Source organism: Arvicola amphibius, chromosome 3 (assembly GCF_903992535.2).
Source record: "Arvicola amphibius chromosome 3, mArvAmp1.2, whole genome shotgun sequence".
NCBI lineage: Eukaryota > Metazoa > Chordata > Mammalia > Rodentia > Cricetidae > Arvicola > Arvicola amphibius.
Genome location: NC_052049.1, coordinates 7051676 through 7112623, shown reverse-complemented (window position 1 = coordinate 7112623; position 60948 = coordinate 7051676). Strand labels below are relative to the sequence as shown.

Here is a 60948-nt window from a genome sequence, read left to right as displayed (position 1 = left end):
TTTTTTTTTTTATCATGCCCAGGGACTTGACTTTCCCTCCCCTCCCCTCCTACTACCTCTCTTCTCCTTCCCTCCCATCTCCTCTCATTCCCTCCCTTGTCTAACTTCTCTTTCCTATAGAACCCTACCATTTCAGCCACATTCTCTCTCTTAATTCTGTTGGTTCTTTCCTTTCTTGACCCCTCTCTCTTTTCTCCATTCTTACGTCACCCCCCCCCCTCCTCTCATGGACCCGGTCCATTCTGCTCACTGTATTCAATCTGGACTTTTCCAAGAGCCTCTGATGTTCTCTCCCTCGTATCTGCAATAAGAACCTTCTTAACCATACCATGGAGTGGTCATGTCCTTATTTCATTCAACATGCAGGCAAAACACACACACACACACACACACACACACACACACATTTTAAAAAAGAGAGAAGGGAGGAAAAGTCATATAGTTTGTGTTGTGACACATACCGCGGCCCAGCACTTGGGAGGCAGGAATATCAGGAGTTCAAGGCCAGACAAGACTATAGGGCAAGCCAGGCGGTGGTGGCACAGGCCTTTAATCCCAGCACTTGGGAGGCAGAGGCAGGCGGATCTCTGTGAGTTCGAGGCCAGCCTGGTCTACAAGAGCTAGTTCCAGGACAGGCCCTAAAGCTACAGAGGGCAAATTCAAGGCCAACCTGGCCTTCACACAGGGAGACTCAGTCTCAGAAACAAACAAACAAACAGAGGCTGGAAAGACGGCTCAGCAGTCAAGAGCCCTTGCGGCCTTGCGGTTCTTCCAGAGAACACAGGCTTGGTTCTGAGCACTCACACAGGGGCTCACAACTGTCTATTACTCCAGTCCCAGGGGGTTCACTGCTCTCTTCTGGCCTCTAGGGGCACCAGGCACGCAGACACACCTGCAGGCAAAATACCCATACACAAAGTTAAAAAATGAAAATAAAACAAACAAACCCAAATAAATCTCCCTCTCTCTCACACACACACTTTCTGAGGAGAAAAAAAATTGATTTAGTGGAAAACTGATGAAGGGCACCCTCCCCTCCATTGTGCTGGCTTTTGACAGTTCATAACAGAGGAACAATCCTGTCCCACCTGAGGTGTTGAACGGAGCTCAGGGATCTCTGCTGTGAGTCACCTCTCTTAGCAAAGACATGCCTGCTCTCGGGGCTCTTTTTGTTTGTACCGTCTAGCTTGTCTTGAAGACGGGGCTGCCCAGAGCAAGGTCACAAGCCTGCACGCCCATCTTCGCGACTGCACAGAAAAATTAACACAGTTTCCTTGCCTTTGTTTGGGGATGTTGGGGGAAGGTTGGGGCAACAGGAAGCTGCTACCCACTCCATCTTCTTTTCTCGGGGTTTTCTTTCACTACTTTCCTTCCTCCTTAGTGACCCAAGTCACATGAAGAGAACATGGACATGGGAGTTAAGTACACAAATATAGTAGCTTATTCCTTGACATAGCCTGATTGTGATTGACAGCCGAGAAGCACAGGTCCCAGCAGACAGGCACCGGGCAGCATCCCAGGCTCCCCTCCCTGTCTCCTCAGGCCCTTGCTTTTCTCCTATCACCTCTCTTCCCACCCCGCCCTCTCTTGCCGCCATCCCAGAGCAAGCCCCTTCGCGGTCACTGCAGACCCCGATTTCAGGTCTCCTCCTTTTCTTCCTCCTCCCCTGCTCCCTTGGCTTGGACTTTCCCCCGGAATACAGGTCACCGGGCCGCCCGTCACCGCGTCCACTTCCCGTGCTGGACGAGGCTCCTCCCTCCCTCTGCACGTCCCTCCCCTCGCAATTAGCTCCAGAGTGTCTGTCTCCCGCTGCCTGCCTCTTTCTTCACCACCAGACAAGGTAGGTGCAGGTCGCTGGGGACCAACAAGCCTGCTGGACCTTGTGTGTGGGTTTGCATTGAAGCAAAGGGTTTTTGCTGGTGTAGAGGTGAGACACTTTCCAAGTCCGTTTTCCAAATGAACTTTCATGACTGTATATTTGTCCTTGCAAAAAGACAAGGACCACACCCTGATCCAGACCTAGGCAGCCACCCTTTACTTATGAGTATACTTTCATGTAGGTGTTCAGATGTCAGCTTTTAAAACAGCTGAGAGCCTGTAGACCAACTTGTGTTCCCAAGGAAACTTTCTCCCTCCCCTTAAATACTATTTTTAGGCCGGGTCTTTTGATTGTATGGTTTTTGTGAATATGGAACCGTGAACAAACAGCACCTTTGCATCAAAATCAGTACCCACGTCTGGAAGATCTGTGCTGCGAAGAGGTGCTGTCATATGAGAATCCGACATCCTAGATGGCGGGTCAGTCTTGCCAAGACAGACAGTGCGGTTTTACACTGCATGGCCACTGGGTCTGACCCAGGCTGAAGAGACTGGCTGATGCAGTTTATATCCACTTGCTGACAGAAAAGGCCACCTGTTGTTTTCAGAGCCCATTTAAAACAGGAGAGTCAGAAAGGAGCCCTGTGCACGCACACACGCAGGACAGCCTGCTGGGCCTGCAGCAGAGAACAGGCCAAAGGCAGGGCTGTGATTGGCATGTTTAAAGAGGTTGCTACGTGCCTCTTACCTTAGCTTTCTATCTACTGCCATCCAAACAATAGACCTCTTGCAAACTGCTGGCACAGTCAGGAAAGCTAAGTACTTGGAAGAGGGACAGCAGAATCACCTAAGGTTAAGAGTTGGCTCTGCCTTCCCCCGGGCAGGACTCAAAATCAAGAGCAGTGGAGTTTCTGCAACATTTGACCTGGCAAACTGCCAAGGCCTCCCTGTTAAACACCAGTTTTCTACAAAATCAAATGCATCCTGAGCCCTGTCTTATGATTCTTATTTGTAAACATTGCTTTTGCAATCCTGTTTGTGCCTTCAGCTTGGTGAACTTTTTTTCCCCCCATTTCTTTTGGTCAACTTCATTGTGTGATCTGACTTCTGAGCTACACACATCCTTAAATATTACGAAGTCAGGAAGCTCACATTCCGACATGGTTTACTGACCGGTCTGACTCCAGGGGGGACGTGATACTGAGTTCTGCTGCTAAAAGACTGTTTCCCACAAAAGGTTTCTCCAGGCAGGTGTAAAAATAAACATGTTTTGTGTTTGTCATGACAGAGGAGACAGATGTCCTAGCTGGCTCAACAAAGTCAGAAAGTGCAGACTTATATCTAGTAAAGGAAGACCCCAGAGAGGTGCCTGTGAGAAATGAGGCATGGGAAGCCCTTGGAGGAGATATGGGAGTCGTTAGAGGGACTGATGGAGCCCTTGGAGGGGCTTATGGAGCCCTTGGAGGGATGAGGGAGCCCTTGTAGGGATGAGGGATGTAGGGATGAGCTCTTGGGTGGGCTGAAGAAGCCCTTGAAATTTGCATATCACACCTACAACAGGAATCCTCTTTGAGTCCTCCCCCTCATTTTTCAAGACAGAGTTTCTCTGTATAGCCCTGGCTGTCCTGTACCTCACTCTGTAGAGTAGGCTGGCCTCAGACTCACAGAGATCTGCCTGCCCCTGCCTCCAGAATGCTGGGATTAAAGGTGTGTGCCACAACTGCCCAGCTAAACGAGTAGCCCAGGCTGGCCTCAAACTTCTGTCTTTGCCTTCTTCAGCAAATCCTACTGGCATTCGAAACCACAAGTGACTTGTTTTTATTTTTAAAGACAGGGTCACTAACTAGCCTAGGCTGGCCTCAAGTTCCCTGTGTAGCAAAGGACAACCCCAACCTTGCTCTCCATCCCCGCAGTGCTCAGATTACAGGTCTGTGCCACCATGCTGTATTTTGGGAGATCTGGGGATTGGAGCCCCAGCACCCCACCAGCTGAGTGATACACCCAGCCCACCTTGTCTTTTGGCTGGTAATTTACAGAGGAATTTGCCTGTGGGAGGCAGGCTTGTAGGGGCAACGTATGTCCTGCTGCAAGAGATTTATACATTTGCAGTGCCTTCCGTGAATGTTTATGGGGAAGCCAGAACTTTGTGCTGCTAGCCACTGTAGCTCTGGCCAGAGGCGTAATCATCAGAATGTCCTCCATAGGGAATGTCCTTATATTTCCTGGTGCCACCAAGAGCTCCCTGAGTTCTGGAGGCTCTGCCAGTGGCAACTATGGGCCTGATCTAAGGGTGTGTCCTCAAACACACAGTTAATGAGCCTATCCCTATATGGGAGGTACAGGAACCCTCCCGCTCCCGTGCAGAAGAGGCCTTGCTTCAGTGCAAAGTGTCCTTCCTCTTTGGCTCACTCTCTGGTTCTTTGGAGTCCAGCCCTATTCTGTGTATCCGAGTCATTTTGCAATTCTAGGTCATGGGTAACTGGTAGACTGATAAATTTCTAAATTACATCCTGCTTGTTACACAATTAATCTCCTTCCTCCCTTCCTTGGAAAGAAAACTTGTATCCATGTGAACTTCATCCCACCTTCATGGGGGGGCATGCACTCCAGCCAGTTAGAGCATCTCCCCCTTTCTCTCCCGTCACCCCAGGTGCGAACTTATAGTGAGCTATGGATGGGGCAGAGTGCAGAATGTTCTTCACACAAGGTGGCCTTCAGGAAAAAATTGCATAAACGATCATAAGTGAATGTAGCCAAAAGCAAGGACATGAAGGAATGCCCTGGTATGTCCACAGTATCTTTGTGGTAAAGGCAAAGGCCTGGGGAGAATATTCCTGGCTCTTTTCACCACAGGACCAAAGATGATAAGGTATAGCACCAGGTGCATTACCTTGCTTAAGCTGATTGTAAAGGTCATCTTGCGTTTTTCTTGCTTTAGTAATAAAACTGAGAAGTACTTTGTGCTGCCCTTGAGCTCAGAAGCCTAGAGTCCCATGGTTTGTCCCCACTCAGATCCTTTGATTCTTGAAACTAGCTAGTCTCACTGTCCCTGAGTGAGTCTAGTTTTTATGTCTGTATGGGAGTGAGGCCTTTACTTTATCCTGAACTCTGTCTTATAGAAAATGTGTTATGGGACAAAGCAAAAATCCTGCAGATAGACCCAGAAAACATGGGCTGCCAAGGGTCAAACGCACCTTCCCGATTCTTAACCTGGACCCCAACAGGCCAGACCGTGGGTAGAAGCTGCCTGCTCTGTCCAGAATACATTTGGCTCCTGCTTCACAGGCTGGGCTCGGGAGCTGAGACCATGTGAAAGAGCCGGGCAGGACTCCAGCCTTCCACACATGGCATTCTTGGGCCTATGTTGGCTTTATCCCATTCTGTGGGAGAAAAACCTTGGCACTCCTGGATGTAAAAATTCCTTTTGTAATTGGAGCTCAAGTCAAAAGAGCCCGTTACCAGTTGCCTTGGAGAGGCTAGACTCTCCTGGGTCCTCACAGGCGAGCACAGGTAAGAAAGCAGCTCCTGGGACCAGTTCCTTCCTTCTTTCTCTTCTTTTGTTTTGAGATAGGGTCTCTCACCCAGGCTGGCTTCCATGCCAGCTTGTAATCCTCCTGCGATCAAACACCATGACCAAAAGATAGCTGGACAGCAAAGGGTTTATTTGGCCTTCACATCACCATTCAACGCTGAGGGAAGTCGAGGCAGGAACTCAGTGCAGGAGCCTTGATGCAGGAACTGAAGCAGGGGCATGGAGGAATGCTGTCTACCAGCTTGCTCCCCTTGCCTTTCTCAGCCTTCTTGCTTGCTTCCTTCTGTCTTGTTTGGAAGATTTCCCCTCTGCCCAGAGCAGTGTATAGGGTGCTCTTTTCCTGACTTGTTAGGATGATTGAGAACCACAGATATAGGCCAGTATCACCTTCCCGCAACCCTATTATGCGTCTGTGTTTTTTGAGACGGGGTCTCATTATGTAGCTCTGTTTGTCCTATAACTCAGCATGTAGACCAGGTTGGCCTCGAACTCACTGAGATCTGCCTTGTGAGTTCAAGGCCAGCCTAGTCCACAAAGCAAGTTCCCAGGACAGCCAGAGCTTTTACACAGAGAAACCCTGTCTTAAAAATCAACAACAATGAAAAGAATGTTGTTTCTTCACTAATGTGTGGTAGTGTGTGCACATCTCCCTGTGACTTTCTCTAGGACACAGGACACACATCTAGTCTATGTTGTTTCTTCTCCTTGTATGAAATATCTGACTTTTTATGGAGTCTTTTAATAGTTTTTTGTTGTTTTCGAGGCAGGGTTTCTTTGTGTAACAGCTCCAGCTGTCCCGGAACTAGTAACTAGTTCTTGTAGACCAGGCTAGCCTTGAACTCACAGAGATCCACCTGCCTCTACCTCCCGAGTATTGGGATTAAAGGTGTGCACCGCCACTGCTCAGCACCTTTTAATATGTGTGTGTGTGTGTGTGTGTGTGTGTGTGTGTGTGTGTGTGTGCCAGTCTGGCCTCATGCTCAAGAGCACTGATCATTTGTATCTCCTGATTAAAGGTATGTATCACCACACCCTTTGCCTTTTAATCTTGTCATTCATCCTAATTATTTCTTAGTAACTTTATTGTTTTCTCTATAGTGAACATTTGGAAACTTGTACTATCTAAGTAGAGAGACTAGGGCAACCTTGAACTCACAACCCACTGAAGACTGATGAAACAGAGGCTATCTCCCCTCCTCACCCACCACATAGGGAAACAAGTCCCAGATATCCTCATCTGTCTCTGAAAGATAGGATCCTGCCCTGCTGCCACGGTACCCTCCCTCACCCAGCATAGCCGCAGTCCTTCACATCTTCATATCTACTTAATGTTCAGTTTTCTGTAGTTTTATTTATTTTTTTGTTTTTGTTTTGTTGTTTTGTTTTTGAGACATTTCTCTGTATGTAGCCCCAACTGGGAACTCGCTCTATAGACCAGGTTGGCCTCAGATTAATGGAGATCTGTCTGCCTCTGCCTTCCGAGTGCTGGGGTAAAGTGTACTCGGCTTGGTTTTATTCCTTAAAAAATGATTCACTATCTCTCTGTGTGTGTGTGCCTGCGTAAGTTTATGTGCACTGTGTGCATATTGTGTCCCAAGGGTCAGAGGGCCTCAGATCTCCTGGAACTGGAGTTCCAGGTCACCTAACCTGAATCCTAGGAACTGAACTCAGGTCCTCTGCAAGAACAGTCAGTGCTTTTAGGCACTGAATCATCTGTATAGTCTGTTGACCAAGGTTTCTGTCCCATAAGACCGCATAGCCATTTAGTCCCAAAATCAACACACGGAGGTCTACATTAATTATAAACTGATTGGCCCAGTAGCTCAGGCTTCTTATTAACTCTTATAACTTATATTAGCCCATAATACTTGTCTATGTTAGCCATGTGGCTTGGCACTTTTTTGATGAGGCAGTCACATCTTGCTTGCTCTGTGTCTGGCTTCCTCTGTGTCTGGGTGACGACTGCAGACTGAAACTTCCCTCTTTCAGAATTCTCATTGCCCCGCCTCTACTTCCTGACTGGTTGGCCTGCCTTTACTTCCTGCCTGGCTACTGGCCAATCAGTGTTTTTTTTTAAACACAAGAGACAGGGTACAGACCATTGTCCCACAGCACCAGTCCCACTTTTTTTTTTTTAAATTCCTGAGCAGTTAGTTAAAGTAAACTGAAATTTGATAATCTTTTTCCTTGATGATAGTATGAGTTTGAGGTCTCATTTAAGAAATCAGGCCTTAGTCCAATGTTAGGAAAGATGTCCCCTGCATGTGCATGGAACAGGCTAATTCTGCATCCTCTGCTGGATTCCGAGTCTTGGAGTGTGATCTGTGCTGTGCAGTGAGGGGTCCCTGTGACTTGTTTTCTCAGCTGGGCCACTCCATGTGACTGTTATTCCTTCCCTGGCCAGTCTGTCCTTCCCATGTGGATCGACTGTGTCTTGCTGGCCTCTGGGTTGACTCTACAGAACCCCACTGTGCCTTTCTGTGCACCTGACACCTTAGTGGACAAACAAGGCTTAGGGTGTCTAGAACAGTGTCCTGTTGTCCTCTCCACCCCGTTCCCACCTCTCTGTAGTTCTGTGAGCAAATGAAGCAGCTCTGCTCTTCCACAGTCCCCCTCCTTGGCTCCCTGGACTTTTACCACTAATTCCAGATGGCTTATGTTTTATTTCTTTGTGCATGTGTCTGTGTGTTCACATGTACAGGTGTATATGAGAGCCCCAAGACAACCTTGGGGAACATTCTTCAGGTGTGAACACCTTTTACATTTTATTTTATTTTTTTATTTTTTATTTTTTATTTTTTGGTTTTTCGAGACAGGGTTTCTCTGTAGCTTTGGAGCCTGTCCTGGAACTAGCTCTTGCAGACCAGGCTGGTCTCGAACTCACAGAGATCCGCCTGCCTCTGCCTCCCGAGTGCTGGGATTAAAGGCGTGTGCCACCGCCGCCCGGCTACATTTTATTTTTTTAAATTTGTTTTTTACTTCCTTTCCACTGCTCCTCTGAGCACGACCCACGCTTCCTTCTGTGTTATTCCTCTCTCTCCTTCTTCCCCCTTCTCTCTCTCTTCCTCTCCCTCTCTCTCTTTTTCTCTCACTCACATCTTGGCTGTGTATGAGCCTGGTTTAGAACTCTTCAAAGATTCAGGATTTAATGTTCTCAGTTTCTTCTGTTGTTTATCTCTTTGAAGGATTTGTTAGATCTGAATGTACGTGTGCTTTCAAAGTAATCACACAGAAATGTTATCCTGAAGGCGACTTTAGCAGGAGGTGGCGCCTGTGGGAGAGGAAAGGTCACAAGGGCCCAGCTCCTCTTAGGATTTTATGAGCACTCTCGTAAGAGACTCCAGAGGACTGTCTGTCCGCTCCTCCCATGTGAGGACACAGGAGGGAGGTGGTGTCAGAAAGAGTGCCTGCCACAGACAACAGAGTGACTGCCACTTTGACCACGGCTCCTCGGTCCCTCAGTCTTCAGGACCATGGGCTCCTCGCTCCCTCAGTCAGCAGGACCATGGGCTCCTCAGTCCCTCAGTCTGCAGGACCACGGGCTCCTCGGTCCCTCAGTCTGCAGGGCCATGGGCTCCTCGTCCCTCAGTCTGCAGGACCATGGGCTCCTCGGTCCCTCAGTCTGCAGGACCATGGGCTCCTCGCTCCCTCAGTCAGCAGGACTATGGGCTCCTCAGTCCCTCAGTCTGCAGGATCATGGGCTCCTCGATCCCTCATTCTGCAGGACCACGCCATTGCTTTTAATCTGCTGTATTTTGTGACAGCCTAGGGGGCCTCATTTCATGTGTCTCATTGGGGCGGAACTCATTTTCACTCTGTCTTCCTGAATACTTGCAGTGTGGACTGGACAGTTCTCTGCAGTGCAATGTACTGACTTACTGACCTAAGTATGTACGGCTTCCATTGTAGCTGATTTCTAAACCCTTTGAGTTCTTATTATGTTCTTGTTATATTTAGCGAATTAGTTTTGAGACATGGTCTCTCCCATGGTCTGCCATGTAGCTGAGGATAACCTTAAACTTCTCATCCTTCTGCCACTACCTCCTAAATGCTGGTCCAGTTACCAGTCAGGGTAACTGCTCAGGGTCTGGACCAGGCATGTTCAGGCTATCTGTCTCTTATTCAAGGACTTGAAATAAAGGTTTGCATGAATCCGTAAACACTAGGCAATGTTATTTAAAACAAAACAACAGAACAGGTCGGCTCCACCATCAAGAGTGGCAGTAGAGCACAGGGTTGAGAAAGCACCTGACAACTCTGATCATGGCGTGGGCCTTCTTTTTGTAGAGTTTGAGAGGAGGGAGTGTTTAGTCAAGGGGGATGATTTGGGTGGTCTTATATTTTGTGTTTGTTTTAAGACAGGGTCTTACTATGTTACTCTGGCTGTCATGGAACTATGTAGATCAGGCTGGCCTTGAACTGGAAGAGATCCTCCCTCATCTAACTCCCAAGTGCTGGGATTAAAGGCATGTACCGCTATGCCTGGACCTTCCTTTTTCTTTCTTTTTCTGTGTGATTCTCTACTTCAGTTTTTAAGCTCTGTAGTCTTTTCTTTATTGTGCACATCTCTTCCCACAATGTACCCGATTTTAATCATATGTATGCTCAGTAGTGATTAGGCACAAGACGGCAAACCAAGGAATCTTCCTAAAAGTTCTGTTAGAAGATAGAGCTTTACTGCAAATGCTGCCCCCCACCAAACCAGTTGAAACCAGACCAGCCTCTCCTACTGTAACATAACTGGAGCATGACTGAATAGAATCTAAGTATGAAGACTGTAAGGAGAGGAGAAACTTATTCCATTGTTCCGAGGGGCTATGCACACAGCTTGATGCCAGGGGGAGTCTTGGTTGCTGTGTGCCTTGTTCAGAGTGGGTATGTGTGCACATATGTACAGGGAAGGTTTCCAGGCTGTTAGGTGTGCTATCAGAAGGGAGGTGTATGCCTATCTCAACCTGAGTGGAGTCTTAAGTTGTTATTCCCCGTGCTTGCCTGACTTGGCTGGTTTCCGGGTGCACACCACACCTGGCTTATGACAGGGATCTAACGTTGGGTTCCATGCACTCTAGCCGGTGCTGTAGGAAATCCTATAGCCAGTAGCCTTTAAGTTACCCGCCCACTTGGGCGTGGCCTCTAATGCTATTTATGCCAATGTAAAGCTCATCTGGACTTTTTTTCCCCCGGCTGTGGGATTCGGTTGCTGTTTTCCGTTCCAGCAGAGGATTCTGATTTGTGAGTCTACCCCTAAATAAATAACCCTCTATTATTATCAGTTCTGAGTTAGTGTGGGATTTCTTCTAAGCATCCTTCTTCAGCTGAGTGCTTTAGTAAGTGAGTTATGTTTCCAGTTTGGTCTTTCATCAAACTTGTAACATTTACATAACATATTTGTAGAGATTTATACCAAAGTTACTATAGGGAAAGTTTGTTCATATCCGTTTGAAAAGACTGTCCTGGCCAATGCTTCATGAGGGCATCACCTGTGTATGTCCTGATACAAAACCATCAAGGGACCAATCTGTTAAACAGTCCTAATACTATGAATTAATTGTCTCTGGAGATGGCAGGCTCACTAAACCCCTAGGTGTCTCTTAATCCAGTCAAATTCACAGTCAACATCAGCGGACACACCACCAAGTTATTTCAGAATAAATGTCACACAGGAGTTAGATGTTTTTCTATAAATTTTGATGATAATTTATCTAGTATAGATTATCTTTAGATCTGTACCAGTCAGCATGTAATGCATATTTTATTTCCTCTGTAGCCTGACATCAAGACCCCAATGGCTAATGAAGCTAACCCCTGTCCGTGTGACATTGGTCACAAGCTAGAGTATGGTGGCATGGGCCAGGAAGTTCAGGTCGAGCACATCAGGGCATATATCACCAAATCCCCCGTGGATGCAGGCAAAGCTGTGATTGTCGTCCAGGATATATATGGCTGGCAGCTGCCCAACACCCGGTATGTGGCCGACATGATTGCTGGAAACGGATACACGTACGTATGAAGTTCTCTTCTTTGCTTCAATTCATGTGAATCTCTGTGGCCTGCTTTGTTCCCTTCAGAAAGACAAACCCAAAAGCCTAACGCAGCCTGAGCTGTATTCTCGTTTACGTGATCTGTTTCCTTATCTCAGTCATGGGAACTGGGAGCTATCCTTTGAAATTTAACACTGACCTGATGGAGCCAAGTCTTCCCAACAGGATCCCTGGGCATCAGGTCCCCAGTGGTATCTGACCCTACAGACGTGTTGGACAGAGGGTCCCCACAAAGGGTTCCACCCAGGCACAGGCCAACACACCTGTGCACACTCAAGCACCCCAGCCTAAGGGTGGGTTTCACAGGTCTCAGTGGAAGGTGACTCAGAACAAAAGAAAGTCACAGGTCAAGGCACTTTTAAAAAAGTACGTGGGTGGAACTATCAGGTAGGTGAGTTCTAGCAAAGCCTGCTGCTGTGGTGTCACTTGATAGCGCTTAGAGATTGTGTCAGTGGATGCTACTGCCCTGTGACTGCATTCCAAGGTGATTTAGCTGACAGTCACAGGGTGTTGGGTCTGACAAAGACGGTGCTGAGTAGATGAGGAGGCTGAAGACACCCAGGGGACCTGGGCTCTGGACCTGCAGCACCCCGAATTCTCCACAGTGGTGAAGCTCCAATCAGTTTACTAGTCTAGCGCCCCATTTTGCATAGGTGAGGTGGCTTCTTTTCTGGGAACTTGAGTTCATAGTCCCCAGAAAGTTGGAAGTCCAGGGTGAGCCTGTCTTCTTCCCCCACTGAGCTTTGATACAAACCAACCTAGGGATGAAGAGACGACCTTGAGGAGAGTGGGCCAGTTTCCAGGGGGAAGTCTCTAAATAAACCTCTAAAGCCCACGTGCAGAGGGACCCTAACCCTTGCAGCCGTCCTGGGTGGAAGGGATAGCACCTTCCCCATTTTACAGATTGGGAAGTCCAGGCACAAAGACAGAGGCTCTTAGTTGCTCTGGGTGAACTGTAAGCAGCTGATTGAACAGGATTAGGGTTTACAAGGCCCTGACCTTAATTACTCACCGTCAAGCAATCTGGGGCTGGGCAGTGCTCATTTCTGTCTGTTTGATCAAGAATGCGAGGCTAGGGACTGGAGAGATGGATCAGTGGTTAAAAGTACTTGATGACTTGATAGAAAACTCAGGTTTGGTTCTGAGGACACACATGGCAGCTCACAAGTGTCCCTAACTGTTACAGGGGATGTGACACCTTCTTCTGGCCTCTGCAGGCAACAGGCATGTACATAATACATGCAAACAAGCATTCATGCACGTACAGATAAATCATAAAGAACGCGAGGGCTGACAGTGGTCAGTGATTTGCCAGGGTCTCACTACAGGACAGGGGTTACTGAGATGTGAACCTGACCTTTCTGGCCCAGGCCCTGGTGCTCTGCCCAGCTGTGCAGCGGAGGAGGGGCTGGTCCCTTGAATCACAGCCACAGCCAACTCTTTACTTTGGGAGGCTGTGGCCCCGGCTCCATCCCTCCTGAGTTGACTTCTAGGAGAATGGTAGGGACTCCAATGTGCAATCCCGTCTCTTCTCTTCGTAATATCCATGCTTTCCAAACTGTGCCAGTTACCCATGCCGGGTCCTCAGTCATTTGATCCTCTCTATGATCTGTGCATGATGAATATATGTGTATACGAGTGAGTGTTCGTGCTTACCACAGCGTGTAAATAGAGGGCAGAGGACAACCTCTGTTAGTCTTCCCTTTGCTTGTTTACTTTTTCTCTGGCCTGTTCTAGAACCTGCTGTGGACCTTATTCTTGGGGCAGGAAACTGTTTGGTAGCCTGTGCAGAGGCAGGGGTGGGGGTGGGGCACATTACTTGATCACGGTGACTAGTCATATTTCTCAGGGATGACCTTTGGTCCAAGCTAGTGTTCAAGGCCAGGACAGTCCGGAGCTGGCTGAGAACAGCTAACTTCATGGAGGAAGGAAGGGTATCTGAGGGTACATACCCTTGCCCACCAGTCCAGGCCTCCTTCTGTACCCGAATAGCTCTTGAGAAGTGTCCCCGCTGGTGGCTGGCTCACTTGCTAACGCAGTATCTCACCCAAGCTGCTGGAAGCCTGTGTACCTGCGGTTGTGGAGTCTGAGGCAATCTGGCCTGGCTCCAGATGACCTTTATGTACTTAAGGGTGGCTTCATGGCCCAGGTCCTTTCTTCCCTCTGCCTGGGATTGGCAGCCTACCAGGGCACTAATTAAGGCAACCTTCATAAGCCTGGACAAACATTGAGTTGGCGTGATCAAAGGCTTATTCATGTTCGTATTTTACAGAACCATTGTTCCAGACTTCTTTGTGGGGCGAGAACCATGGGACCCAGCTGCTGACTGGTCCACCTTCCCTGAGTGGATAAAATCAAGAAATGCCAGAGAAGTCAATCGGTACGTAACACGGCCCAAGGAGGAGGTGGGCTTCACCAGACTCCCCCCGCCCCCTGCCGTGGGGTAGGTGTCCTTTGGCCCTTGACAAGTCCTTCCAACAGTACAACAAAAGAGCTGGGCTCTGGCAGGCACACAATGAGCTGTGAATGGAGGCTGATAAGCACTCCTGGCCCCACTGCCCCAGCAAGCATAGCTGCTCACCAGCCTTACAAGGGATGAGTTCAAAGTCGGGTGTCCACATGGGTGCTTGTTTGCAGGCATTAGGACACTTATCCCAAGTGGATCAGCAGTTCAAAGAAAGATTGTTTATAGAACCAAGGAAATCAGCTGGGGGCTCAAGTAGCAATTGGCCCATAGCGTAAAGGTATCCCCAATTCTCATTCTTCCCTGGCTGCTCAGCCTCACTCCCTGTGTGCTGGCTTCACCCTCAGGTTCTCACCTCAGAGGCAGCCCAGTCTTCCATAGCCTCTTTCCCAGCAACCCGGAGAGCACCATGTTCTGTCCCTCCCCCTCCCCATCCCCCAGGTTATGACTGGTTCTGCATCCTGCAAACCCATCATTCAGGCCAGGAGACTGCTCTTCTCTGGTTGGTCAGGTATAAGCCACAGACTACTTGCAACCAGAGATTTGGTTTACCCCAGTTTCCACATTCTACTATGGAAGCAGCTTCCCGAAGGTTTTATAGTAACAGAACCAAGATAAGTTCTAAACGAAGACAGTTTCCAAATACATTGGTGGAAACAGTAATTAGGTGGCTGCAGCAGAATAAAGAAATCTCGGCTGTAGGGCCCAGATGCTATCTTAACAGTATTCTTAGCTCTCTGATTGGTGGAGAACAGGGTTTTATTGAGTTGATACATTCCAAAGGTTTTTTTTTTATCTGTTTATCAGTATGCTAGGCTCAGCTTTATCTGCTAATTACAGGCCTGAGGGCCAGCAGAGGTGGGCAAGAAATCAGGATAGGTTGTAATTAGGCTCTAGGCCGTGGCCTTCCACTCCCCACAGGGCTCCCGCTCTTATTTTAAGCAGGCTGTCAGCCTTGCAGCTACAGCTTCTTTCTGGAATTCTTATTCTCACCACTAAACAAGAAAAAACAACAACAAAAACAAACAAACAAACAAACAAACAAACAAAAACCCAGGGTAATCCGGCCACCAAAACCCTGAAGGTTCCTGAATCAGCCCTCTCTTTCCAACGCCCTTTCTTTCTGTTCTAGAGAGGTCGAGGCTGTCCTGAGGTATCTGAAACAAAAGTGTCATGCCCAGAAGATTGGCATTGTAGGCTTCTGCTGGGGGGGTACCGTTGTGCACCACGTGATGCTGAGATACCCGGAAGTCAGGGCGGGGGTGTCTGTTTATGGTAAGTGCCCAGTGCATTTTACTCAGTGAAAGGAGGGTGGCTGCAGTACAAAACACAGTGGTGTGAGGTAAGCCAGCTTGGCGTGGCTTTCTGGATCTGAAAACAGAATCAGGTAGGTGGCTCAGTTTGTATAGTTCTTGTCCTGCAATAGAGTTCCTGAATTTGGTCCCCAGAACCTATGTTAAGGAGGCAGAGACAGGTGATATTTTTGCTTACTGGGCACTTTGTCTAGCCTACTTGGTCCTAGATCCCGTCTCGAAAATCTAGGTGGGAAGGCTTCCCAGGAACACATCCAGGGTTCCTGACTCCCACAGACACGTGCACCTATGCACCAGCAACAGTAAATGCAAGTGCATGCAAGTGTGTGTATGCGTGTACACACCCACAAAAAAAAAGCAAAGTCCACTTTAAAGTGCAAACTGCAACTTTCACCCCCTTCTTTTTTTCTTTTGGTTTTCTGAGACAGGGTTTCTCTGTAGCTTTGGAGCCTGTCCTGGAACTAGCTCTTTAGACCAAGCTGCCGTCATACTCACAGAGATCGGCCTGCCTCTGCTGGGATTAAAGGTGTGTGCCACCACCGCCCGGCTTCACTTTTTTTAAAATTAGCAAATTTAAAAATTTTGTATGGGCATGTTACGTACATGTCTGTGCACCATGTTTGTGCCTGGTACCCATGGAGGCCAGAAGGTTGTCAGTCACCATGGGGTGCTAGGAATTGAATCTGGGGTCCTCTGGAGGAGCAGCTGGTAACTGCTGAGCCATTTCTCCCACTCCAGCTTTTACAGGTTAGCCAGAAGAAGACAAGTTATTCTAGCCATGATATAAAACTCTGTATCTGTTGGCAGAAGCAGCAGTAAGCGCACAATTTAAAAGCATCCAGACTAAAATATGTCAAAATGGAAGATGACTGCTATTTTGAAGTTGTAGTATAGCAAATGGGCTCCTTGAGTTGGCACTACTCACACCAAAAACCACACACACTTGTAATCCAGTATTTGGGAGACTGAAGCAGGATTGGAAATTTCTGCCCAGTATGAGCTATATAGTGAGAGCCATTCTCAACCAACAAAACAAATTCAATAAATCACCAGTTGGCCTCATACACCAGGCCAAGAGTGTGTATGGGTGAATCGGAAGGTTGCTTCTGGGTGCACGTCTCTCTGGCGCCACCTGCTGATTGCTGTTGTGTGAGTGGAAGGTTATGGCAGGAATTGGGCACGAGACATCCACCAATGTCCAGACCCATGATGTGGCTTTGCCAGAGTTGGGCAGGGAGTTTGGCCATCCTCCTGTGGCTTGCTGCCTTCTGGAGAGGAGTAATGGGGAAGAGACGCTGTGTGCTGTCACCCTGGCAGGAAGCAAGAAGTTGTTTTTCTCACACCTTTTAAAATCATGATCGTGTTTGTGCGCAGTGTGTTGGGGTCTGCATGCAACGCCTGTGTGAAAGCCAGACAACTTTATGCGGGTTCTGGGATCAAACTCAGGCCTTAGGCTGTGTGGCAAGCGAGTCCTCTGACTAGCCATTTCCTGCCCAGTCTTCCAGCTGGCCATGGACGGGCTTTTACCCCCATGCAAACACCTGGGGGTTGCCCGGGCCTGGCAGTCAATACTTTGTACTTGGATGGACACTGAATGTCATACAATGACCTGAGGAGCATCGGGGTCTTTTTGGATTAATATCCTGCTCCAAGGCTGCTGTTCTCATGAATAAAACTGTCTAGTTCATTGAAACCAGAATAAGTGGGGCCTATATAGAAATTTCTAGGGCAATGGTTTGAAAATTATGACCTGACCGACTTAACAGCCACCTCGAGAGGGAGCACCTCTCAGATTGCTGTCCTCAGATACTAAGCAGCCCACAGCAGTTTGGTTCCTGATGAACAAGGCACAGAGTACGAACAGTACAAAGGTTTGGCTAGTCAGCTGCACTTTCCCAGTTCATAGGTCAGGCTCCTGTGGAAATAAACCAAGGGCTAGGAAGATGGTTAATGCCGGGAGTACTGATTGCATATCCATAAAAACCCGAGTCCAGATCCCTGGCAGCTGCATAAAAATCTGCTGGGGGACAGTCCCTCACCCCCACACAGACAGGTTCCTCAAGACCACTGGTCAGTCTAGAAACCTCTGAGCTCTAGGTCAATGAGACCCTGTAGCAAAAAGCAGGATGGAGAGCAACACTGCATACACACGTGCACAGACCAGACCCCACGTGGACGTGCACAGAAACACACGCACGTCCACCTCCCCCACCACACGGAAATTTTTCTTTTCTTTTAAAGACAAGGTTTCTTTGTGTAGCTTTGGAGCCTGTTCTGGCACTTGGCTCTGTAGACCAGGCGACCTTGAACTCAGAGATCTGCCTACCTCTGCTGGGATTAAAGGCTTGCGCCACCACCGCCCGGCTGGAAATCTCTTAATACATGCTTTTCTTTGTTAAAAACCACACCAAATCGAGGCAGCTTTCTGTGGCAGTCAATCTCCCTCAACTCTTCCCAGGCATCATCAAAGACAGTGAAGATGTTTATAATTTGAAGAACCCGACGTTGTTCATTTTTGCGGAAAATGATGCCGTGATCCCACTTGAGCAGGTGAGTGGGCAGCCTTCATAGCGTATCCTGACACTTAAAAGTTCCAAAGAACGCATTCATCATTGTAACTGTTTCCAATGATGAAAACTTACTAAAGACTGGAACTTGAGCCCAGATTGGGTCTGTTCAGAGTGAGAGCTGAAGGAAATGTTCCTGACACCACCTATTCACTGAGAAGGAAAGGTCCCTACAGTAGGCCACTGGTACCATATAATGACATATATGACAAGATAAAGCCCAGGAAGTTGATAAGGAAAGTCTAAGTTAAAGCAGTCATTTGTAAACCATTCTCAACAGTCCTCAGCTTCAGATCAGTTGCTTTAATTTTACTCTAGTGTGAAAGTAACATATAGAAGGCCAAACTTCAGCTCTTTTCCTGGCAGAGGCTACTCCTGTATAAGGTCTCATGATGTTGATAGCTGGGATAAAGAACATCTTACCAACAGCCCCATGGTCACTAAGGAAACCAGCAAGTCTCATTGTGCTTTGCTATGCTAGACTGTCAGTAGGGCAGTTGTGTTGAATGCCTGCCCTGCCTGATGCTGTAGGAGACTGCACCCAGCAGGCTTCATACATGCATCCATCCTTTTTAGACTAAGGTCTCATGACAGAGACCTGGCTGGCCTCAGGCAGAGATCTGCCTGCCTCTGCTTCTCCGCTGGGGATAAGAATGTCCACCACCAAGCCCAGTGAACTTTTGATTTGTTGGGTCTCAGCCCCAGGCATAATGTAGGAGCTTCTGTTAACTGGTGTGCCACCAACCTTACCCTGCTCTGCAATTCCTCTGACAGAGGCTAGGAACCGTGAGTCAGTTCAGCAGCTGTGGACCCTGTTTACTGTGCAGTGTGTCAGCTCAGGGTTAATGTCACACCATCTCACCTTTTTTTTTTTTTTTTGGTGCACTAGGTCTCCGTGCTGACTCAGAAACTGAAAAAACACTGCATAGTTAATTACCAAGTTAAAACATTTTCTGGGCAAACTCATGGCTTTGTGCATCGGAAGAGAGAAGACTGCTCCCCTGCTGACAAGCCCTACATTGAGGAGGCGAGGAGGAATCTCATTGAGTGGCTGAACAAGTACATGTAACAGTACTCAAGCACAGGGCAGCTGTCATTCAGATTTTCTTGGGAATAATTAGCCATCTGATTTCTTACTTTACATAAAATATAGGGATCTTAAAATTCTTCTGAAACACAAATACAAAAGAAACTAAACTAAAAGATACTTAACACGCAATAGAAAAATTTTTCTTTTGGTTTTTCAAGACAGGGTTTCTCTGTGTAGCTTTGGAACCTTTCCTGGTCTTGTAGACCAGGCTGGCCTCGAACTCATGGAGGTCCGCCTGCCTCTGCTTCCCGATTGCTCGGACTAAAGGTGTGCACCACCACTGCCCGGCACAATAGAAATTTTTTTTTTTTTTTTGGTTTTTCGAGACAGAGTTTCTCTGTGGCTTTGGAGCCTATCCTGGAACTAGCTCTTGTAGACCAGGCTGGCCTCGAACTCACAGACACAATAGAAATTTTTAATAAATGTTCGGTACCCGAAGAACTCAAATGATGGTTTAACTGTAATTATTAGGGGGAATCTGGGTCCATTCAGGGAGCAGCTACGTTTTCAGACATGGCCTTACATTGTTAGTTGAACTCTGTTAAAACAATTCATGTGCAAAGCCAGAAAGATCACGAGTCACCAACTAGGTGGGTTAACCCTCCCTGATGCTGTGGGCTTTGGGGAAAGCTCAATGCCTCCCATATGCACTTCAGTGTGAGTGGTGTGGATTGCTTTCCCACAGGCCCAATTATTCAACCTAATAAACTGATGTTTTTAAACTTTATGAATTTTTAGCTTCACTTTTAAACAAACACTTGTGTATATGCGCCACTATGTGTAGAGGTTAAAGGATAATGCATGGCAGTCTTCCCACCACATGGCACATGCAAGGCAGCAACTTTTAGCCTGAACCATCTTGCAGGCCTTCTTTGACAAAAAATGGCAAGCTAGCTAGCATCCTGCTGTGTCATACACTTCCCTCAAGCACTGGTATTTTTTGTCCAAGACCGGGCTAAAAGTGTCCATTAAACAGGTGGCGGTAGAGGGCAGAGTTCATAGTCTAAGTCTGCAAGGAACAAGGCTCCAGATGTCAACAGTGTTCTGTTTTTCATGGGATCCATTGAAACAGTGAATGCCAGGTTACCGGGTCTGGCTTAAGCATTATGCCACACCAGCCACAAAAAGTACCCGTGTTTCAGCTGCCCTCAAAGCATATACCAGAGGGACAGCACTGCCCATGCCAGTTCTGACTGGCACCTGAGCTAACTGTGGCCACTGTTCAGCATACTAGGGGCCATGTGAGAGTCTCCAGCACTGGTTTCATCAATCCTACAGTGCTTGTGCAACCCAAATACTCATGCCAGGACTACCCCCCTGCTTCCTGATGGGTAGCTTATCTCATCAACTGTGAAGCAAAACCCATGGTTAACTCTGCGGATGAAGGATGCTTTAAGACACCTGATCAACACGGAAGCTGTGAGGTTGTACCCTGCACTGAGCTCTGAACAAGGGAACAGGTACCAAACAGCAGCTTTTTATTCAGCATCTACAGGCTGTGAGAGGACCAGTGGTAACTGCGGACACAGCACAACACCCCTTCTTTAGTCACAGTGGTGGATGGGATGATTTATTCTTCAGATTCTCCAGGCTTACGAATGTCATCAATCTTCAGAATCATTCTAACCATCTGTGTGGCAAGAGAGATCTGCTGCTTTTTGCCAATCAAGGTTTCTATGACATGCTGATGCTGCATATCTGAAAAACAAACACAGCAATCAGTGGTCCCCAGAGCACACACATTTACTATCAATAAGCAGCTTCAATTTATGTAGTTACAATAGAGTGAAAGAAACATAGCAGGCTGCAATGTGCATCTCTGTGTTCCTAACTACGGAGGAGGCTGAGGTTCAAGGTCAGCCTGGACAACATAGCAAAATTCCATTTCAAAAACAAAAACAGTTTAAGACTGTGCCATTTGTCAGTTCACGGACAGAGAGAGGCTCTCCCTGCTAAACTATCAGCCCCTGGTGGACTTTGGGTGATCTTTGCCTTCCGTTGCATCCGTGGGTGAGCCCACCATGCTCCAATGGACAGTTTTACAAACTGTCTAAGAGACTGTCCTGGTTAAACGCAAATAGAACAGAAGGCAGGAATGTGGGAAAGGGACTTAAGGGAGGAAACGGTGTGGGGCGAGAGTATTCAGAAAACATACCTACATCTATATCCACCTATCTATAGCAATATCAAAGCGCTAAACAATGAAGTAATATAGGTAAAAGTAAATATAAAAAAGTAATATAGTAAAATAGGTAAAAGGGGTTGGAGATGCTCAGTGATTAAGAGCATCAAGTGGACTTCTATTCCTAGCATAGCATGCTTACACCCATCCAATTAACTCCTGGTCCAGGGGATCCAGTGCCCTTTTTTGGTCCTCAAGAGTACCAAAGACACACACACACACACACACACACACATTACACTACACTACACTACACTACACTTAAATGCATGCGGGCAAAATACTCATGCACATAGAAATCCTGTCTCCAAAAATTTTCTTTATGTGTAGACCTGGCTGTCTTGGAACTCGCTCTGTAGACTAGGCTGGCCTCAAACTCAAGAGATCTGACTGCTTCTGCCTCTGGAGTGCTGTGATTAAAAGTGTGCACCACCACTGCATGGCTAATAAATCTTAACAGATAAAACCCCAAACGAAAAATCCCAAAGCTGTAGTGGTCAACTGGCTACAAATTTCCCTATGTCATTTTCAGAACTGCCAGTGCTCACGACAAGGAAGCTAGTCAGTGACATGACACCTCAGAGCACCCAGAGGGACTGCAATGAAATCCAGTCTTTGCAACGCTGAGCCAGTAGACACTTCATGTCAGAACAAGAGCTGCTATTTTGTTTTGGATGCAGGTGTAGACTGAACCCTGGTCTCCTGCTGGATGCTGGAGCCACTACTGTCAAAATCCTTTCATAAACTTTCAAGTTCTGTGGTTGGATTCATTGCAGGAATGCAGGCATGGTCTATTAGTAAGAAATGTAGCGAAGTTTTAGCAAGCTAAATGTATGCCACCTTTTAAACAGCTGACCTGCCAGGCTGCTACAGAGAATTCAAAGTTACCAAACACTGCACAGCCACAGACATCCAGGTGGTATGCTGTGAAGGGGACAACTGTGTAAGGAACGTGAGACATCGGTGTGAAGGAAGACAGTGTTGCACTGCAGTCAAATGAGTGTCACCAAGTCTAGGTCCTACAGCAGTCTAACAACTAAAACCAAGAACTCACAATGGGCAGCCTCGTGGCACGAACTACTCAGCACAGCCAGAGTACAGCATCTAAGTCAATGGAAACTGGGCTCACTCAAAAACCGACAAGCAGCTCACCATTTGTGCCCTTATGCAGACAGTCAATGCCAAGGGCAGGGTTGGACTCCTTCACTTGTTTGGCTCGGACTTCAGTCATGGTCTGGATGGGATTCATGCCACTGTTTTCCGAAAGGGCCATGGGGATGACCTCCAAGGCGTCCGCGAAAGCTCTCATGGCATACTGCTCCAAAGTTGGGCACTGGAAGGCACAAGGGTAGTGAGTGCACTAGGCAAGAGCCACCCGACCCAACAACAGTTCAACAACAGTACCTACGCAGACACCAGAAAAGTTAGCCAGGCAAGCTTAATAAACCATGGTGACTTCATCTACAGGATGAAGGTGGCAGGATAGAAAACACATCTGAAACCACAGACACAGCAGTTCCCACTGTGACTCTGCCCGTTACCTTATCCGCTTCTTTACTGACTGCCAGGGCGCATGATATTTCAGCAGCCCCTCCTCCATACACAACTCGATTGTCGCGGATGAGGTTCCGGATGACACATAAGGCATCGTGGAGGGATCGTTTTGCTTCTTCAATGATCTGGGGAGAAGAGCATGCTTCAGTGCCTCATGCAGGCAGAGCAAGACCCTGGAGCCACTGAGCCACCTCCCAGCCCAACAACAGATTATCCTCACCATCTTGTTGCCTCCTCTGATGAAAATGGTCACAGCTCTAGAGTTCTTACACTTCTCAATGACCAACATTTTGTCTTTTGTGGTGCCAAATGAGATCTCACGCACCACACCAGCGAAGCCTAGCTTCTCGGACGTAAGCTCTGAGAACCTTGGGACGATTCGTCCTCCTGTTGCAATGGCGATCAGCTATTAGAGGACACAGATGTGGTCAATGCTAGTGACCTTCCAAAGCTGGACCACAGTGAGCTACATCTAACCTAGGACCACCCTGTTCACCAGACGGGCAAAGCGTTTTGTTAGACCAACAGGCTCTGGGGGCTGGTGTACCCAGTTCTATTGTCAACTCCCAACTCAAAGTCTCTTACAGTCTGGGTGGCCCTGTCTGCGAACCCAGCTCACATGTCCCCCGCAGCACAGCAAGTGCAGAAGGAAAGGGAAGCAAGGCTTGTCCAGATCAGGGCTTAAGAGAGCTGTTCTGCTACTCCAGAAGGTACAGTACCAGGCTATTCTACCCCCAAGAGTCAGAGAAGCCCTGAGAGTTGACTGCAGCACCAGAAATACAAAGCATCGTGATTCAATAAAGATGATTCTCTAGCATTCTTCCAGTTACTCTTCCTCTAAGTTGTTGCTTTTCGTGTGTGGTGGTGGTTTCAGGCAGTGCTGTCCAAGTGGCACCAAATACCAGCATACACTGCAGGTTCACCCCACACCCAGCACGGGCTGAGTGATAGCCTCCTACCTCAATCTCGGGTCCTCCTACCCAGCGAACCGCAGGGAGGTCGTTCTGAAGAAGTAAATGATTGGCTTCATCATCAAAACCCCACTGGCAAATAGCCAGGTTAGCACCAGTTTTTTTAATCTGGGGAAAGAAATGCCACAAGTCTCATCAATAACAAGTAGTTGTTCCTTGTTACAGGACCTGAAAACAAGGGAGATGCACAGCAGTGTGGAGCCAGTGCACTGAAAGGAACCACAGGAAAGAACACACCGAGAAGGAACATACACGTGTGTGTCTTTACCGGATCTTTCTAACGCTAACACCTGCCAATGGAAACTATGCTTTCATTCCTGTTCCTTCACAGCTCTTGCCTGCTCCACTCAAGCCCAGGGGAACTGGTACGAAAGGCACAGCTAGGACGCCACACTCACAAGGCAGCCCAGGAAAACCAACCTCTTTCCTAATATGCCATTCGACTTTTCTTACTGTACTTATTTGTTTCAGACTGACACCGAACACAGGCAACACTGCCTGCTATTTGTAACCATGTGACAAAGTCCCCAGACGGTAGTTCAGTTAGTTCCCGTGGAGTTGGTTCAGGGAGCACTGCAGGACTCACCTGCTGAATCATCTCCTCGAACTTTTCCTTTTCGTATTTCTGCAGGGCTTTGTAGTCCTCCACAGAGGTCACATCCAGCTTGTGCTTTGTCTTTGGCTTAGGTGGCTCAAATGGACACGTGAGAATGGCAATCTTAGCATCTTTCACTTCCTGTGGGGAGGAGAGAACCCCTAAGTGGTGGTCGTAGTCAGCAGCACTGTCCAAGTGTAAGAGCACTGACTTACTTTAGGCATCTGCGGGTGACTGAAGTCCTTATCCACAATCACACCCTTTATAAGTTTGGTGTCCTCCAGCCTCCCGCCCACTTTGCCTTCCACTTTGATGAGCTCAAAGTCAACGTCTCTCCGCTCCATATCTGCCACTGTGAGGACGGCATTCACAGCGATCTCAGCCATTTGTCGATGACAGCTGTTAACCCTGATGAAAACAAACAGCTTTCACATTCCTCAAACATCACCACATGCAACTCAACAAAACTCCCGGGAAAATCAGTGCTGCTTCCAAGTTCAGAGCCAACTTGGGCTAATAACGGCCTACGCAAAGCAGTAAACACGAGCCGTGTGAACCCTTTATGATCCTCCTCTTACATGTCTTGAAACTTAAGTGACTGTCACCTGGTGGTGGCCAGGTCCACCTGAAAGCAGGATAAAAAAAACATAGACAGATAACTCTCCTCCATCAGGTGATCTACTCGGATACCAACTACATTATGTTAACTTTATTTCTGTTGTGGACATCTGGACCTTCGCTGCAGGTGCTCAGCTGTCCTGTGTTTTCTCAGAGAGAACGAGCAGTCCCTAGACGTCTCACAGTTCAGGTTTATCACAGCTGCCTCTATGCTGAGACCACTCCTTCTGCTAAAGCTACCAGGTACAGAAACTTCAACAGCTCCGCCATTAAACACCGCTCATTAAGTGATGCAACAGTGGGTTACAAGAATGGCGAGATGGCTCAAGGGTCAAAGCACTTGCTCCCCAGCCTGCTGACTCACCCGGCAGGAGAGAGCAGACCCCATAAGCTGTACATGCACACACAAAATGAATGTAATTAGAGCACTAAGTGGGAAATCAGAGGGCAAAAAGGAGAGAATAAAGACACCACCAAATACTCTCTCACACGAAGAATATTTACATTAAAAAAAAATGGTATCAAGCAGGAGGTGACAAACAGGAGCAAAGTCATGAAACGCTCTGGTGAAGGTCCTACTAGGAGCGACTAAAGAGTCATGTGTAGTTATGCTTTTGCTGGGTTTAAATATCATGTAATAGCAGCAGACTGGAGTGTCTGCCACTGCAGACAGGAACACCCCCTAGGCTGAGACCACTTAAGTCTTCAGAGCAGATGTTAGGAAATATTGACAGAAATTGTAAGATGGGAAGGTCAATTTTAAAACCACCCTAATTACATCTTTAGAGCAGTACATTTTGCTTACTGAATAAAAAAATATGCTTCGCCAGAATGACTTCCTAGTGAAGAGGTGATGGGAGGAAGTGTCAGAAGAACTTAACAGTCAGGGTGATTTACTAACTTAACCAGCAAATCTAGCCTCCAACAAAAACACAGGAAAACAAGCAAACCACACTGCTGCCTTTTAGAACAGGCGAACAGTCCTCCAAAGGGCAGGCTTGCAAACCATACCGCTTTACTGATAGGACACGTACACTTTGGAGCCCAGCGTGGTTTTTGCAGTCTGAATCAGGGGTTCAGGGTTCTTTATGTCAACAAGGACACTATCACTGATCTTGTCCAGGTGATCTATAGCAATTCGGGCAGCCTGTTCATAGCCGTCAGCGATTCTGATTGGGTGGATGCCTCGGTCCAGCAGCTGCTCGGCTTCTTCCAACAAGGCACCAGCCAGGACTGCAACCAACAATAGACAACTAGTTTAAGTTACAGCCTTATATGCTACACCCAAACTAATTCTAGAATTGGGCTGAATGTAATCTTAGAAGCTAGGGTTATGACTGAAAGGGAGGTCATTTCTCTTAGTTTTGATCTTAGTAAAAGTTCAATAGGCTGCCCTTTAAAGATGAATTTGATACAAAAACTTAGGCAGTGGGGGCAGTGAGATGTATCTGTGGCTTAAGGCACCTCCTGCCATATCGACAGCACCAGAATTCCCACATAGGAGAACTGAGTCCCAAAGTTGTCTTCTGTTCTTCATGTGACCCTCCCCACAATAAACATATACAAAATGTAGGCCACAATGTAAGAACAACAGTTTAATTGGAAAGCAGAACATTTTGTTTCTGTGGCCAGGGACTTCTGCTCAGTGAGGGCATCCTGGCTTGTGGAGGCCTGCCGAGCGCCTGCTCCCTAACCAACCTGGCTCCCCTCCGCTCTTGTGTACAGAAATGAATTTGGTTCTGCTAATGTTTAACTTGCTGCATTCCAAGTAAGTCACCAAGAAAAACTATGGCAAATTCCAAGAGTGTTGACTTAAATTAGCCATAGATGTGTTTTCATCTCCTTTGATTTGCACATCTGCACAAGCATGTGCGGGTGTGGAGCTGAGGAGTCAGCTCTCTCCTTTTACAATGTGGATCCCAAGGGTCAAGCTTGGGTGTTTAGGCTTTGCTGGTGAGCAAGCACCTTTACTGGCTAGCTGAACCATCTTGCTGGCCCTCAAACTCTGGATCGTTCTGAAGATTTCAAATCTCAGAGGAAAAAAATGCTAAGAACAGTAAAACAACAGCAACAACAAAAAAGAACCAAACGTGATAACCCATGTTTTATCCTCCAATTAACTCTTTGAGAATTAGTTGCAGGAATCAAGGCATGTCACTCTCCTTCTGTATTCTGGTATGAGAACCATTTCATGATGTATAACCGTGATGTAGCTCAAGGACAATGGACATTAATACAATAACCTACAACCCAAAAATTTGCCTCTTGCACATTTATCTCAACAACTTTTGCAGCTTAAAAAGGACACATTACAAATTGTCCTGTCTCTGTGCCTGCTTCCTTTCTGCTCTTTCCCAACACTCACTTCCCAAAGTCTGGCTCACTTGTGCTATGTGTTCCCCAACTTCAGCCTGTCCCATTGTCCTCATGACTGGATACAGAAACACTGGCTCTTGTGATGCCTTTAAACCCTCTTAAGTTAGGAAGGTCGCTTCCTTTCTTACCAACCACTCCTGTGGTTCCATCTCCAATTTCATCGTCTTGGGATTTGGACAGTTCAACCATTAGTTTGGCAATCTGATGATCAACATCCATCATGCTGAGAATGGTGGCACCATCATTTGTTACGGTGACATCGCCATCCTTATCTACCATCATCTTGTCCAGCCCTGAAAGACAAAAGTTCAGCAAAATGATATGTAACCAAGGGCTAGAAAGAGCATCTCAAACAATTCTTACTGTGACATTCATTAGAAACAAACAGTCCAACACACATAAGACGTCCACCAAAGAAAGCCTTCTACCAGCTAATCCAAACTCTACATTGGAAACAGGCTAAGTGTCTCAAACCAAAGAAATGCGACCAACCACCACATACAGAACACTATTGAATACAGCATTAACTCAGGACATAGGTGTGCTCTGGAACACGCTAATGAAGGGAAGAAAAGCCCATCTCAAGCTGTGAGCACACTAAACTGCGAGGAGCCCGGATATTTAGAGCTTCTTGACTGAACAGAGCTGCGGGACCGCCCCACTGCATTTCTGAAGGTGTTACTGACTGTACCATGAAGTCAAACCTTTATTAATGATACCAATGGTTCTCTCACCGTTTGGTCCCAGAGACGTTCTCATTGTGTTTGCCACAGCTTTTGCAGCCATTATGTGAGACTAAATGAAACAGAAAAAGCAAATATCAGCAAGTTACAGGTCATTTCAACAATTAAAGGCATGCAGCTGATGTTTACAGAAAAAAGACTTGATGTAATTTCTAAAAAAAAATTCTAGAAATTTCCACACTAACAGAGAGGTCTGACTTAAGCAGGAACTTTCACAATGATAAGCTTTGTGTTTTACATTCTCAGCAGAGGAGGAGGCAGGCTCTCCATTACTGACCTGGAGAACAGAAAGGCCAACTGTAAACACAACACCAAAGCTCACCGTAGTAGAGAAACACTGCATTAACCCCACAGGACAGCCACCCCCGCTAACATTCTTAGCAAATACTATTTTCAAAAGTTCTGAATGATGGCTAAAAATTTAGTATCAATGACCCTATGAGGACAGGACCCCGAGACTGCTGTTTTAAACTGCTCTACAATTCATCTTCCACCTGAAATCCTTGTACAGATGACAGACCAAACTTAGCTGTGAGAGATACTAGTGTGAGGTTGGAAGGTTAGCTCACTGACAGAGTGGCTGAGATAGCTGTGGTCAAGAGCATTTGCTCTTGCAGAAGACCCAGGTTCAGTTCCCAGCTCCCAATGGTCTGTATTCTAGTTCCAGGTGATCAGATGCCCTCTTCTGGCCACCACAGGCACCAGAGTGCACACACATACATGAAAGTACTCACACATACATATAAAGTAAATAAACCTAAAATAAAAAATACACAGTACAGACATCTTGTTATTACACAAATCTGCCCTGTGCTTAATATAAAAACAGTAAAGTTACATATATAACAAACATTGTTTAAAAGTAATGTTGTTTTATGATTTAGTCTCAGTAAAAGTTTGATCTGTATACCTATTTTACATATATCTATACCCTGGGTTATGTAGAACTTCACAGGAAAAAGATGTAAAAGCCCTATCCATATAAGCATTATGGTCATGTAACCTTCACCTATGGCAAGCAGATGGTCATCTTGGGTGACCCCCAGTGCATCAGAAGTTCTATGATATCAAGGGCCAACTAAATGTCCCTAGACAGAAAAGCCTGAATATTCAAAGGTGCTGCCCCAGAACACCCAATTCCTAATACTCATGTTACCATCCTCACAGGCCCGAGATCTTGATCCTTACACTCTAGGAATGCGAGCCACAGCTCCACTGCAACATCTGGTCTGGTTCGTTCATTTTCATTGAAATTCTTGTAACTCAGGAGTTAATTACAACAATCTCCCCACACCAAAATTTATATCAATGTTATTAAAATATTCATGGTACAAGCCTGAAAGGACCCTTCACTGTCCCCAGACATACCTGGCTCTCATTTCCTTCAATGCCATCTTCTTTTATACTTGCCACCACCAATTCAGGTTAATATCATCCTACAGAATTCCAAGACTATATCCCCTCCTCTTCCTATTCACTAATTAACTTATTTTCTAAGAAGCCCTTTGACAATTCCAAAGGCAGAAAAGGACTCTTGGTGATTGAGCACTAAAGCTGGACAGCAAAGCCCTCTGGAGCAGTTCTGGCTCTCTCTCAACTCCTCTTCTGGGGGGCAGGTGGATGCACACTTTTCTAACCACAGAAATCTTGGGTGTTTTCAGAGCTGTGCAAGCATACATGTTCATTAACGTCTCTCCTCACCCCCAATGGCAGACTAGAAAACACCAAGTTCATTTTGTCTTTGCAAACTCTGGGGTCTCTTAAAATGCACTTTGCAAGTATGTGTTCGTAAGAGGCTTTTTGAACAACCATCACTGGTTAATATTTCTCTGGGTGCCCAAGGATACTGGGCACCTGAGCTTATTTTTGGTTGGCTACCTGGGTATGTATTATTGAGCTGAGGTCAACAGTTTAACACCTCACACAGAACAAGCCTCTACTACAAATAATCTGGCCCCGAACGCCAAGGCTAAGCTCACTGCTCTGCACCACTAGCTCTGACTTGGAAGTAGACTGACATCATGGCCCTTCTCTAGCACAGCAGCTGGGACATCTTTGGAGATTTCTCTGTCCCTAAGTGCCTAATTCTGTAAGCAGACCTGCCCCGAGCGAGGACCACTACAACAGTCCACGCAGTTAGCACAAACAGCAGACACAACACAGCTGTCAACATTAATTACATCGGTAAAATTCCTCCCACCCTGAGGTGGGGATAAAAATGGAACTCAACACATAATACATTCAACCTGAAAAAAAAATCCCCTAGAAAGCAAACAGAACCAAGCATCTATAGTTGCTCTGGCCACTTCTTTGGCTACTCCAATACATCTGTCAAGTCCTTGGCATGAAAGAAAACCTGGAGGCATGACTGGCACACGTGAAACCTAAGAAGGGGCTCCGTGGCAACACCTGTCAGTGACTTTTTTTTTTAGGGTTTAATTAAGTTTATTTTATGTGCATTGGTGTGAAGGTGTCAGATTCCCTACAACTGGATCTTTAGACGGTTGTGAGCTGCCATCTGGGTGCTGGGAATTTAACCCGGGTCCTCTGGAAGAGCAGTCAGTGCTCTTAACCACTGAGCCATCTCTCCAGCCCCGTAAAATTGTTTCTTATCTGGGATCTGTCCTTTTTTTATTCCTTTCATTTACAGGACATCCCTTTCTACTCAACAATTCGGCTCTGCCTTTCCTCAGGGTAACGTCTTTGTTCCCTTATGATGGGGCTCAAGAGCTCCAACTTTGGGGAAAATTATCATAATTTGCAGCCAACTGTGTGTGCTCCATTGAAACTGTCTCCTTCCACTCCAAAATTACGTGTTTTCTGGCCCACAAAAATCTACCATTTCCTCTGAACAAACACAAGGTTCTGGCCCAAACACGTGTGTGTGTGTGTGTGTGTCTGGCAGTTTCTTCTCTCAAAAGTTGGAAGAGCTCCCTCCACTGTCATCCTCCAAGTAGCCATTCGGAAAGCACACGGCATGTCACGCGCGTGCCCCTTTTCTGCGCCTTTAAGTTTCTCCCTTTACGGGACGGCACCCTCTACGGCACATGCCATTTACAACCGCACCGCCAGTGACTCCACCTTCCGTTTGGGATCCGCGGGCCGGCTCCCCAGGTGAGCTGATGCATGCGGCCTCACCCGGCTCGGAAGGGCCACCCCACCTTCGGGCTGAGGCCTCGACGACCTCTCCCCCTCCCAGAGGGTGGGTGTGCACACGGAACCCACAAAGGCACCACGGAACCGGGGATTCTCGACCTTTCGGGCCAGCACATGGCTGAACCGCTCCCAAGCCAGCGCAGGCGCAGAAGAGCGCTCCGGCCGCCTCCCTTCATCCCGCTGCCTGGCGTTGCGGGCCGTTACCTTGAGGGCCTCAAGCCCCATGAGACGGGACTTGCGGTCCTGATCCTTGATGATGAGGAAGGGGCGCCCATACTCATCGAAGGCGAGGGTCCCAACGGACGCCATGGTGGGCAAACTAGAAGAACAGGCGCTTCCCAACAACCGGCAAGGGACCACTCCGGAATAGAGAAGGCACCTTTCTCTCGCGAGACGACGCAAAATCTCGCGCGCGTGCGCAGTACAGACCGTGCGCGATTTTTTTTCTTTTCTAGTGTGACTTTTTTAACGCCGCAGAGTGCTTTCTGGAATCCGCCGCTCTTGGAAACTTCTATCATCCAGGAAGCTAGGGGGGTTATTCCAAAACTAGGAAGGCAACTTAAAGGACCCAAATACTAATACTAGACCCAGTTCAGTCACTTATTAAAGGTTGTGATTTATGAGACTTTTTTGAAGACAGGGTCTCAGTGCAGAGCTAATTTCCTTAAGACATTTTCTCCGTTCTTCCCACCCGGCTCTGGGAAGATGGTAGGTCCCACTTCCGGTCTCCCCGGAAGTTTCGCGATGGAGAGAGGAGGTGAGGTTTGGCCCGCATGGCGGTGGGTTCCTCGCTTGACTGTGGTGCAGGCTGGCTTGGGAGTGGGTGCACGGCTGTCAGCCGGTGTGGTTGCGGGCGGGCGTGGGTGCCGCGCTCTCCTCCTCCACCGTCCTCCACTCCCCTGCCGGTCTTAGCTGGGTTGCGACGACCGCAGTGCTTGCCGGAGACTGGTTTCCCGTTTCCGTGCACAAGAATTATGGTGCCTCAGTCCGATCTTACGACTCAGGGCTGCTGGAATCAAAGCCCTGTCGTGGACTAGCTGCTGCTTGGGTGTTACTGAGTCTGCGGTTTTATTTTCTTGTCCGCAAAAATGGCAGTAATAATATTGCCTACTTGACAGGGTTGCTGGAAGTGTTCAGGCAGAACAGTGCCTGATCTCTCGCTGTATTTGTTCTTAACGCCCCATGTTGCACAGATCCTGTGACTTGCCCAGGGGTGCTAGGTGGAGACAATGTAGCACGGTCTTGGGCTCAGAGTCTCTTCACCCCAGAGTTTTGGTGCTAGAAAAATACCGTAACGCTATAAGCCCAAAGTAGAGACGATAAAGACTAAAAGTCCTGACTACTTAGTGCAGGTGGCAGAGGGTGGGTGGGGAGATGACAGCTAAAGGGCCATGGAAATGCTCTAAAACTGACTGAAGAGGTTACATACATCTATACTGGAACCTATTAAATTGTGCACATTCAATGGGCAAACTATTAATTGTGTCCCAGTAAAGTCTAAAAAGCTGGGTTTCTAAGCTGAGGGTAGTGGTGAATACCTGTAATCCTAGAAGTTGGGAGGCTGAGGCAAGCATGGCCCTCATAGCAAGACTGTCTCAAAAAGAAAAAATGGAACCTCCACTCCTCCAAATGGTAGTCTTCAAGGATGGCAGTTAAGAGTTGCTGCACAGTCTTTCGGTTTATATTTCAATTGTGTTCATTGAAACGTGGTAATCAGAAGGATAGTAGTATTATCAAACCCTTTCTTAAGTTTTGAATTGTGCAGCAAAAAAACCCCAAAAATTTCTTGGTTAGCAAGCCATACTATAGTAGCAGCTTATCAGATGTTAAACAGCTGGCGTAGGTTCTGAGACACCAGGACTGGTCTTAAATGTGTTTGTAGACTATGCTGTGTTCTATTGGGATGATCCTAGAGGACAATGCATGAAAGCAAGGCAAATGAGCCTTGACTTCTGTCAAATAAGCAAATGTGCAATGACTATAGCATATTCTTCCACACAGTGTCAAAATTATAACTGCAATTGCTGAAGGTTTCTGTTATCAAACACCTAAAGGTAACCTTATACATCTTGATGGCAGCATCAGCAGCAGACCCTTGCATCACAGACAGCATCAGCAGCAGACCCCCCATCAGAGCAATAACAGCAGACCCCCCCATCACAGCATCAACAGCAGACCCTCCATCACAGCATCAGCAGCAGACCCCCATCACAGCATCAGCAGCAGACCCCCCCATCACAGCATCAACAGCAGACCCCCCCATCACAGCATCAACAGCAGACCCTCCATCACAGCATCAGCAGCAGACCCCCCATCACAGCATCAGCAGCAGACCCCCCCCATCACAGCGTCAACAGCAGACCCTCCATCACAGCATCAGCAGCAGACCCCCCATCACAGCATCAGCAGCAGACCCCCCCATCACAGCATCAACAGCAGACCCCCCCCATCACAGCATCAACAGCAGACCCCCATCACAGCATCAACAGCAGGCCCCCCATCAGAGCAATAACAGCAGACCCCCCCCATCACAGCATCAACAGCAGACCCCCCATCACAGCATCAGCAGCAGACCCCCCCATCACAGCATCAGCAGCAGTCCCCCATCACAGCATCAGCAGCAGACCCTATCACAGCATCAGCAGCAGACTTGCACTCCCACCCCCACGATCACAACATCAACAGTAAAATTACTTCCCTTCATGATCACAGCATCAGCAACAACCTTACTTCTCACGTTCGCTCTCTTACCACAAAGGCAGCTCTAAAACTCATTTTAAGGGGGTGTCAGAAGCAGAGCGTAAAGCTATGCTGAACTAAGGAAGCTGAGTATTGAGAGCTGTCCTGGATTGTGACCTGTTGCTGTGTGGCAGCTTTTATTGTGTCCTGTGTTTAGAGTTTTAACTCAGCAGAATAGATTGTTACCACTCTGCGGGTGTAGTGTGTGAATATCAACCCCCTCCCCCAATATATGAATTCTAACTGGTGTAGCCTGTGTGAATGTGATTGAAGATCTTGGATCAGAAATTATCTTGCACTAACTAGGTGTGCACACTCTTGTCGAAAAGAAGGGCAGGAATGGGAGAAAGGAGCTATCAGGATGGAAGAAGGGGTTGGAGTGCTGTGGGGTTAAAATCAAAGAATGTAGCTTTTGAAAGCTGGAAATTGCAAAGGAACTGATCTTCTATCTAAAGGCCTTAGGAGTACTGCAGCCTGTAGCACAAATAATAAAGAGTCAGCTATTGGGGTTCAACCCCAAAACCAGAAAAGCAAAGCAGCCAAGCCTCTAGAGAAGTGTTACCTCTACCAAGGCTGGGTGACCACGTACTTAACAGACAGCCTCTCTCTTTTATATCTCCTCTTGTGCTGGGATTAAGGCAGTATGACTCCCTAGCACTGGAATTAAAGGTGTAGGCCACCACCACCTGGATTTGTTTCTGCATTGATTTTTGTATAGCCCAGAGTGGCCTTGAACCCTAGGATTAAAGGTGTGTGTCACCATTGCCTGTCTTCTAGTGGCTTTAGCTTTGCCTCTGGTCTTCAGGCAAGGTTTGTTTATTAAAACACAAATAATATGCCACTACTGAATCTTATCTATCGGGGGCCTCTGAGTGCCAGCCTCAGTGTCCCCTTCAGGGTTCAGAAGAAGACTTACAGCAAACACAGGATTTAGATTTGAGGGCGAAATGAATTCTTCACTACGTACTTTTCTGCATCAGTTTCTTTATTCCCACTGTGTTGTTGGAGGCTGCTTGTTCCCGGCTGCTCAGCCCCAAAATAATCACACAGAAACCATATTATTTGCAATACTGTTTGGGCAATACCTTAAGCATATTTCTGTCTAACTCATATCTTAAATTAACCCATCTCCATTAATCTGTGTATTGCCACAAGGCTATGACTTACTGGGTAAAGTTCTGTCATCTGTCTCTGGCTGGGCCACATGGCTTCTCACTGACTCCCGCCTTCTTTCTCCCAGCATTCAGTTTAGTTTTCCTCAACTACCTAAGTTCTGCCTTGCGCAGGCCTAAGACAGTTTCTTTGTTAACTAATGGTATTCACAGCAAACAGAGGGGAATCCCATATCACCATTGGAATTCCCAGAGAATGGGGGTCGTGGTGGTCCAATATACCAGTACCTGGGAAAGAATTGTGCCCAATAATCCATACTCTGCTGAATCTTGTACAAGGGAGAGTGCTTATGGCTTCACAAGAGGTCCACTGTCAGTATGCAAAAGAAGGTAGACCAGCACCTTGCAAACTGGGTTTCTCTCCATCAGAACGCATTCGTCCTGGTGTGTCAGCCTTCTGTCCTATCAGCTGAGATCTCATTGCATCACCTGCGGACTGTAGCACTTGTCAGCCCACTGCTGACGTCTGACCTCCGCTGGATGGTGAGAAATAAGGCTGTGGTCCCTTCTTACAGCAGCTTGAAGTAAACCCTGCAGGCCTTTTGAATGACTTTCTGATAGCTGGGACCAGCCATATGTGAACAGCAAGCATCTGCTGTCCCTCCTCTGATTGTTTCCTGCTTCCTGTGGATTCATGCATTGTCAGTCTTACCCACAGCAGTGATCTGTTTGCTGTGGGGTTCCACATTGTTCCAGTAATGTGTAAATAGTTGACACACTGGGTGTCCCTGCTTCCTGTGTGCCTGCCTGAGCCTCAGGAGCCTTACCTGCACCTGCTCAGTCACTCCCCCAGCTGTTCTCAGGCCCACAGGTGGAGGATCATCAGGAAGACTGAGGTCACATGGTTTCACTGCAACAGAGCTGGCACCTTGTCTGGCTTTTAGCTGTGCTTTGCTTGTCCTTAATCAACTTCCTCTCCCTTTAGTTTTGCATCCCACAAGGTTGCATTTTAAAGTGCCAGCTCAGGATGAGGAATAGTACAGTGACATTCATTTCCCCTGCAGTCAGATGAGAGCTTGTCGGCTTTCTTCTGGGCTGAGAGCATTGAAATGACCCGCCTGCCATGTGCTTTCAAATTTTTTTATTGCCATATTTATTAAACAACACTTTGGCAAAATCTGATTTTCATCTCTGATTGCCTCAAATTTGTAGCTGTACAACTAGATTATAGATGCTAGCACGGTTTTGGTGTGTAATGCCTTCAGCATATTTTAAATGGGCAATAACTGGACATTTTAATGCTTGTTTTTCCTTGAAGCTTTCTTTGTTTAGACTAAAAATGTGAAGTTTATGATTAAAACATGCAATAATGGATTTTGAGATAACACATTAATTACTAGAGTCCTAGATATATAAACCAGTACAATGGAAAGAAAAGATTTTAATCTTTCATTAGTATTGAAGAATTTCCCCCAAATCTCTTTAATTTTGTTGGTGGGGTTTAGAAGTCATTGCAGAATTTTATCTTGTAAATTAGATTATACCCAGTGAATGTATCCTTTAAAAAGATGAGTTAGACTGGAGAGGTTCTTCTGTGGTTAGGAGCACTTGTTGCTCTTGGAGAGGACCCAAGCTCACTTCCCATCACCCGTGCCAGGCAGCCATGCCACCTGTAACTGCAGCTTCAGGGACTGACATCTCTGCTGGCCTCTGTGGGCACCTGCACAGGCCCATGCACACACACACACACACACGTATGCATATGCGCATGCATGTACACCCACATGTACACAAGTAAACATAAACAAGAAACGTGTGTCAGAAGAGTTGTCGGGAAGATGAAGCCTTGACTTTGTAATGTGTGCTCTGTGTTTCTGCTTTCTTTCAACAACGGTTTGTACCTAGAAACGCCTGAGGAAGAAAGGCAGTCTGGCCATCATGTTCTGCCTACCAGTCTGGAATCCGACAGTTTGAAGAAGAGCAATTGGGGGTTCTTGTTTACTGGGATCATTGGTGGGGTACTGGTGACAGTGTACGCTGTGGCCACCCCATTTATCACACCGGCCCTGCGGAAAGTTTGCTTGCCGTTTGTGCCTGCCACTTCGAAGCAGATTGAAAATGTCGTGAAGATGTTGCGGCACAGAAGAGGCTCCCTGGTGGACATCGGCAGTGGTGACGGACGCATTGTGAGTCACATAAAAACTTCTACAGGGTTGGAGCCACAACTGTTAGGATTTCTACATTATGTTTCTTAGGAGGCTTCTGCAAAGATTTGCCAAATGCAATGGTTTGAAAAGTGTGTGTTTCATTTTGTGTTTAGCCAGACTGTTGGACCACCAGCATGTGTTTAGAGTTCATTTTTCTCTGATTGATTTTTTTTTCTCCTGGAGGAAAGTACTCTGTAAACATGCCAGATAGAAAGAATCAGTTAATTGCTAATTACCAAATGTCTATTAGAATTTTTGGTCCAGTAAATGTGGCATGATTACAAGAAACGTGGAGTTGGGGAGTTAAATTACCTTTACTCTTTTGCAGTTTAGATGCTTGCTTTATGTTTCTCTGTAGCGATACATGTGTAAGTAATGATTCCCAGGAGCTGATAGAAAGCTAAAAATAAGAAGGGCCATTGGAGAAGCCCAGCTTGACTAAAGATAGGAATTCAGGGTGGGCATAGTTACATGTAGCTAAAATCCTAGTATTTGGGAGGTGGAGTCAGAAGAATCATGGCTTCAAGGCTAGCCTCTGCTAGGTACAGAATTTGGGCTACACGAGGCCTTGCCAAAAAAAAAAAAAAATCAGATTTTTAGTGACTGTAACGTGTTGTGTGATCCTGGCCTGAATCTCTGAGTAAAGAAAAAGTCACTGGCTGGCAGGTGAGTGATCCTTAGCGAGGAAGGTGGCCACATCCTTAGACCTCGTCCTTATGGTGACAGGAGTGGAGTGAGCATGGGGATGTGTCCTGGCATCATGTGTGCGGACCAGCAGTGCTGCACCATGGTCGCTCGTCCTGTGGACCCTGGCTTTGTGATTGACACCTGCCTGCAGTCACGCCAGAGACACTGAAAAGTGACTCAGGCTCTCTAGACATACAGTGTGGCAAAAATATTACAAACTGTAATCGTAACCATTTTTATTATTTTATTTTATTTTATTATTTTATTGTGATGGGAAGTTATTCCCGTTGTTGGGTTGTCACCATTGCCCACCACTGAGTGCTGTCACCTGCCAGGGGTGGGCCTGTGAGCTCCTCTCCCCCTTCCAAGCTAGATTGACTGGCTTGATCTCGTACAGGTCCCATACAGGCGACCACAGCTGCTGTGAGTTCCTGGGTGCTGCAGCTTTTGGACAGGTCATTTTCATTGCGCATTATCCATGATTCGCTTTCATTTCCCTGTCTGCTCTGCCAGCCACTGCTGGAGAGAGGTGCACATTTTCAGCCATGGTTTTCTACCACTAGGGTTAGCTGAGCCAGAACCAGGGATGTCTTCTGATACACAAGGCAAGATCTTTGACAAAACACAGAAAACTTTGGGTTAATCATGTCTTTTTTTTTTTTTTTTTTTTTTTTTTTTTTTAACAATTCTTGTAGCGCCTGTCTGTGGGGCAGAACTTTTTTAAATTTTTATTTATTTATTTTTCTTTTAATTTATTTTATTGAGCTCTACATTTTTCTCTCTGTCTCTCCCTTCCCTGCTTCAACCGTCCCCCAAGGTCCCAAATTTACTCAGGAGATCTTGTCTTTTTCTACATTCTACTTCCCATGTAGATTAGATCCATGTAAGTATCTCTTAGTGTCCTCATTGTTGTCTAGGTTCTCTGGGATTGTGGTTTGTATGAGTGAGTGCATGTGATAATTGTCTGTGTCTGGGTTACCTCACTCAATGTTTTCTAGCTCCATCCATTTTTCTGCAAAATTTAAGATGTCATTATTTTTTTTTTCTGCTGTGTAGTAGTCCATTTTGTAAATGTACCACATTTTCTTTATCCATTCTTTGGTTGAGGGGCATTTAGGTTGTTTCTAGGTTCTGGCTATGACAAACAAAGCTACTATGAACATGGTTGAGCACATGTCCTTGTGTCACAATTAAGCATCCATTGGATATATACCCAAAAGTGGTATTACTGGGTCTTGAGGAAGGTTGTTTCCTAATTTTCTGAGAAATTGCCACATTGACATCCAAAGGGACTGTACCAACTTGCACTCCCACCAGCAATGCAGAAGTGTTCCCTTTTCCCCACAACCTCTCCAGCATAAGTTGTCATCAGTGTTTTTGATCTTGGCCATTCTTACAGGTGTAAGATGGAATCTCAGAGTTGTTTTGATTTGTATTTCTCTAATGGCTAAGGATGTTGAACATTTCCGGGTTAGTCGTGTCTTGTCCATGAACTATAGAACTATAGATAAAACATTTTTACATGGGATCTTCATCTAAAGGAGTAGTAGTCTTTTTAAATATTATATTAATTCTATGAAATAATGGGTTTCATTGTGAAATTTTGTCCATGTACATAATGCACTTTGATCCTGCTCATTCCCCTTCTATCTCTTAGCTCCTGTTTTAGTTATTTTTCTATTGCTGTGGTAAGACATCATAACCAAGGCAATTTATAGAAAAAAAGTGTTGGGCTTACAGGGTTAGAGTCCATCACCATTACAGGGGATCACGGCTGCAGGCGGGGTGTTGGAATAGTAGCTGAGAACTCCCGACTGACCTATAGGCAAAAGACAGAGAGCCAGCTAGGAATGGCATGGGCTTTTGAGACCTCAGAGCCCACTCCCAGTGACATATCTCCTTGAACAATGTCTCTCTTTTTTGTTCTTTTGAGACAGGGTTTCTCTGTGTAGCCCTGGCTGTCTTGGAACCCTCTCTGTAGATCTTGAACTCAGAGATCTGCCTTCCGAGTGCTGGCATGTGTCAGCACCGTTGGCAAGGCCACTCGTACTAATCCTTCCTAAACAGTTTCACTAACTGGGGACCAAGTATTCAATTATATGAGCTTATGGGACCATTTTCATTAAAATTACTGTATTTCCCCTCTCCCCATCTCTTCTTCTTTCCCAGTAGCTCTGAAGAAGTACCTTTTGCTGGGCAGAGGCCAGCCTGGTCTACAAGAGTTAGTTCTATGACAGGCTCTGAAAAAACCACAGCGAAACCCTGTCTTGAAAAACCAAAAAAAAAAAAAAAAAAAAAAAAAAAACCAAAAAAAAAAAAAAGAAGTATGTTTTAGTGGAGTATTTTAGGCCTATAAACCCTAAGTAGGGAACTCTTATGCAAGATGACAATTTTCTTTTGCTGGCTCCCACTCTGTCCAGGTGATTGCAGCTGCAAAGGAAGGATTCCCAGCTGTCGGCTATGAGCTGAACCCTTGGCTAGTCTGGTACTCTAGGTACCGTGCCTGGAGAGAAGGGGTGCACGGCTCTGCCAGGTTTTACATCTCAGATCTGTGGAAGGTATGTAACGCCAAGGGCGGTGCTGGAGAAGCTAGTGGACCTTCTTTACTCATGTTAGTGTATGGCTCTGCCACGTTCTACATCTCAGATCTGTGGAAGGTGTGGAACATGGGGGTGGTGCGAGCTCATTTCATAGGCCTTCTCTAGTCATCATTGGTGTGACGGACAAGAAAGTGGGTTGAAAGAAAAGTGAAGTCCAAAGGAATATTTTGGTGTAAATGCATTTTTAGCCTGATAGATTTATAGGAGGTTGTACATTAGTGTAGAAGCTTCAAGTTTTTTTTTTTTTTTTTTTTTTTTTTGAGACAGGGTTTCTCTGTAGCTTTAGAGCCTGTCCTGGAACTAGCTCTTGTAGACCAGGCTGGCCTCGAACTCACAAAGATCCGCCTGCCTCTGCCTCCCGAGTGCTGGGATTAAAGGCGTGCACCACCACCGCCCGGCCAAGCTTCAAGTTTTGATAAAAGTCATATGAATGCTAAGAATTTATTGACTAAATTAAAGCATTTTCATTTCTCTTTGTGAAATAATGAGATATTTCACTTGGAAATCAGATTATTCTTGATAAATCTTTGGCTTCTCCATGTGTGTGCTCGCGTGTTAAGAGGGAGACGGGTGGATGAGAGAAGGAAGTGTGCCTCGTGCTGTGGTGGCTCCGTGTAATCATAAAGTAAAAACATTGTAACTATGTTTGTACTCTTTATTTTTATATATTTTTAAATTTATTTTTATTCTTTTCTCATCTATTATATCCCGACTGCAGCCCCCCCACCACACTGCCTTTCACCCCCACCTTCCCTCTCTCTCAGATCCTTCCTCCCTCCATCTCCCCTCAGAAAAGAGCAGGCCTCCTAGGGACATCAGCCAAACATGGCATCATATGCTACTGTAAGACCAGACACATACTATTTTTTTTTTAAATATTCATTTATTTGTTATATTGTATATTGTATACAATATTCTATCTGCGTGTATGCCTGCGGGCCAGAAGAGGGCACCAGACCTTATTACCGATGGTTGTGAGCCACCATGTGGTTGCTGGGAATTGAACTCAGGACCTTTGGAAGAGCAGGCAATGCTCTTAACCACTGAGCCATCTCTCCAGCCCCCAGACACATACTATTAAATCAAGGCTAGATGAGGCAACCCAGTAGGAGGAAAAGGGGTTCCATACAGACAAAAGAGTCAGGTACTGCCTGCGCTCCTGCTGCTAGGAGTCCCGCAAGAACACCAGGCTACTCAGCCATAGCATACAGAGGACGTAGGTCAGACCTTACAGGCTCCCTGATTGCTGAGAGCCCCGTGAGTCAGCTGATCCTGTGGGCTGTGTTCTAATGTTGTCCTTGCCCCCTTTGGTTCCTCTGATCCATCCTCCCTGTCTCCGCAGAGCTCCCTGAGCTTGACCTAATGTTTGACAGTGGGTCTCTGCATCTGCCCCCGTCACTTGCTGGATGACGTCTCTGGTCTCTTTGTTGAGGAGTCTGCTAGGCTGTGGTCCTAGAACACTGCAGGCAGTGGAAGCTGTAGGTTTATAGCTGGGTTGGGGTCCCAGTTCCTCCACTTGAGGCCTTGTTTGGTTACATAACCTGTCCGGCTGGCTCAGGTTCCATGTCCCTCACTGCTAGGGTCTCTCTCTTAGTGTCCTTTGTGCTAGGTATCACATCACCCCTGAAGTGGGTGTGAACTGTAGCATGATTCCCTTAATTTACAGTTGGCATCCAGTTACAGGTGAGTGCATGCCATGTTCGTCTTTCTGGGTCTGGTCACCTCACTCCGGACGATTTTTCAAGTTCCAGCCATTTGCCTGCAAATTTCATGATGTCATTGTTTTTTTTTTTTGTACTACTGAGTAGTACTCCATTGTGTAAATGCACCACATTTTCCGTATCCATTCTTCAGTTGAGGGACATCTAGGTTGTTTCCAGGTTCAGGCTAGTATAAATAAAGCCGCTATGAATATAGTTGAGCAAGTGTCCTTGTGATAGGATGGAGCATCCTTTGGGTATATGCCCAGGAGTGGTATAGCTGAGTCTTGAGGTAGATTGATTCCCAATTTTCTGAGAAACTGCCGTATTGATTTCCAAAGAGGCTGAACAGTCTGCACTCGCACCAGCAGTGGAGGAGGTTCCTCTTGCTCTGCATCCTCTCCAGCATGAGATGTCACTTGTGGTTTGATCCTAGCCATTCTGACAGGTGTGAGGTGGGATTTCAAAGTTGTTTTGATTTACATTTCCCTGATGACTAAGGATATTGAACATTTCTTTAATTGTTTCTCAGCCATTTGAGTTTCCTCTGTTGAGAATTCTCTGTTTAAATCTGTACCCCATTTTTTAACTGGATTTTTTTTCTTGATGGCTTCCTTCTTTATTCTTCCTTCTTTCATGTTCTTTCTTTGTTCTTTCTACTGTATATTTTTTTCTATAGAATGTATACTCCAGCAAAGTCTTTCAGGCAATATAAGAATTACAATGTGGTTACATTATGTTTTTCAAGTGAATGATTATAATGAATACAAAACAAACAGTAATTGGATTATGTAGTTTGTTGGTGTCTAGTTTCTTGACTTCTTTATATATTTTGGATATTAGCTGTCTGTCAGATGTGGAGTTGCTGACGATCTTTTCCCATTCTGTGACTGCCTTTTTTTCCTATTGATGCTGTTTTTTGCCTTTCAGAAGCTTTTTAGTTTCATGAGGTCCCATTTATTAATTGTTGATTTTAGTGCCTGTTTTATTGGTGTTTAAAAAAAGCCCGTGACTTGTGTTATGAAGCACTTCACAAAGTGCTTTTCCTTATGTGACAATTCCCGCTGTGGCACTGTCCTCAGCAGCTGATGAAGACGCACTTGGATTCTGCCCGCATTGTTTTCAGGCTGTGTATGACTAAACGGTCTCACAGAGTAAATATGACTTTTATTGGGCAATAAGAATTCTGACTGGCAAAGCACTTTTTCCCCGTTTTTCAACTGCTGCAAAAACTATTTTATTGATCTTTCAGTGCACTGTTTAGGGAAGAGGAAGATCAGGGGTCTGAAGATGCTGGGTGTGGAGCGGTGGCTCTAGGTGAATTGACTATCAGCAGGCAGAGCCCCTGTCTTGATGGAGTCCCTGTGAGGACAGGAGATGAGGCCCAGGATGCATTAGGAGGCTATTGGGGAGAGTGTGGGAACCTGCCTCCTGGCCTTGTGGGCTCCAGGGAGACAGGTTGGTTGTGACGCTTGACTTCTTAGGATTAATACATCTGCTCTCCACCTTGTTTAGGTCACCTTTGCACAGTACTCCAATGTCGTCGTTTTTGGTGTGCCCCAGATGGTGAGTATGCACCCCGTTCTCTGTTGCTCTTACGAGGCAGTGATGGCTTCCCAAAGCTTTGGGGGAACCCTGGTTCAGTGAACTACTAAGGACCTTACAAGTGTAGTCATTAAAACTTCAGCTGCATTAAATTAAAATTTTAGTTTCAGAGAAAAAATTCTCAATGATCCACCAAAGCCTTACCAATCCCAGGTTGGAAACTGCTTTACGAGGCCCCAGCATTGAGTGAAGTTGGTGATTTTCACGGCTGTTCGCTTACAGCTGCTGCAATCACTTGGGGGAAGTTAATGGAATGTTCCCTTTGAATTGATCATTCTCCAGTTTTGCTGGAAGATAATTTTAAGGTCGATGAGCATTGACTGGTTTCAATCTCCTCCCAGTCACAGATTTGCTAAAGAGCTGAGTGTTGAACTTTGATTATGTACTTTCAAAGTGAAGACGCCACATTATTGTACTGAAAATGGGCATCTCTAGCCCTTGCAGAGATGCTCAGGGTAGGATGCTTCACTGCCATTTCTGGTTTGGAGACCAGACAAATCAATCCCCTTTACTTCTCAAAGTCTGTAATTGTAGTCATAATAGTCTTGGCAGGATTGGATGTTTGCTGAAATGGCACTGTATAACTGACAGCGTTTTTAATTTAAAATAAAAAGGAAATTTCATTTTTGTTCTTTTGTTTTCTTATTTTTGCCTTAGATTTTTATTGTTGCTTTTTGAGCTGGAGTATCACTGTGTATGTAGCCCTGGCTGGCTGGCCTGGAAATTGCTGTGTACTCAGGCTGGCTTTCAACCTGCAGCCTCCGATTCCCAAGGGTCTGGGTTATGGTCATGTGCTGCCATGCCCAGCTCTGCCTGGGACTTTATACACAGTGTTTAACTGTGCGAGAAACTGACCCCACACTGGAGCTTTCAGTGTGATGGCACATTCTTTTTACAAACCAGAAGTGTTGTTTTTACAAAAGTGACTGTGTACCGTATGTCTGCTATGGGACCCATATTAACTGTGTACTTGTTCTGAAAGTGAAGGCAGGTGTGAGGTCTTGGTCCCTGATCACTTAAAGCTTGCTCAGGTCAGGCCTGGGCTCACACCTGTACTTCCAGCACTCAGGAGGCCTAGGGAGGAGGGTTATTGTAAATTTGAGGCCAGCCTGGGTTACAGAATAAGAAGACCCTGTTTCAGTTCTCCCCACCCCACAAATAAAAATAATTTGGGATCATAGACTAGATAGGGAATTTTGATGGTGGCTTACTACTTATAATGTATGGGCTTTTCCTTCTAAGATGTAATGAGTAGCATATTGGAGACAAGTAACTCTAATGTAAAAGTAGAAAAGTGTATTCACTGAGAATCCTACCCTGTCTGGAGAGAGGAAGTTAAGCTGAGCGGTGGTTCTGAGGTTCTGCTGCCGTACCCCAGCTGGGGGCAGCAGTGGCCTTTGTAATGCGGAGTGGAGGCTGCTCTGCCCAGGCAGGCTTGGTTTGCACTGTTTTGGGGCTGTTTCCTCAGGGGCAGTATGGGTCTTGCTATTTTGAAAAACACATTTGCAATTATTGTTTATTCTCCTGAACACAGACAAATCTTAACCAAGGAATCCCAGCATTTCACTGTTTGCAGGAAAAAGAGGAGCAGTGGGAATCCACAGAGCATTCTTGTTCCTTAAAAAAGATCCTGCTAGCCCATGTTTTGTGTGCAGTGGGTTGGCGGGAGCTCATTTGGCATCTGTTAAGCTGGAGTGTCACGTGTGGGATCCCCACTTTCAGCTGGCATCAAATTCTGATCAACTGGAAGTAGCAAAGGGCAGGACAGAACGCTGGCTGGGAAGATGGAGACCACCAGTTTTGTCCTCTGATAGATGTGTGGCCCTGGGAAAGTCCTGTACCTGACTGTGTAAGGATGCTATTGAATTGTACACCAATCAGTACTCCTGACATGGGCTGATGGCCTTCCAGAACCAACACATCATGAGAAGCGTCTCAGGGTAGCTAATGCTCAGTGGGCTCCTGGAGAGCCAGGAGGAGCCTTAGGGCAGTGTGGAGGAGGACAGCCAGCATTGGAACTCCTCAGCTCTGCTTTTGACACCAACTGGATTATTTCTGATAGCACAGTGCAGTTGTAAGTGGAAATTAGAGCTAACACTTCAATATAAAGTATGTGTCAAGTACGGCGAGGAGTCCCATGTGGACCTGGTGAACACTACGAAAGTGCCAAATGCTCTATTCAGCGAGAATTTATGCACCAAGAGGCGCTTTTCAAAATGTGAAAAAGAGCAGGTTAATTTGGTCTTTGTTTAAAACCCTCTGTGAGGCTGCAGACGTAGCTCAGGTGGGAAGAGTGTTTGCCTACTGTGCATGAATCCCTGAGTTCGGTCCCCAGCACTCCTGAGCCACATGTGCTGGTGCATGCTGTAGTCCTTGCACTTGGGAGGCAGAGGCACAGCATCAGGAGTTCAAGGCCATCCTTGGCTGTGCAGCCTGTTCGAGGTCAGCCTGGATTACATGAGACCTTGTCTCAAACAAGCACCCCAAAATCCCAAACATCAAACACTAAACCCTCTGTGACTTCTTGCTAACTTAGGGAAAAGGTCCAAGCATGCCATAGGACCCAGACTGGCCTGGAGTGGCCCTTCCCCACTTGTGACCTTGTCTTAGTCCTTTTTTTTTTTTTTTTTTTACTTCTCTGTACAATTCTTCATCTTGGCTATGCTGCTCCTCAGAGCCTGCGCCATCCATTCTTGTTGACACCAGGCCCACTCTGCACTGGACTTAGTGAACACCTACCCTTTCCTCTGTGAAGCTGTCCTCAGTGGTCCCAAGAAGTGGGTCTTAGTGCTCCCTACCTTCCGCTCTGTGGCATAAATACTGTATGCTGTGCCCTTCTGTGCCTGCAGGCTTTGCTCATGCAGTAGGTATGGCAGCTGCACAGGAGATAGGTCTCTTTATCTCTTAACTACATAAGTGAGCAACAAAACGTGACTATTGTGTGATGCCTTGTCTTCGCTCTAGAGGTGGTGGGACCTGGGAGAAGGCAGACTAAAGTCACATGCAATAGCTAACTCTATTCAGAGCCTCAGACAGTTTATGCTTTAAGGGTTAAGAAAGCTCACAGGAGTAAAGTTGTCATGCGCACAAGCTGTCTACAATCGCAAGGACAAGCCGCATGTGGCAAAAACACGTTTTCCATAGAGTCATGGAAAGGATAGTTTAAAGGTTTAATTCAGTAACCACAAGCAATAATGAGTAATCTGAAGTAGACTCTCTCCTACCCACTACACCTGGGAGCAACACAAACACAGTCTGAGAACAACTCATTGTTTTAAAGGAACTGAGGTCACAAGACCTTTGTCTTGTTTTCTTGGGGTGCTCTCACAAAAGCACTCCAAGTTCTTCTCACACGATTCCATTCTTGGACCGCGTTCTGACAGTGGAAAGATTATATGTTAAATGAGACATCTACAGAGAAGATGCTGTATCCTAGAGGAGAGTACCGTCTGCGTCTGTGGTGTTATCGAGGACAGGAAAGAAGCAGGGCTGGGTCAGTATCCCTGGAAGGATACCCCCCATGACCTGCAGTTGCACAGTGGCAGATTGGTGTGTACACCTGTTGGCTGGAGAGCACTAAGCAAGTGCAGATGATGAGGGTGATGTCAGTTTGAGAGGAGTCATGGAATAGGACCAGCACATGAAGGATGCTGGTCCTTCCAAGGGAAGGAGCTGTTGAGGGTAAGCAGAGAGCATAGAGACTGGTTAGGCAGACAGACCACCACTGCATGGAGGTCAGACCCAGACATTAGAGATTGGGAGATGTGCACTATTGGGTGTCCAGGTGACAGACTGAGGCGCAGTCTAGTGTGGGTTAGCTGTACTATAGAGAGAAACTCAGCAGAAGTATGGGGCATCTCCAGCAGAGGAGTCCAGGCCAGCTGCTGCTTGTCTTCTGCTTTTGGAAGTTTGGGTTGCCAGGAGCTGAGTTGGGAGAGTACAGGTAGAGCCATCTGTGGCAGCTCTGTGTGTGCTCCTGAAGTTGTACTAACAGTCTTGGGTAAGGAGGAGTCTGGCGCTCAGGTGCACTTCCTGACTGTACAACCATGGGCAGGTCCAGGAAGCAGGCAGGTCTCAGGGAGGATCTGCCCAAGGCCTGAGCTTTATCTGGGAAGTGAGACATAATCAGCCAAGGCTTCTGGAGATCCTCAGTAAGGATGGCACCACCCTGGGAACCAAGTGGAGGAGGAAGGAGGCTTCTGGGTCGTGGGTCAGCACTGTCAGACACAGGTCTGTCTTATGCTGTTAGCTGATTCAAGGCGTGCCTCAAATTCTGAAGATGTGATTAGAATATGATGAGTTTGTGTCACTTTGAAACCCATAATGATATGAATAATTTTGAATTCTATTAGACAGGCATGACACATCACTACTCTTCGTGTGTGATATCAGAACAGATTTGATGCATATTTATGTGTAATTTAGTCAGTTAATTTCTTAGGATTGAAATAGCTTCTTTCATTTTTAGGTTTATCTTGACTTAGCATATGACAGTCACTCTGAAATAAAAGAAACTATAAGAGAGAAAAGAATAGGAATGTGAATACATTTACAATTATCTTCTTATGAACAAAATTACCATAAGAAACCTGATATTTTGAAAAAAATGCATGTTGTCTTATTTTTTGCTTATTTAATTCTTCCCTCAAGGAATAATTTCTTTCCCTTTTTTTTTTGTAATTCTTGACTAGCCATTAGAAGAATAGACATCTTTTCTCCTTAATGGAATTTAAACTCCATTATCAATTCTATTAATGCATTAAATTTTTGGCTTATCCCATGGTTTTTTTTCTAAGTCATTTTTGTAAGATGCTGGTCAAGAATAAAACCTTCACAAGAGCCCTGATGGTTTCTCTATCTTGCTGTAGTTACTTTTAGAGGGAGTAGTTTTTGCTTAGATCTTCATTTCTAAGTATCATTTTTCACTACAGGGAACTAGGAATCCTTGAGAATAGCTGACCTAGGGTTACAGGAGGGAAGGTACAAAAGATTGGAACATTTTATTGAGCCAAAACATGAGGAAGTACTCAAAGTATTTAATGGGAGTATGTCCAAAGGATGGAGCAGCCGGACGCAAGAGGTGCTCCATGGCCAAATCAGTACAGTTTGAACATCAGCATAAGCAAGGCCAACACTGAATTGTGATCCATTGAATGAAATTAGAATATGATATGTATATTTGCAGTAGATAGATGTTACAGGCAGAGAGGCAGAGGAACAAGGAAGGGAAAGCTCTCCCTTGCAACATAATGCTAACTGTTCATCTAGAGCAGCGGTTCTCAACCTTCTTAATGTTGTGACCCTTTAATACAGTTCCTCGTGAGGTGACCCCCCAATCATGAAATTATTTTTCTTGCTACTTCATTGTTAGGAGCACACACACAGAGGTTCTTGTACTCACAGAGAAGCACTAAGAGAGCTAGGAATATTAGTCATGCAGGGGGCATCTTCTCACTGGAGGAGATAAAATCAAATGCTTGCATCCCATCCAGAAAGTTGAGAGTGGATTTTGTTAAGGACCTGGTGACCTTTTTGCTACCTGTGGAGGCAGACCTCACCCACCTTCTTCTATAGAGGGAGACCTCACCCCAATTCCCCAGACTCTTCCCTCCCTAGACCATTATCCACCTTTAGGGGAGATGTCACAAGTACTCTATGGCCTGCTGACCTCTATGCTGTATTGGTCAGGGACCACACTAGATTCTAGGCCTTTAGCTTTAGAACCCATTCTTGTGGTCACATGTAACTTTGTGGAAGTGTCTATGGAGTCACACCTTAAGTTATTGTGCACCTGATTGAACTGGTTGGACCGATTGTTGCCTGGAAACCTTTTCTCAAGTTGTACTGTGTTTTAAATATGCTGACAGTGAGCCACTGTTCTCCGATGTCTGATCCAGGCTAATGAAGTCACTCTATGCTGGGTTTTCATTCTTACCTCTTTGCAGATCACTGCATTGACACCTACTGGGACCTCCACACATCATAGCTGTAATTTTGCTATTGTTATGAATCATAGTGTAAATATCAGTGTTTTCTGGTGTCTTAGGGGATCCCTATGAAAGTGTTGCCACATTGCAACCTTTATAGTAAAAATTGACTGCAGTCAGAGTCCTCAATGTCTGCTATTCTAGGCAGAGATGGTCTGAGGAAAGGTGCTTACAGTTTCTTTCAACGTCACTAAGGGAAAGGGAAGACAGTAATACATTACAGAGATTCCAGATTCACCTGAGCAAGTGGTTGATGTCACCATTGGGAGCAGGAGGGCCTCCTGGGCTTCTGGAGTTCTGATAAGTTCAAAGGCTTTGCCAAAGACCCACTGAGCCATCAGGAGCAAATGGCAGAGGAGCCTGAAGTGAGGGTAATTGGTCCATTGTCATGAAAGACAAGAAAGGTAGGAACTGTCTCAGGTCAGAAAAGACCGAGTGGGGTATAGCTGGAGGTGGAGCTCTGGGTCAGCATGCACAAGGCTGATTATCCACTACTACCACAAAACAAAACATAAAAACAGACAAAAACCTAAAACTAGGAGACCAAAGAAACCATATTGCTGCAGGACAATGGTCTTTTATCCTGTCACTTGTACTATTTTTAATAAAATGCTGATTGGCCAGTAGCCAGGCAGAAAGTATGGTGAGGTGACCAGGCAGGAAGTAGAGGTGGGGCAATGAGAACAGGAGAATTCTGGGAAGAGCAAAGATTCAGTCTGCAGTTGTCACCCAGACACAGAGGAAGAAGATGAGAATGCCTCTCTGAAAAAGGTGCCAACCCTTCCTTGTGGCTAACACAGACAAGAATTATGGGCTAAGATGTAAGAATTAAGGAGAAGCCTGAGCTAATAGGCCAACCAGTCATGATTAATGTAGACCTCTGTGTGTTTCTTGGGACTGAACGGCTGCGGGACCAAGTGGGACAGAAACCTCGGTTAACACCTTATGGCTGAGCAAAGAACTCCTTCCTGAGTGGCACAGGACACCACTGGGAGAAAAACGCTGAATTGTTCTGGGGTTACTGTGGGCAGAATAAGTTCCTGGGTGTGAGCCTCACGTGGAGTGTGTAAGAAACAGAGTGTCGTATGCAGCCTCTTCTCAGAGGTTTAGAGATGGTTCATGGGGAAGAGGGCGGTAGTGAGTAGGAGGCAGCAGCGCTGGAACTCCACCGGGGTGGACTGCGTACGGTTCCTTTGTTCAGTTCTTGCAGCTTGTCTGCAAATGGATACCGTCTCAAAGTCAGTTAAAAGTAGAGTGAGACAGACATATTTTTAGAATATGAGGGTGCCCATACATTTTTACAAACTACAGATAATTTAAAATGTTTGTTGATTATAATTAAAATGTTAATACTTTCAGTAAATATCACTTTTTTGGTAGATAGGGTAATAAAATTATATGAGATTGATATAATCTCTATTGTTTAGAAATTCACGGGTTTAGCTGCAGGTGTAGCTTAGTGGGAGAGGAGTGTCTAGTGTGTGAGGTCCTGGCTGCACTTTATAGACTGAGCACCCGTGAGGGAGGACATGTGTCATCAGGACCTTATACACACGTGAAAGGATAGTTCATGCTTATTCTTTTGGCTTTTCGAGACAGGGTTTCTTTGTAGTCCTGGCTCTCCTGGGACTCGTGTGTAGACCAAGCTGGCCTAGAACTCACCAAGATCTGCCTGCCTGCTGAATGCTGGGATCAAAGGCATGCTACCGTCACTTGGCTTAAAATTATTTCTAAATGGTAGAATGTGTACCTTTTCATGGTCTAATTAGACAGTATTTCACCAACCTTAAATGTTGATTCCACAGTGTATTGATATTAATGAGAAAAAAAACAGTGATTGTAATTCTGTTGTTTAATGTGTTCCAATTCAGAGATGTTAAAAGTATAGAAAAATATGTCTTAAATACATGAAATACATGCTATATTGAAGTGCTTAAGTAGGTAAATCATGTAAAATAATTAGTATTTTGATTATTGCCATATCATGATTTTTGTCTGAAAACCAGGAGTTTATGATCTACATCTGCTGAAATTGCTTATTTTATAATTGGTCCTGGAAGATGTCCTTGTGACTACTGTTATGGTGTCATCTTGTGTTGTTGGGACCATTTGGAGTCCTGGCCTCCAGCTGCTCTTCCCTGCTAGAGATCTTTACTTTCCTTCTGATTTGAGTTACTGAAAGCTGTGTCAAAGTTGTTTACCAGCTCTGCTTCACGAGCACGAGCCTTGGCCTTGAGGATCAGAGGATGAGGTTTTCACCTGTTGGCCCACCTGACTGTTGGGTATATAAGCCTCCAGGGTGCTATTGAATAAGGGGCTTCTTACCAGTGGCTAGAGGTCCATGTCTCTGTCTGTATTTGTTTGTGTGTTTCAACCTCCAGCCCCCTTACCTGAAGCTCGTGAGCTGTATGCACAGACAGGCGTTGTGCGCTGCATTGTGTTAGTAAGTGTCTGCCTGAGCTATGTGTTTGTATTGCCGGGCACTTTGACGTCATCTCCTCTGCTGTTGTTCTTCACAGATGCTGCAGCTGGAGAGGAAGCTGGAGCTTGAACTTGAGGATGGTGCTAGAGTTATTGCCTGCCGGTTCCCTTTCCCACACTGGACTCCAGACCACACTGCTGGAGAGGGGATCGATACCGTGTGGGCGTACGACGTGGACAGTTTCAGAGGACGGGAAAAGAGGTCTTGATCACGAGCTCTGTAGGGCCATCCAGTCCAGCAAACTGCCCTTGACACGGGATGAGAAGTCATGCTGCTAGCCTTACCTTTTGGAGAAAATGAACAGGAGCGCAGAAAAACATTTAGGTGTAAAGGCAATTTCACATAGCCTGGGTTGGCCTCGAATTTTCTGTGTAGCTTAGAATGGCTTGAACTTCTGATCCTTCCTCCTCTACCTTCCCAGTAAAATTTGCTCTTAGTGGAATATTTTGAATGAGTCTACCTTTTCATACCATAGGATGCTTGAAGATACAGTAACTGAGCTGTGTCTGTGGGCCAGAAGGTTGTCATCTCTCAGCAGCGTGGTTTGATGCCACAGAAGAGAAAGGGGGGACTCATGCAGACATCTGCAGTTTCCTGTAGTTTTGTTCACGGGTGAAATTTGTCTCCCTTCTGTAGTTTGTAGCTAAATCAATTTTCTAAAAGGCTTAGAGAGTGGCATTTGTATTTTATAATATTTATAAGTACTATTTTGCCCTAATGCTGGTGGCTTTCTATACTTTGTTGATTGACTCTGTACATGTCCACCTGTGTGTAAACAGACGGTGTAACATGCACATGTTTTAAACTGAGGGAAATGTTCCAGATAGCATGTGGCTTTAATTGGCGGTGTGGTCCATTTGCCGTCATTGTGTTACCATGAGTGGCATCTTAGATTTGACGAGGCATTTAGAGAAGCTCCCTGGCCCAGGGAGAAGTTAGTAAGGGCTTCCTGTCTCTCAGCTTTGGTGTCTGCTACCAGGACAGTCCTGGTAGGATCTGTTTTTAAAATCCGCTGCACAGTCTTTGGTCTGTAAGTGATACCCACATTTTAGAGCTGAGGGAAAAGATCATACAGGGAAGTGCAGATTATTTCTGTTAGCCCCTTCTCTTATTTTATGAGAACAGCCATTTATTTAGCATTTCCCACTTATGAGAAAAGACTGATTTAGATAGCAGGCAAGTTAGGGAAAACCTTTGTGAGTAGACAGGCTTCATAGAAGTCCACGCCCAGTCAACATGTTCTCCACGGAGTCACCTGACATTAGACTTGCCCTGGATCCTGAAGTTCCTTCTGTAGACGGAAAGCAGAAGCTGGACAGCCACTTGGTGGGGATGTTGCAGAAACAATGTTTGCAGCATGCTTGAGTCACAGATGAACCAAAACAGTGGTTTATTTTCCACTTTCTGTAGGGCCTGTTGAATCATTTGAACAGACCTCTAACGTCAGTATAATAAGGTGGAGCATAATTCTGAAATTCTGACAGAACTTCCCATCCCTACAAATGTAAGTTGCTCATTACTGTTTTTCACTGTAGGTCTGCAGAAAAGATGGTCAGAATACTGGGATGCTGATGAATCAAGTTAAATTATACCAGAATGGCCATGACTTATGAGGCCTCAGGAAAGCTGGGCTCAAAAATTTCAGGACTGGGGGTTAGCTAGAATGGGTGTAGCTCATTTAAAAAAATATCTTTTTACACTATATTTGTGTGTGTGCATGGTATGTGCGGGGTACCACTGGACACATTGGTTCTGTGTGAACACATGGGTCCTAGGGATCCAACTCAGTTCATCAGGCTTGGTGGCTAGGGCCTTTACTCACTGAGCCTTGCTGGCTCATGAGCATAGTTCTTGAAGCCTCTTGTCCGCATAGGTCACTAATGGTTCCTTATCCTCCCTTAAGGGACACTGTCTACTATCTGTCTTGTCAAGAGAGCAACCATATGGGACCCAAACATCCTTCCAAACCTCCTGCAATCATTTGGAACATGGTTGAGTATCTGAGTTGAGTCTGGATACTCTTGGCGGGTGGACTGTTTGCTGACAGAAGTGAGGAATTACTTGGACTCTATTAGACTAGGGTACATAAAGACGGTACAGACATCATAGTCAAGGGCTAGGGGCTGAGGCCAGAGGAACTTCAGTGCTTATTGGAAGGACAAGTAAACAGACTCCTGAGCAGGTCCACACGTCATAGTCCCGATTGGGAGAAGTCAGGTCACAGGACCAGAGACCCTTGGGAACAGTTTAATCTGCCTTTATTTGCTCTGAGGAAGTAAACTGCTCTTGGAAGGATTCTATTTATAAAATAGGTAACTTTTAGAACCAATGAAAATACAACTTGCCAAAATAGGTATTAAGCACAGGGAACTTACTATCCCTAAAGACAGCGTGGACCATATACTTAAACAGGAAGCAGATATTTGTCTAAACAAAAGGTAGCTGCATCTAAATAACACAGTAATGTCTCCAGCTTGGAGACCTCCAGTGGCTTGAGAGTCCTCTTAGGCAGAACACCTTCCTTTAGATTGAGGTGCTCTGTAATAATGACACATTACGATGCTCTTGGAAGCAGCACACTTGTGACTCAATGGACTGATGCAAATTGAACATGAACAAAAGGACCATATAACTTTTATAGGTGGGAAATTAGATGTCTTATTTTTCTAACTTAATATTATGGTGTGAACATTATCCAGGAAGGACTGATCAAACAATGGCTCATTGATCTCCGAGTTTAGTCCAAGGGTGGAAGGGAGACACTGAGTTAGTTTTCTTATCTGTCATATTGCGATAGAAAATAAGTGTCAAGTCCAAGTCCTTATGAAAACACAAGCTCCAAAAAAGTCTCAGAACTGCACACATCTCTGCAATTTGGTGGGTACGTTTAGGTAGTGGGGCCTTCCAGGGTTTGTTGTAAACTCTGTGTGTGTGTGTGTGTGTGTGTGTGTGTGTGTGTGCGCGCGCGTGCAGAATGACAGTGTGGCAGATCTAAATCCCCGAGTGTAAGTGTCAGTTGTGCCCCCCACAACTGGTCCCTGGTGTGTTACAGATCATTTTTTTGTTCACATGGCCACTGGTGTTTGACTTAAGCCGTGGATTACTTGCTGTTCTTTTCAAAGGTATTCACATTTTGTCAAAGACTCTCCTTAATGTAAGTTTGATTTTGGTAAGACTGAAGAAAGCTAATTTGTAATGGGGAAATGTCAGGTTCACTTCTGCAGTTCCTGCTCACCACGCTGTATACCTGTGGCAGCTCAGAAAGGCAAAGCTGGCCCACTGTGAGTTTTCTCTTCCTGACATGTTAGTGATGAGAAGTCTACAGCTGAGAAGCTATGATGATGGCTGCCATTGTATGTTAACTGTCCACCACAGGCCTTACGCACAGGAGGATTTCATGGGTGTGTTGGTATACAGCCGTAATTCCACACTTGGGAGATGGAGGCAGAAGGTCATACATACTCAGATACACAGTAAATTCAAGGGCAACCTAGATTATATGAAACCTCATTTCAAAAAAAGGGGGGGAAAGAAAATTATCATGTGAGCTCTGCAATGTAGACATGACATTTCTCTGTTGGATAAATTAAGGCATGTAGTCATGCCACATTTGGCAAGAAACATGCAGTACTTAAATCTCCTAATGCTGGCTGACAGTAAAGACACACATGTGTTTTCCTTATTTGTACGTCTTGGCCAGGGCCTGGGGAAGGCACTGCTGCTATGAGCCAATCCCTTTGACTGCATGAGCTCATTATTAGCAGCGTCTGTGCAGCTCCAAGGCTTGGGTTCGGAGCCACTTTGAATCAGGCTTCCTTTGGCAGCAAAGGGCGATCCTCAATTGAAGGCACATGCTGGAGGATGAAGCTGCAGATCTGATGGACTTCTACCCGCTTTAAAGAAGGTTAGCAAAGCAGTATCTTCTAAGAACAGAGCTGCTTTACAGTTTCCTCACAGACACTCTGGGGCAAACATATCACCATATTAGAAAATCAACATGGTATGCACATGTATGTCTCGATTAGGTGGAGCTGCCGTGACGTACACAGACTGGGAGTTAAACAACAGAAATAGATTCCTCATCTCTGGAGACAGGAGTCTAAAGTGCCACTGCTGTTGGGGTTGGTTTCTCTGGAGGCTTCTCTGCTAGGCTTGTGGATAGCTGCCTTCTTGCTGTGTCTTCACGTAGATTTTCCTGTGTCCATGTCCCTGGTGTCTCGTTGTGTGCCTAGTCTGCTCTTCTAGTATGGAAACCAGACAGATTAGATTAGGGCTCACTCTAATGACCCATTTAAACTTCCTCGTGTGTTGAGGCATGCATGCCTATGTGCTGGTATGTGCACATGTCTGTGCATGCTTCTGTGGGAGTCAGAGGTTCATGTTGAGTGTCTTCCTCTGTGGTCTTCACCTTATTTTTTGAGACAAGGTTTCTCATTGAACCTAAGTTATGGATTTGGCTAAATTTGGTAGCAAGTCCCCAGTGCCCTCCTATCTCTGTCCTCCTACCCTCCTAGTACTAGTGTTAGAGACGTCCACTGTCATGTCCAGTCTTCACATGTATGCTGGGTGCAAACTCACGTCCTCATGCCTGCCCAGCAAACACTCGTTGAGTCATCTCCCCAGTCCTTACCTCTTTACCCTGTTTTCAAACAGTGTCACACTATGTGACACCGGGTGATAAAAGATCAGCATGTGCATTTGGGACTATGATGGCTAAACCTCATTGTCAGCTTGATAGGACTTAGTGTCACTAGAGAAAGACACTTTAGGTATATCCGTGAGGATGTTTCCAGAGAGTTCTAATCGAGGAAGGAAGACCCATCCTGAATGTAAGCAGAACTATTACATGATGTGAGGTCCTGGCCCGAGTAAAGAAGAGTGGACAGCATTCACTTCTCGGTGCTTGCTAACTGCAGGTGTGACGTGACCAGCTGCTCCAAGCCCCTGCTGCCCCACAGTGATGTGCTGCACCCTCAAACTGTGACACATAATAAATCCTTGCCTTAAATTGCTTTTGTGATGTGTTTTGTCACAGTAGAGAAAAAAGTAGTCAATACAGAAAATTGTTATCAGAAGTGGGGTAATTGTTATGCTAAAACCTTATATGATTTAGATCTTTTTTTTTTGTTTGTTTTTCGTTGTTTTGAGACAGGGTTTCTCTGTAGCTTTGGAGCCTGTCCTGGAACTAGCTGTTGTAGACCAGGCTGGCCTTGAACTCACAGAGATCCGCCTGCCTCTGCCTCCCGAGTGCTCAGATTGAAGGCGTGCGCCACCACCGCCCGCCCGGCTGTGATTTAAATCTTTGAAACTAGGTTATGGGATGGATGTAGAAGAATTTGGAGCTTTGGCCTCATGAAGACATAGAATGCTGCACAGAGAGCTTCTTGGGATGTTCTGGGGAGAGTCTCGAGGCCCAGAATGTGGAGAGATGCAGACTGTAAAGACTCAGCTTCTGTCTGAGGTTTCATGGGGGAATAAGGACTCTACCAGAAATGAGTGACCGGCCATTTGTCTTATATTCCAATAAAGAATTTGGCTACATCCGGCCTGTGTTTCAAGAAATAGACTGAGGCTAAATTAAAAAATTAATGGACTAATTTATTTAGTAGAAGAGTCTTGACAGGCTAGCACTCAGATTTTGGAGTGGCTATTGCTCATTTCCTTATCCAGGTTGACAGAGAGGGAGCAACAGCTGGAGAAGAAAGATGGAAGATGTGTAGTTTGCTGAGGAGAGGAGTCTGAGTGGGTCGCAGCTGTGAACAAGGTGAATAGGGCGTGTAACAGCTGTTGAAGAACTTAGCCCTGCGTCGGTTTGAATGAGAATGTCTCCATACGATTGGACATTTGAACATTTGATCACCACTTGGTGACCCTGTTAGGTTTACAAGGTGTGGCCTAGGTAGCAGAACCGTGCCACTGGGGTGAAGACTTTGAGAATTCCTAGTTTGTCCTCTGCTTCCTGCTTGCCATTCAAGATGTGAGCCCTTAGAGTCCTGCTCCAGCTTCCATGCCTGCCCCTCTTCATGATGAGCTCTCACCCTTCTGGAACCACAAACTCCTCTAAACCCTTTCTTCTATAACTTGGTCACAGTGTTTTCTCACAGCAGTGGAAAGATGATGAATGTAAGCCCCACTAAGGAGAGACTACTCACTTTGCACTGGGCCACTACGAGAAATGTCCTGATGTCAAGACTCTACCCATCAAGGGCTTTAACTTGTGAAAATGGAGAGAGCCTGAACCTGGAGTGGCACCGCAGAGGATCCCTGTTCAAAAATAACTGCCTAGGGTAGTGCTTCCCAGCGTCAGTCCTTGAATGCATACAGAGCTCAGGAGGCCAGGCTATGTCTCAAGGTGGCAGCAGGACTTGGGAGCTTTAGTCACATGAAACTACTCTTTTTGTCAGACGTGATAAATGCATAATTGAGGGGTCATGGAGACTTGAGCGAAGGGTCCAGGAAATGTGAGGCATTACCTGCTGAGGCCAGTGTGATGTAGTGCATCACAAGGAGCAGTTATCGGATAGGCCACTGCAGAAAGTGGTGAAGGTGAAGTCCAAGTTACAGTGGAGACTACAGGATGTTGAGATGCCAGGGTCATGGGCTATCTACTAAGAAAAACTGCAGGCGTAGAGTAGCGTTGGCCAAAGAGAGATCACATGTGCTGTGAATGACACAACTGGAGGGCTGTTGGAGCCCGGATAATTGTATTCATCTGCTACAGGTGGAGTTGGAGGTGTTTGCCTGTTAGGCACTGGTGTAACCTTTCGAAGGTGTAGTCTAGCTGAAGGAAGTCAGGTCACTGGTGACATTCCCTGGAACAGAATTTGGGAGAATCAGCCTCTTCCCGTTTCTCTTTGACTTCCTTGCCACCCTGGGATGTGTGACTTCTACCATGTGTTCTTCCTCTTCCCTATTTGATGTTAGGCTTTGCTTTAGGCTGAGAACTATGGGTCTAAGCTATGAGGAGGAGTAGTGGGTAAATAGTGTTCACTCATCATTAAAAGACAATCTACTGGGTGGCGCTGGCACACACCTTTAATCCCATGTGGGAGGCAGAGACAGGTAGCTCTCTAAGTTCGAGGCCAGCCTGGTCTACAGAGAAAGTTCCAGGTCAACTAGGGGTACACAGAGAACCCTGTCTTGAGAGAACCAAAATGAAATAAAATAATTGTGTGTGTGTGTGTGTGTGTGTGTGTGTGTGCGCGCGCGCGCTTGCTCGCTCACGTGTGCATACTGTAGCATGTAGGTGAAGGTCAGAATCTACCATTGTGGAGTTAGTTCTCTCCACATTTCCGTTAGTTTCAGTAATCAAACCCAGGTCAATAGCCCTGTGTGGTTTAGTGGCTTTACCTGCTGAGTCATATAGCATGTCTCCTGATATTTTTTATGTTAGAATCTTTCTTGCCATTTGTCCTGCTTTGCCTTCATAATAAAATGAAAATTATAACAGAAAGAAACAAAATTTTTGAGATTTAATCAGCAGCCCAAAGAAACAAAAAGTCAGAGTTAGGCAGCAACCTGAGACTCACCAGGAGTGAGAGGAGCAGTGTTGGTAGGCCACCTAGAGCTGACAGCTTCCCACTGCCCTCCCTGCTTCACATTCTGGCTCGCTAATGCTCATGTCCTCCCTCCAGGAGATGGTGGTTTTCCTTCAGTGACTTTGCTCACCTTCTCTGAGAGTTAGTTTATGACCAGCAACAACTTCTGATCATGGCATAAAGGGCAAGGCTTTCTCTGCCCTTAGTGTTGTTTAGCAAAGGAACTGTTAGGCAGAAGAGAAACTATCATCCATGGACGGTGTTGAATGGTGCAACTGCCAACACCTGTCTGAAGCACCTCTGACTGTAAACTCCCACCAATACCTGTTTGAAGCATTACTGACTGTAAACAATTACCAACACCTGTCTGAAGTGCAGTGTTCAGGGCTGGGTAGTTCATTTTGAGTCTTTTCTTTTTGGGACTGAGTTTCACTGCGTAGCTCAAGTTGGCTTGAAAACCCCTGTGTAGAATGGGCTGGTCTTGAACTCACAGAGACTTGCCTGCCTGTGTCTCCTGAATGCTAGGGTTAAAGGAGTGCACCACCACACCTGACTCCTACCAATTTTTAAGGCAACCCTTTTTAACATAGGGCTAAACTTCTTGTACCTGGTTGAAACCTGCCACCCTGTCACTTCCCCTCTGCCATTGCCCTAATTTCATCTTTAGAGCAACCTAGAACATACTGAATGCTTTCTTCATGACTCCGACTTCAGGCACCCAAAGGATACCCTCCTGCCCCTAGTGAATCTTTCTCCTATTCCCAGTTCTTGTTCAGGCTGCCAACTATTCTTAACCTTAGGCTGTGTGCCCTCTGTTCAAGTGGCTGATGAAGGTGGACCTAGACCCCAGGCGTGGCCCCAAGTGGAAAGAATAGACTCTCCCATTATCTTCAATCTGTCTTCAAACAAGACTGGACTGTCATCTCACTGGGACTTCCAGTCATGCTTCCGGGAAGCCCTATTTCCCACATACTGTTTGCTTTTGTTTGCTTGTTTTGCTTCTTAGATAAACCACATAAGTGGAGGTATTTTCTGATCCAAGTGTGTTTTATGTTTCTGAAGCAAGTGAGGACCTTTAATACATATTCTCTTAAAAATTGTTACCATGTTAGATCTGCCCACTGCTGTGGATTTTAAGGGCTTTTTTTTGGGGGGGGGGAGCTAATTATCACTCATCTTTTGGTTGACCTGGGTACTTTGCCACTGGAAGCTTAATAACCTGTGCAGGTGTTCCCATCTGTGTTGTTGGTGAGAAACAGTCTCAGACTGAA

The 60948-nt window shown here is 46.0% G+C and overlaps 3 protein-coding genes across 5 annotated transcripts; 2 read left to right on the top strand and 1 right to left on the bottom strand.

Moving 5' to 3' along the window:
- Window positions 1-1702: 1702 nt before the first annotated feature.
- Cmbl (carboxymethylenebutenolidase homolog) lies at window positions 1703-18962 on the top strand. Of its 3 annotated transcripts, none has more exons than XM_038322411.1 (6): window positions 1703-1840; window positions 11118-11350; window positions 13664-13771; window positions 14988-15130; window positions 17627-17718; window positions 18625-18962. In XM_038322411.1, exons 2-6 carry the CDS (start codon window positions 11136-11138, stop codon window positions 18802-18804), a joined length of 738 nt encoding a protein of 245 aa, XP_038178339.1. In that variant the 5' UTR covers window positions 1703-1840; window positions 11118-11135; the 3' UTR covers window positions 18805-18962. The 3 variants fall into 3 exon arrangements, with proteins under 3 accessions (XP_038178339.1, XP_038178341.1, XP_038178340.1); XM_038322413.1 differs by having other exon boundaries at window positions 1801-1927; XM_038322412.1 differs by lacking the exon at window positions 1703-1840 and adding an exon at window positions 10537-10582.
- A 1319-nt stretch (window positions 18963-20281) lies between these two features.
- Cct5 (chaperonin containing TCP1 subunit 5) lies at window positions 20282-31423 on the bottom strand. Its single transcript, XM_038321120.1, has 11 exons — window positions 31225-31423; window positions 27856-27916; window positions 27250-27414; window positions 25780-25978; window positions 24343-24535; window positions 24119-24268; window positions 23521-23640; window positions 22782-22967; window positions 22549-22686; window positions 22160-22340; window positions 20282-20523 (listed from the first exon to the last, which is right to left on the bottom strand). Exons 1-11 carry the CDS (start codon window positions 31327-31329, stop codon window positions 20396-20398), a joined length of 1626 nt encoding a protein of 541 aa, XP_038177048.1. The 5' UTR covers window positions 31330-31423; the 3' UTR covers window positions 20282-20395.
- Window positions 31424-31647: 224 nt separating this feature from the next.
- On the top strand, window positions 31648-52581 carry Atpsckmt (ATP synthase c subunit lysine N-methyltransferase). The gene is made up of 5 exons (XM_038321121.2): window positions 31648-31777; window positions 36777-37057; window positions 40186-40323; window positions 43581-43631; window positions 52177-52581. Exons 1-5 carry the CDS (start codon window positions 31726-31728, stop codon window positions 52345-52347), a joined length of 693 nt encoding a protein of 230 aa, XP_038177049.1. The 5' UTR covers window positions 31648-31725; the 3' UTR covers window positions 52348-52581.
- Window positions 52582-60948: the final 8367 nt, after the last annotated feature.

Bases quoted from the DNA above. Each gene is read 5' to 3' on its own strand.
- Atpsckmt (XM_038321121.2), top strand. From the start codon at position 31,726: ATGGTAGGTCCCACTTCCGGTCTCCCCGGAAGTTTCGCGATGGAGAGA. The intron at 31,778-36,776 runs GTGAGGTTTGGC...GTTTGTACCTAG, and splicing joins TTTCGCGATGGAGAGAGGAG to AAACGCCTGAGGAAGAAAGG. The intron at 43,632-52,176 runs GTGAGTATGCAC...TGTTCTTCACAG, and splicing joins TTTTTGGTGTGCCCCAGATG to ATGCTGCAGCTGGAGAGGAA.
- Cct5 (XM_038321120.1), bottom strand. From the start codon at position 31,329: ATGGCGTCCGTTGGGACCCTCGCCTTCGATGAGTATGGGCGCCCCTTC. The intron at 27,917-31,224 runs GTAACGGCCCGC...TGTTTCATTTAG, and splicing joins TGGGGCTTGAGGCCCTCAAG to TCTCACATAATGGCTGCAAA. The intron at 25,979-27,249 runs GTAAGAAAGGAA...TGTTGGTTGCAG, and splicing joins TGGAACCACAGGAGTGGTTG to TCCTGGCTGGTGCCTTGTTG.
- Cmbl (XM_038322411.1), top strand. From the start codon at position 11,136: ATGGCTAATGAAGCTAACCCCTGTCCGTGTGACATTGGTCACAAGCTA. The intron at 11,351-13,663 runs GTACGTATGAAG...CGTATTTTACAG, and splicing joins ATTGCTGGAAACGGATACAC to AACCATTGTTCCAGACTTCT. The intron at 17,719-18,624 runs GTGAGTGGGCAG...TTGGTGCACTAG, and splicing joins CCGTGATCCCACTTGAGCAG to GTCTCCGTGCTGACTCAGAA.